At 42.9% G+C, this 72,089-nt stretch overlaps 1 protein-coding gene across 1 annotated transcript; it reads right to left on the bottom strand.

Annotated features, from left to right (window-relative positions):
• Positions 1-16,316: 16,316 nt before the first annotated feature.
• LOC310859290 (sarcoplasmic/endoplasmic reticulum calcium ATPase 2) lies at positions 16,317-59,501 on the bottom strand. The gene is made up of 24 exons (XM_083765730.1): positions 59,079-59,501; positions 57,191-57,311; positions 53,566-53,583; positions 53,267-53,349; positions 52,990-53,094; positions 51,896-52,034; positions 43,243-43,409; positions 42,677-42,832; positions 41,579-41,720; positions 40,552-40,718; positions 35,426-35,514; positions 31,333-31,435; positions 29,229-29,360; positions 27,490-27,615; positions 26,783-27,016; positions 24,821-24,932; positions 23,031-23,278; positions 22,168-22,388; positions 21,065-21,267; positions 20,088-20,173; positions 18,662-18,795; positions 17,734-17,851; positions 17,070-17,207; positions 16,317-16,489 (listed from the first exon to the last, which is right to left on the bottom strand). The coding sequence occupies exons 2-24, from the start codon at positions 57,306-57,308 to the stop codon at positions 16,334-16,336; spliced, it is 3,195 nt and encodes a 1,064-aa protein (XP_083621856.1). The 5' UTR covers positions 57,309-57,311; positions 59,079-59,501; the 3' UTR covers positions 16,317-16,333.
• Between the last annotated feature and the right edge of the window lie 12,588 nt (positions 59,502-72,089).

Here is a 72,089-nt window from a genome sequence, read left to right as displayed (position 1 = left end):
GTATGATCAAGGAGTGGGGAAAGTGCCACAGTAGAGACACCTCATTACACTAGAAAATGACGGTTCAAAGTGTAAGTCATCCATAAAAATAGCACTCGAGTAAGTCTTGTACCTGTACAGTACATGATACTTAAAGGACCACTTCACCACTTTTCAACCTATCTTCATATAATAGGTCTTCACTAATAATCATGATAAAATGGCACGATTTCTTTCCACTCAGTCTGTGTCTCATAGGAGGGCTGTGGGCAGTTTAGAAACCGTCTTCCAGTGACATCATCATTAGGTAGATTATTTTTTAAACAAGATTGTTTTACAAAAAGGTTTAGACTTTCATTATTGTGAGAACGATGGCTTCCATTTTCGCATTGCAACTTTTCAGGACTAGAAAGCCTGCAGTTTCTATTAGCTTGTAATCCCCATCGATGATGTCACTGGAAGACGGTTTCTGAACTGCCCACAGCCCTCCTATGAGACACAGACCAAGTAGAAAACAAATTGCGCAATTTTTTCATGATTATTAGTGAGGACCTAGTATATGAAGTATAGGTTGAAAAGTGGTGAAGTGGTCCTTTAAGTACAGTAGGCTACTTAAGTATCAACAGGGCTGGACTGAAACAAAAATTAGGCCTAATTAGTCTAATTTTCTCATATTAAATGCTCAAAAGTAAAAATATGTCAGTCAGTGTACTATACTGTTCAGTGCAGTGCTGCATGTTGTGCATGTGGTGTAGCCCCAGGTTAATGGTCGTATTGCCTCACACCTCGTTTAGAATTACAACATAATTATGTGCTGTCTTGACAGCAAGGATAAAGTCATTACCCTACGTATACTTCAGAGTTATTTCCCCCGAAACTGACGTCTCCGTCTCGGTGCGTTAGGCAGGAAGAAGACACCCACCCAGGGTTGACACATGCGGGGGTTGACAGGGAAGACAGGCTTGGTAATGATCTTATCAAACATGTTTTGTCTACCTTCTTCCGTTTGCAATATTTTGCTCCCTGTTTATTTTATTTTCAGAATACCATTGCTTTTCATTTCAGTGCACTTTTGGGTTTTAGTCAAATTGAGATTGACCTCTCATTTAGACCTGGCCTAAGAAGGGCATCAGGTAAACACAATACCCAAGCTAAAAAGGTGCAAAACATTTGATCAGTATCAATGAAAACAATTGCAGTTATCAATCAGTAAGGTCAGATTCCATAGACTAGTAAAGTGAGGGGCGCTAATATATTAAAGGTATATTCAGTGATTTCACTTAATTCAAATATCACTTATTTTTTTGTTTTGTTGTGATAATCCTCCCTACTATAGAGTGTGCTGGCCATATAAGGAGTTCCTCCCTGTCCCCAGTTAACCCCTGGGGGTCAAAAAACCTTAGGTTTCGTTTTTGACTCTCTATCCTGATTGGACGAAAGGCTGGGTCCCACAGCCAAAAACGAAACCTAAGGTCTTTTGAGTGAAATCACTGAATATACCTTTAAAGTCTAACTCATGTTGATTAGGTTATGTAATGGTGATGTAAAACAAACGGTACCAACACAAACATTAAACTCCATTAACAATAAAGAGACAATATGACGTATAATGAGGCACATTATGACATACATTTTCCCTTCATTGTCAATGGCATTTACAAAACAAACATTGAACTAAAGACAAACATTAAACCTGTATAGGAGGGGCTGGCGCCCCTCAAAAATGTAAACGCAAGGTTTCAAAATCACTGTGTGTGTGTGCGTGCGTGTGTGTACGTTTCATCATTTAAAAGAACATTTGTAGTGATACGTTTACAATTAGAAAAATAAATATTCAGGTGGTGGTCATAGGATTAGGCATTTCAGAGATTAACCTCAACTGAATAGGATCTGAAGGTTCGGAGAGCACTTGCCTGGAAAGCCTTGCATGGGATGAGGAGAGTGTGGAAATCAGATATGGGAGAAGACCTTAAGAGGCGACTGTTCATAGCTACTGTGGAGTCAGTACTGCTGTATGGGGCCGAGACATGGACCCTTACAATACATCAGGAAAAAGCCCTGGATGGAGTCTACACAAGAATGCTATACGAATGGCACTAGGTCAGGTGTCACATGGATGGACCGCATCAGAAATGTGGACCTCTATTGGGACCTACCACGGGTCACGGACAAACTCAGAGCGAGAAGGATGAGGCTGGCAGGGCACTGCGTCAGGCACCCAGAACTTGAGGCAAGTAAATTGACCCTATGGGAGCCAACCCAGGGCAAAGCCAGGAGGGGAAAGAAGCGTACCACCTAATGTAGACGTGCTGCGGCGCGACAGCGTGGCTGACAACACTGAAGAGCTCAAGAACCTGATGTTGGAGAGGAAATTGTGGAAGGCAGCGATCCAGGAATCCCGAGTTGGTGTTGGCTAGACCTCACTCTCGCAGCAACTAACTATTCAAAAACTAAACATGACCAGCAATAAAGCACAGATGTATTTATATGTCAATGGCATTATTTATGGATTTTTGTACATTTACATGACATGACAAAATACTACTTTCTACTGAAAGTACTACTGAAAGAAAGCAAGATCATTTCTGATATGAAGATAAAATGCATGTAATTGTTACACAATATGAAAGGGAACATTTCATTTGATGAAAGATTAAAAAAAAAAAAAACACTTGAAAAGGTCAGAGGGACTGCAAATCATACCGGTTTTGTGGAATGTCTCATTCATTGTAAAAGTTAGCTGTAGGCAGTTGTGTGACGACGTCAGTCACGTCACACACCGGGAAATAACTCCAAAACTGGTTGCCTGCCTGAACATGTGTTTGTTGCATAGGCCTTTACACAGCTGGGGTGTAATGAACACATAATGGGGAAATCCCTGCTCAATTTCGATACTGATAAATAGGTACCATACTAAAAGTATACTATGATGGTTCCATTTATCCAAGCTGGAACTCAATTTATTAAAGAGAAAAATACTGTAAACTGATAACAGTATCACAGTAGAGTGAAATGCATGGTCTGTTGCTGTCCAACAGCGGTGGTGCTGAACCATTCATGGATGTACAGTATGTGACTTTTGGCAAGCAATTTTTCCTTCCGGAAAAGCTTATCTTGTGCTTGGCTTAAGAAACATCCTTGTTTCGTAAGTGACGACAGTTGATATTATAAGCTTAAATGATTTTATCAGAGTCTACCTCCTCCTTGTTCATATGTGTAATATAATATATACACGCACGCGCGCGCGCACACACACGCACACGCACGCACACACACGTGTGCGTGCGTGCGTGCGTGTGTGAGTGAGTGACAGATACACAGTATAGCTAACTTGTATGGGCACGCTTCAAGTCAACGGTTCATAATAAGCGTGAACTGAGTCAGTGACATAATGTGGAAGTGAAAGTATGAAAATTGTCATGATGGTCATAGAAAGTTTTCCTAGTGTGAAAGCATCTTGCAGCATGATGCTGCTGGGCTGGGATCTAGCAGCAAGCTCTACCATATATAAGCCCTGGGATGTGTCTCACATGGGACCACCAACAAGGACCAAGGCCCTGCAGCAAAGCATCATAGGCTCAGGTAAGTGGAGACTCTACTCTACTGTAGGCTCTACTGTCAGGCAGAAACCTTCAATCTGCATAGCTTTTATGTAGGCCTCTATATATATATATATATATATCATTTTCCATAATTTTGTATGTATCTTTGTATGTTACGCAAAGTATAGCTTGTGACTAAATAATAACTGCCATTGGATCAATTGGAACACAGGTTATTATTATTATTATTATTTACATTTCCTGAAAAGTAACAGGTTTTGAGATATGAGTGTTTTTAACCTGACTGTGACAATATGCCTTACTATGCATTGACACTGTAACTGACAACCTGCTACTATAACTACATTTCATACACACACAGTAACATTATTGTGATTATTGATGATTATGATATTGATGATTATGATTATGATGATGATTACTATATTTAAAAGCATTAGAGATAGAGTCCGAAGGGAAGCACGCTCATTCGTTGCTGAACGAAAGATACGTACAATGAAAAAGGAAGGCAGTCGATCCGCACACTGTGCTTGAGCTCCCAGGATACTTTATTAGTTCTAATAAAGTATCCTGGGAGCTCAAGAACAATTTACAATTACAATTTAGGCATTTAGCAGACGCTCTTAATCCAGAGCGATTTACATTAAAGGACAACTTTAGTTTTTTTCAACCAAGGTTCATGTTTTAGGTTGTTATTAGAGAAACTAAAAGGTGAGTGTTAATTTTCTTTTATTTGCTGCTTTCTTTCGTTTTGGGGATTTTAGCAGTTTTTGACAGGGGGGCTGGGGCATTCGAGCATGGGGCTAAATATGTATTTATTTTACCAAATTTGATGGTGATTTATTTATTTATTATTTACTATAGTCCTAATAAACCCCAGGAAATTACATCTGGCCACAGAAGATCACATGATCTACTGAATGTGACGGTAGCCTACTGGGGGAAGGCTTATACTGTGTGTATAGGCTCAATATGTCAGTTTGTCACATTCAATAGATCCTGTGATCTTTTGTGGCCAGATGTAATTTCTTGGGGTTTATTAGGACTATAGTAAATAATAAAAAAATAAATCACCATAATATTTTGTAAAAAAATACATATTTAGCCCCATGCTCGAATGCCCCCGCCCCCCTGTCAAAAACTGCAAAAATCCCCAAAACGAAGGAAAGCTGCAAATTAAAGAGAATTAACACTCACCTTTTAGTTTCTCTAATAACAACCTAAAACATGAACCTTGGTTGAAAAAAACTAAAGTTGTCCTTTAAGCAATAACAAAACATCACATAATAAAAAGTAGTTATCATGAATCATGTATAAACTAAGAACATAACAGAGTATCTATGTAAACTATACATACTGTAGAAGCCAATTCACTGTGTTTTTTGATTATTATTTCTGTTATTATTTAGCCTAGAATATTCTGAAGATAATTGGTTAATTAGGTTAGTGGGTTGGGCACAGACAGGCACGCCTCCAGGCCTAGGGGTTAATTATGGACAGCCTGTGGGCTATACTATACTATATTATATATTATACATGCATGTGTACTATAAAGTGCTATGACTACATAAAATGCAATTCTAGTGCTGTCTACGTAACAAGCTATAAGTCTGTTTAAAATACTATCTAAGTCTACATAAAGTGCTATCTAAGGGGCTAGGCTAGGGCAAGTGCTACGGGCCATGGTGGATTCTGAACTTTGACGTGGTGGGTTTTCAGACTACAGCGGACTACGGCGGAAGATCAAAGCGTGGACTGCCTTCCTTTTTCATTGTACTATTTAAAAGCACACAGAACCTTCTATTAGTGATCTTTTGGTTCAAATCACCCCATGGTGAGTCAGTATAAAGAATCCACCCACCTGGTGCAAAGAGCAAGTTCTATTTAATTAAATGTCTCATTCCTCTAAAACCTGCAGAAAAAGGCAAAAATTATCGGAGGAGAAGATCCAGTTTGAGCGAGAGCAAAACACAACAAAGCCAAAAAGTAAGTTGCTCTTTTCATTAACATTTTACTTCGTGTTATTGTGTGTAAGTGTAGCTGCATTGTAAACATTATGGTGATTTCAAAATAATAAAATAATACAGTGCTCTGATTGGACGAAAAAATAATTGTACTGTAAGTGAACCAGATGCTAAAATATAAGGGTAAGATCCACTGGATGATTTGATTGATATTTCTACTGAGAATAATTGTGAATGGCTGTAATATTCAATTCAAACATTTGTTTGGGAAAATGTTCTGTTAAATAATAATTAGTGGAGTAAAAAGTACAATAGTTTCCTCAGCAACGTAGTGGGCTAGAAATCGGACATTTCGAAAAAATTAAATACTAAAGTAAAGTAAAAGTTTTTTTTTAATTTAATTTAAGTACATTTGAGTAAATGTATACTTTTGTATACGACTACTGTAGAGTACATGTAATGAATGATAAAACATTGACAAGCCTTGTCTAGTTTGTCTAGTTGTTAGATAATTATGTCTTATCTGTTTACAAACTAATGCCTATAGTGGTCAATGTCCCATTATCCTCCTGAACTTTGGCCCTTGTCATATACTGTAGTGTAGGTCATTCATATTGTCACCTTATTCTCCCATATCATCATTTTACCCTTAGTCTACATGTCAACCAGGTTTATGGCCAAAAAATGTTTTCATCTGTTCCATTTAATATCTTACAATTTACAATTTACAATTTAGGCATTTAGCAGACGCTCTTAATCCAGAGCGATTTACAATAATCAAGAACAAAAGCATGGGAATACATCACAAAAGCATTTATCATAAAACATGCGTAAGCTAAGAAAGTAACAGTGGAATATCTATATTATGAGACTATACATATAAACTATATATATATACTACTATGCTATACATATGTACTATGGCGTGCTATGACTACATACAATGCAATTATAGTGCCGTCTACATAACATGCTATAAGTCTATCATGCTATCTAAGTCTACAGAAGTGCTATCTAAGGGGGTAGGGTAAGTGCTATGGGCCATGATGTAGTCTAAAAAGGTGGGTTTGCAGACTACGGCGGAAGATTGGGAGTGATGCTGCAGTTCTGACTGCAATGGGAAGTGCATTCCACAGTTTTGGAGCCAGAAGGGAGAAGAGTTTGGGACGTGTGGAGCGTTGTTGTCCCGGCGTTTTTAGTGAGGGTACTTCCAGCTTCCCTGCGTTGGCTGATCTGAGTGCGCGGGAGGGTTTGTAGGGTTCAATCATACTTGCAAGATATGGGGGAGCCATACCTTTGGTTGCCTTGAATGCCAGCATCAGAGTTTTGTATTCTGTGCGGGCAGCGACCGGGAGCCAGTGGAGGGAGCGGAGCAGGGGGGAGACATGTGAAAAGTTTGGCTGGTTGAAGACCAAGCGAGCTGCGGCATTTTGGATCAGCTGGAGAGGCTTAAGTGCACATGCTGGTAGGCCAGTAAGGAGGGAGTTACAATAGTCGAGTTTTGACAAGACTGTTGTCTGGATTAGGAGCTGGGCTGATTCCTGGGTGAGGAACAGTCTAATTCGTCGTATATTATAGAGTGTGAACCTACAGGATCGAGTGACAGCTGTGATGTGAGCTTTGAACGAGAGCTGACTGTCCAGGACAACACCGAGGTTCCTGGCTGTTTGGACAGCCTCAGCTGTTTGGACAGCTGTTTGTTTGTTTGTTTGTTTGGACAGCTGTTTGCCCCAGCTGTTTGGACAGCTGTTTGCCCCAGCTGTTTGGACAGCTGTTTGCCCCAGCTGTTTGGACAGCTGTTTGCCCCAGCTGTTTGGACAGCTGTTTGTTCAGTCTCCAGTCAAGTGAACTCGCAATGAGAGGTCTACTACATGTACTTGTAGATATTACGGATCTCAAGCCAATAAACTTTATATCAACAAATCTGACGTGATCTGCACTATTAATGCCTGGGACATACTGTGAAGGGCTGTTCAGTTCAGTTCGGATCCACTTTGGAACCATTTGGATGTAAATACTATTATCTGAACCATGTAACACATTCTCTATGTAAATTGACTTTATACCTACTAAAAATAATTGTTAAACCCTAAACCTTTCTCAGAACTTTATTTCTTCTGCCTCCAAATCATTTAAGGTCTTTCTATTTTTTGGTACAGTGACTGTCATTTAAAATTTAAAGGGCTACTCACTCATTTTTAAGGTAAATACAGCACGGTATTTGGTCTCCCGGCTGGGTTATTTGAAGGTATATTTATTTACAGTCCTTTCTAAATTATCATTCAAAAATACATTTTATCTATTAATGTGAGTTATGTGAGTTAAAAACATACATAATATATTATATTTTTTCTTTTCATATATATATATTGTTCATGAATCATAATTGAGGAAAAGGTTTGAAATAATCATAAATTCTATAAATTCTATTGTTCTGCAGTGTATTTCAGCTGTATGTCAGTGCTACTGCTGTTGGCCTGCTCAGAGTGCGGGAAGGCTCTTCCCCTCGGATGGGATGCGGATGAGATTGCAGATTTCAACAGCATCGTTAACAAACTGGAGAGTGGACTGATGAAGTACCGCAAAGAACTGCAAGGAGAGGTAATAGGCAAAGTTCAAGGATGTGGAATGTAGATTAATTACTTGTTTTAATGTGTGTTGAACAGTCCTATAACGCTAAACGCCCACAGAAATTCATCCACATTTTGTTCATCAAGTCCTTCCATCCAGGCCTATAACAACTGAAGCCCTTAATTAGCCTTTACTTCATACTACGAATATAGTCGAATAAGTCGATCTACAAGCTCACTGTAATCTATTTTCACACTTTTTCGTAGAAATACTGTTCCCCTTCTTGCAGAATTAGGACTTTAGGATGTTGCAACAAAACGTTTTCCAATATTGCCTAATACAGTTTCACGCATGGCTTATGATGTCTTTCTTTCTTATTCCCAGCTGCAGATGGCTGATGAAGACCTGCCCAACCCTACCTGTCCAACCACAACACTGGATGACACACTGGTAGGCCATTAAACTAGCCTATTAAATTAAGGCTTCATATATATAGAAAATAAGTCATTTTTTGGGTGAACTACTCATTTTAATACTAAGACACCCAAACGACTGAAGTCAGAAACATGTATGCCTGTCAAGTACAGTAATCTATCATTTACACCAGTGGTTCCCAACATTTTTTTTATGGACAAGGGCCCAATTAAGCTACCACTTTTTGAGGTTGTCAGATGGGTGGGCTGTGTGCATATCGAGCTTGGATCAATGGAATTGATCGGATATAGTACTAAAAATAATATATATATATAATTATATATTGTGGTTTTCATTATCATTAGAAACTTATGTTTTGTCAATATTTTGGGTGCCCACTTGACATTGTTTCTGTAACTTCTAATAAAAAAACCCCTCTGACTCTCTAATGTGCAGGTTGGAAAGAGAATGGCGGAGTATCAGAAGTGTATCGAGTCAGCTGTGCAGTTCAGCACTAGGGCCAACAAATTGAAACAAAACATTACCTATCACAGCATGGACCTCATCGATAAACTGGTGAATATGGGCTTCTTATCATCATTATTATTAACATCTTATTAATTAGCTCTAACAGATAGATGGATAGACTTTTAGTGTGGTGCCATATGATTCTAAACAGTTCATGGATTTGAGAGGATACTTGAAGAAGAGTTTACTGATGTCATTGTGTGTGTGTGTGTGTGTGTGTGTGTGTGTGTGTGTGTGTGTGTGTGTGTGTGTGTGTGTGTGTGTGCGCAGCCAGGTCCAGTATGGGACAACGTGGCGTGTCCAGTCTATTTTTCCCCCCAGTCGCCAGACCCCTTCTCGTCTCGGATTGAATCTATCAAAATGGTGGACTGTTGGAAGCAGGAGGTCTCCTCTATGAAGAAGTAAAATATGTACACAATGCACATATATAAATAGTTTGTGTGTACATAAGGCCTACCTACTCAAGTTTGTATTTAATTTATCAAGTTTGTATTTAATTTATTAACTTATTTTCTGACAATGTTTTCTAACTATTTGGAGAATATATAGATACAGTAAATTAATTGTTATTTTTTGCAATAAAAGTTATTTATTTTATTAACCGCTTGAGTTATTATTTTGTGTTGTAATTGTATGTTTCCCCATTATGGTGCCCGTTAGGAACGATGCAAGTTGGAAATGCATGCCCCAGTTATTATGTCTGACAACCCTTTTATGCCCATATATGGAGTTCTTTAATAATTGTCAGGCATGTGTAGCAAGTGGCGCAATGGGTAACTAACTAAATACAATGTTGGTATAATGGTAAAGGGATTGACTGCGTATAAACCAGGTTCGGAGAAGGAGCTCAATGTGTGTAGTGAAAACCAATGAAATAAGGGAGGCAGAAACTGGAGTTAGCCCAGGCCGTAGCGTAACGGTCTGGGCACCGGACTGGTAATCCAGTCGCAGTGTGCCGCGGGCTCGACTCCCGAGCCCGACACGGCCTTTACTGCATGTCATCCCCCCATCTCTCTCCCGTTTCCTGTCAGCCTACTGTCTGTCCCTTCAAAAATCAATAAAAGGCGTAAGCCGCAAAAAAATATCTTAAACAAAAAAAAAAAAAAGAAACTGGAGTTAAAGGGTAACTGAAAATTATTATTATTATTTCAAAAACAGAACTTAAACACTTTTGAACATTTATAGAAAATAATAAACACAAAATGGGGGCCCCTTAAAGGTATGTTCAGTGATTTCACTCAAAAAACCTTAGGTTTCGTTTTTGGCTGTGGGACCCAGCCTTTCGTCCAATCAGGATAGAGAGTCAAAAACGAAACCTAAGGTTTTTTGACCCCCAGGGGTTAACTGGGGACAGGGAGGAACTCCTTATATGGCCAGCACACTCTATAGTAGGGAGGATTATCACAACAAAACAAAAAAATAAGTGATATTTGAATTAAGTGAAATCACTGAATATACCTTTAAAGGTGGTGACTCTTAGTCCATGTTGAGTTCCTAACTAAGGGGAGATTCAGTCTGTCTCCAGGGGGGAGAACTGGGTTACCACATTTGTGGAGTGAGGGGGGTGTCGAGGTCCGGGTCGGCTCGCCAGGTCCAGGTACCAGAACCATCCAAAGGTTTCCTTTCAAGGACACAAAAAACCTGACCTGCAAGGCCAGGTGTCTAAATCAGTCTTTTTGTTCAGAAAGTCATTGTGGTACAACTTTAAATAAAAAACTATTAAATGAATAAAGAGTTCGATGTGATCAGTATCGAATCTTTAATCATTTATCTAATAAGTCTATATCTTTACATGCATGTTTTTAGAAAATAAAATTCAAAGTATTTTATAATATATATAATTATATAACATGATACATATATATTATAATATAATACTTCAATATTCAAGGTATTTTATAATATATATAATTATATAACATGACATATATTATATATATATATATTATACCATAATACATCAACATTAATCATTAAACCAAAAGTTCAAACATAAATCATAAATCAAATGCTTTCAAAATAAACAAACAGTTAACCAGTAGAGCCAAGTTAAATGACACCAAGAGTAAGTAAAGGTTGTCATGAACAGGAACCTGCTGCTGCTGCCAAACATTTCGAGAAGCGTCTGGCTGCAGACCAGGATTGATTGATCAGGAAGTGGGCTTTGAACATTTCAGCCATCTTGCATTGGTGGGAGTGGGGAGTGTAGGAACTGATGTCACCTTTATACTGCCTTGGTTGACAGTTGACCTGGGTTGCCATTTACGGGTTGCCATGTTGGCTGGGTTACACATGCCCAAATATGGAGTCTATGCAGATGTCAGAGCATCATTGTGATGTCGGAACAGGCCAGCTCCATATATGGAGATGTGGGGTGACCAGGTGTGATCAGTCCAGAGCCTGGGCAAAGGCTTCTGTGGCACTTCTGGACAACGGGTGATCCAACGGGCACTCAAGGTCGCCGACTCGCCGTACAGGTTAAAGGTCAAAACCGTTTCTGAGTCAGAAGAGGAGAAAGGCCCTGGTGGAGGTAGACAGGTAGTCGGGTGGGGGCATGTGTGACATCATCAACGTATCATGTATGATCAGCGGCATGGGGCATATATTACATCATCGTTCTAGAGCTCTGATTGGACGAACAAGCGCTCCGCTCAGTCCCCAAAATGTGCAATAAATGCACCTACAGTGCTGCATGGTAATCAATAAATGCACCTACAGTAGACTGCATGGTAATCCGGAGCCTGACTGTGTCGCGGGTTCGAGTCCCGATGCCGACATCCTTCGCTGCATGTCTCCCCACCCACCTCTCTCCCCTTCTCCTGTCAACCTACTGTATATCTATATCAACTATCAATAAAGGCAAAAAGCTCCAAAAATATCGTAAACTAATTTAAAGGTATATTCAGTGATTTCACTTAATTCAAATATCACTTATTTTTTTGTTTTGTTGTGATAATCCTCCCTACTATAGAGTGTGCTGGCCATATAAGGAGTTCCTCCCTGTCCCCAGTTAACCCCTGGGGGTAAAAAAACTTTTTCGTTTTTGACTCTCTATCCTGATTGGACGAAAGGCTGGGTCCCACAGCCAAAAACGAAACCTATGGTTTTTTGAGTGAAATCACTGAATATACCTTTAAAATAGGCAATGAATGACCATCACATTTAGTTGACAAGTGTTCTCCAGGGGTCAATATGAGGCCCTCTTTACTAAGCTTGTAGATGAGCTACTTTCACCCAATGTTTGCCCCAGGATAGAGGATAAGGATCCTAGATGTAACGATCCTTTTTGAATCTCACCCCTGACAAATACATCATAATTTACAAACAAAATTAAAATTAAAACGGAAACCCTCAAAACCACTTCAACTAATGGGAAATGAAAATAATGCAAAACTATAACCTCTCTCTGATAAATGTACGAGACATAAATTCACGAATACAACCAGTTTAACTGAACCATATTATTTATTGTTGCCATTTTCACCCTGGTAAGTACCCCCCCTCCCCCCCATACCATTTCCCATGAGAACAAATCATTTTAACAGGAGCCATTTGTGACAAACAACAAAAGAAGTAGCCTACCATTAAAGGCAGCAATAATTAAAAGACAACTCCAAAATGTCATTCGCTCGTCACATCAACATGAACAGAACATACAGGAAAACAATACACAACCAAAGCAAAAAACATCTCTTTTCTCAACACGGATCGACTGTAGCATTTCTGTAGTTTTGCTTGTTGGCTTTAATTTGAAGAGCTGACATAGAAGGGGTGGCGGGGGGGGGGTGTGTGTGATTAGAAATAAAATAAGGTACTCCTATGTATTTAATGACAAAGTTGTCTACTTATCACCCTTATTGTTCTTTTGTCCCTCTGAGTCTACACCAAAACAGCCAATCTACATACAAACTGTCACAAGTCATTTTTTAACTTTGCGAATATAGCTGATCTGCAAGTAGATCTTCTCTTTTCGCTGAATGTTTGCCCATTTTTGGTTAATGTTTGCCCATTGTGGCATGCCCAGAAATGGGACGCTAAGTCTTCACAGCCCTATACATCAAAGACATTTGTGACAGATGTGAATTATTGAATACAGTGACAGCAACAATAATAATCTTCATAATAATATTAAAAGATCCTAAACAAATGTAGTGCATTGTGAAGGGTCTTTTGGTCATGGCACCTCACATTTTCAGGCCTCCAAGACATTGGACCCCACTGAAGAAAACAAAAGTTAAAAAACAATAAATACAAATCAGCAATAACAAAAATAACTAGTCTACTAAACTGGTAGTGCATATGCCCCACAAGGTGTTCCTACTGCTTAAGAAGAGTACATTCTTTCAGCCATTGACAAAAAAAAAAAGAAGAGAAATTTTAAATAAAATGGAGGCATAATACAATAAAATTATAAGCAGAGATCCTATGTTGTAAATTGGATATTCAACATTGCCAGATGTAGCAATCATGACCTCACAATGTGCCGTTACATTGTTCTTACGTGTTTAGTGATGTCACAGAGGCAACAAGCAGGGCTAACCTGCCGTCCTATTGTCTACAACAGACATGCACATGAAATGACACTTTCATACAGACTTTATGTAAAAGCTCTGTGGATGATCTTCTTCCCTCTATGACCTGTGGTTATAGGTCAGTTATATTGTCCTCCCTCTATGACCTGTGGTTATAAGTCACAGAGACACAGCCTTACATCGCACCACATACTTCAAGATTCATTTTTTTATATCCACACAGAGGCCAGTCAGGCATGGCAAGAAATACAATTTAAAAAATAAGATGACAATTAAACCCCACAAAAAAAAAGGAAAAAAAAGAAGCTGTGGTTGTAATGATGTGTTGATTAGGCAGAGTACAGTGAGGATTATGAATAGATGCAATATATACTCTAAACATTCAGATGTAGTTTTTCATACAGCCAGCCTATAGCCAGTCCAATGATTTGAAAAGCTGGATTTACTTTGTACGATGGTGATGCATGTATGTTGAAAATAGAAGATCAGCAAGCTCACAATCTGTGGCAGTGTGACCCGTTGTGAGCTTGTAGATCTGCCATTTTCAGCAAGTGTCACAGGCGCGTGCAACACAGCCGCTCGTGCAACAGATGAGCGCGACACAGCTGTGCAACGGACTATAAATCGAGCTTCAGTGTGTGACATGGGATGCCTCACCTTCCCAGGTGGATGTAGGTCACACACACACACACACACACACACACACCTCAGAGCCTTGAGACGATGAGATTTAGCAGAAAAGCGTTCCTGAAAACCCTAAAGCTCGACATGGTCCTTCACCCATCTGGCCCCATCACCCCTAATCCACCCCCTCCCTCCCCCAGTAAGGAGTTAGCACGAGGAGTTTGCCAGCTGAGGCTAGTTATATGTACAGTAGAACCCAGTGCATCCCAGAAACCACCCCCACCCACCCCAGGCCAGGGTGGAAACGGGGAAAGATGACGAGAGAGAGAGAGAGAGAGAGAATGACACAAAGCTTGCCAGACTGAAATGTATACCGGAATTCCACTCCAAAGCTCATTCAAAGGAAACAGCGGGCCATGCACTCGCATGCATTCTGCAATGGCCGACCTGCATTTTAACTAGTTTGCTTATTTTCAATTTGCATCTATAAAGGAATTTCCAATCATGCTGCATTGATGTGATGACTTCATTTAGGCATGTTGTAGCATAATGTGACTGTTTGGGAGAGTGTTAAGTTCTACTGTACATCTAGCAGGCTATCATGTCCCTCTTGCCCATCCTACTTTGGCTGTGGCAGACTATGGCCATGGTAAAAGGGAAACCATTGCCGATTTTCAACCAAAATCGCATCGTTCCGAAGTGAGGAGATCCATAGCAAAAAAGAAAATACCCCACTGTATTTCTCCGTAAAATGCTGACATTGTGAAACCTCAAGCGTGTTTTGGTCGTACATGCATTTAGCTGAGAAATACACAGAAGATATATAGCTTTTTTTTTTGCCCATACTATTTTATTTAAGATGTACTTCAGCTGCGTACGCTTCTTGTCTTCCTCTTATGTCACTTTGTTTGGTGTTTCTGAGTGACCAAAGAGCCTGGTCCTTTTGGTGGGCTGCATCAGTTACCTCCACAACGTCAGGAGGTGGGATGTTAACCTGGTGTCAAGGTGCTGGCTTTGGCTTCCGTTTGGATATTCCACCGTGTACCTAGTTTCCTAGATTAAAGTTCCTAAACATCCATCATACACGTGCAACCATATTTGACAACCGTTTGATCACCTCCCTTCAGAACAATAGGATTTAAATTTTCTTTTTTTTAAAGGCAAGTTTCCCTTAAACGTGAAAGGCTGGTGTAATTATGTTCTTCCATTGCCTGAAACAAAACCCTGAAAACCTACAATGCATTTCTAGTACAAATACATATATATATAACAGTTAAATCATCAGTGTAAACCTATATGAAACTCAGAGACAGTACAAATGCAAACAAATCTGATTGCATGTGTACAGTCTTGGAGCTACATTTAACGCTGAGATTTGTACTGTATAGTATAAGTGTATAGAGCTCTTATCAAGATGTGACAGAACTCGTCATTAATATCTCTGGTCTTGACTAGACTGAACATGCTTAAATATAAGTGGTTTGTCATTGGTAGGTTTGTGTCCTTTCACAGGCTATGCACAGTGAGATTTAAAAACGTAATCACACCGGCCTGACTTGTTAATTACTGAGGGTATAATGCACTGTACTGCATATATTCCACTGACACAAGCACGCACAATGACTCTGTTTCACTCTCTCTCACATTTTCCAAAAGAGACAGAGAGAGAGAGAGAGAGAGAGAAAGCGGACATTCCACACCCATCTCTTTGGCCAACATTGTTGTTGTTAGTATTTATTAGTTTATAATGTGTGATTGTCTCGGATTGGCTGAGCGTCTCGCCTGTCCTGCCGATCTGATGCCGCCGCCCTCGCCTTTTACCGTGACAAGACGGACCCTCCAAACTCATGCCGGACCCCTATCATGCCCCCATCCCCCCCTCCCAAACTCTCCCTTTCTATCGCTGACATTTTAAGCCCTATTTTTATACTTCATTGTACAATGGTGTTGTGTGACTTTAGTTTTTGCCTATAATGTGAAAGTGGTTAATCGGTGAGATCATCACATCTCTGCTTTCCTCTCCCTACATACAACCTCCCCCTTCCCTTTTTCCCTTTACTCCCACAACATTTTAAATTTATATTACGCTAATCCCCCCCCCCCTCCCCCCCAACATCTCCCCCCCCCCTTTTCTCTCTCTCTCTCTTTCTCTCTGCGGTCACTCCCAGAACATGTTTGTGATGTCAGAGTCCAGGCTGTATATCCAGACCAATAGCGGTGCGGAGATCAGCACGAAGGACCAGGACACGCCTCCCAGCGCCCGCCTCACGGCGCCCGCCAATCCCGTGCCGGCATTCTGCATCTCCTCCTCATCCTACAAAATGATTATTTCAATATTATTTCATAACTAGTATCGTTATTTAAAAAGTGAATTCACAACAAAAGAGAGAAGGGATATTTTGATACAAGCAGAACAAACAGAAGATGGTTGCTTTTTTACAGTGGATGTTGTCCGCTAAGTCGACACTGGTTTTGTACAAAGGTTGAAATTGTGTGTGTGTGTGTGTGTGTGTGTGTGTGTGTGTGTGTGTGTGTGTGTGTGTGTGAGTGAATAGCAACCAATGAATTTATCATAATACATAATGTACCAACTGTGTTTCATTACTGATGCATTCTTCCATCCTACCTTTTTTCAGCTTCTATAATTCATGGCATTCCTCATAATACCAGGAAAACAACAAACTAAGACTAAAACTAAGACTAAGACAAAAACTGAAATGACTAAAACCAACTAAAACTAAACAGAAATGAAACACCAAACAGAAAAAAGGACTGCCATATCCAGACTAACAGCATTATGCGTTTTGCTCTATTTTCGAATTTGACTGTTGAGTGGATTGGATTGGACTGAGACTGGGTGACGCAGTGAGCATGTGTGTTCCCCTGTAGCTCACCTGCAGCAGCTGGTTTCCTGGTTCGATGTAGTTGCGAGCCAGGAACTTGAGAGCCTCATCCATGAAGATGACAGGGAGTGACATCTTTAACACCACCACCCACTGAGGCCACGACAGTGGACGGATCTGGAAGATCACCTTTTTGGACAGCAGCACAGAGACGCTCGGTTACCAATAGACAAACGACCATTTCAGTGTTGTCACGATGTTGGGCAGAAAGAACCTTGTACGTCCAAAATCGTTACTTTTCAGGAAAATAAATAAAAAAGAATGTGTGATCCAACAGATCCAATGTAGTTATTATTTAGCCACAAACTCTGGTTAATACTTTACATTGGGCAAAACATTTCCAACATAAATATAAAATGACAAAAATAATTGCTAAAATAAACTCAAGCGTTACTTTGAAGCTTGCATACTGGTTCTCTGCATTTGTAAGACACTGATAAAGTACCCGCTGTGACTACACAGTAATGGGGAATTCATTTACAAAAATACATTATGGAGATAAAAAGGTTTCTGCCCGACAGAAACTATATTTTACAAGATATTTACTCTAATAGAATGACAGATACAAAAGGCACACAGACATGCTTGCAATGTCTTTTTCTTGTGCTTATAATTCAGTTATGCCTTCAGTTATACATCTAGGCTTTAGACTTACGGGCATTGGTTCTACATATAGAATGAGGAAGTGCAGGGCCATAGACAGACAGATGGCCCCTACTAGCCAGGGGTTGGACCAGGGAGGCATCTTCAACAGGGACTGGTTCTCTGAAAGACTGACGAACAAGAAAACAAACATTTAAGAAAGAAATGCAGATGGCAAATCTGCATTTTCACCTCCTCAATAATCTCTTCACAATAATGCTGTCTGGAAGGAGTCGCAGGGATATAGACGTTTGAGATTGCTTTAGCAGGAATGTTGTCCTCGCAGCCATTGCAGCATTAAACAACCTGCCTCGCTGACGTCTTGCCGTTTGTTAGGAAGTACTATGTATGTATTATGGAGAGACTATGTATCATCTTTAGCGGTATGTTGTGTTGTACGTTACTGTTCCTTTGTCTTTCCACGTTAAACATAACAGGCTGTGAAAACAAATATCCCTCTGGAACAATAAAGTGTAATCTAAACTAATTTCAACTGTCTCAGCTCAGTCTACAGATAGCTTGGAAGCTTACATAGGGAGGAAAAATAATTAAACTACTTTAAAGCCGGCATTGCTTGATACTTCTGATCATCCCTCACAAAGCTTGTGTATCATAATAACAAGACAAGGTTTAATAACGGTGTGGTGACGTGTATATATCCATTATGATATGTTATATTTCACTTTTCGAAGTGTCCTTGAGCAAGACACTGAACCCCTAATTGCTCCCGATGTGCTAGTTGGTGCCTTGCATGGTTTCTGCTGCCATCGGTGTATGAATGTGTGTGTGAATGGGTGAATGTAATGCACAATCTCTGTAAAGCGCCTTGGATAAAGGCGCTATATAAATGCACCATTTACCATTTACCATTTATGATTCTAGTTATAATAATCATTCATAAAAACATAGCCATTGGATAAAATGCAAAGCGCAGTGTGTACCTGTTGAGGGCGTTGCACATCTCTATGGTTACCAGGACAGACAGGGCCATGGTCATGGGGTAGGGGGACTCGAACACGGAACACTGGACTCCAGCAAACTCATTGTGGCCCTCGCTGCACTGGAGGTAGTGGGACTGCAGGGGCAACACAGCATGGAGGAATGCAATTAAAGGGATTGTGACATAAAAAAAAAAGGTTTTAGAATTGTTCTTGTTTTTTTTAGGTTTTCTAATCTCAATTGCACCCAAAAAACATGAACTTTTAACATTCAGTAGATTTTCTGTGATCTGGAGTTTTCTGGCTCAAACAGGTGCTCTGATTTGCCGGCAGATTGTGATGTAAGTTCCTGCAAATCCCATATATGTCAATGGGATTTGCCAGCAGATGTCACTGTTTTCACTGTGTTGCCTGTTTTCATTGTAGCTCAAAAGGCTTCCAAACCCCAAAGAAAACTTCAGACCACAGAAAATCCACTGAATGTTCAAAGTTCAGGTTTTTTGGGTGTAATTGAGGTCATAAAACCTAAAATAAAAAATAAAAATAAAAATAAATGAAAATGAATGTCATAAAACCTTTAACACATTTTGTCAATAGAAATCATTTCAACCAATAATTAGCCCAAGCTCAAAAATAATGTCATGTGACGTGACGTGTTGTGACCTTATATGGATCGGCAATCTTCGCTATTCGTCATGCCACCTAGAGTATATAAAGCTTAACCCGTTTTGTGTTTTAACTAAGCATTATTTAGCTATTTAAAAATAGCAGATCTACAAGCTCATAGCGCGCCACCGAGTGGCGCGCTACGAGCTTGTAGGTCTGCTATTTTTGAAAAATCGTGAAAATATGGCACAAATCTTTGAATATATATTCTTTCGGGACACTTTTTATTTATTTTGACGTCAGGCCTAAATGGGTTAATAGGGCATGTCAACATATCGCAATGTAATGATGCAGAGACATTATCTATTAGCATCTCAAATTCAGAAACGCATACGGTGCAACATGGACTCATAAGGGTTAGTGCTTTGAGAATAGCTGATCAAAATCGGTGTTTACCAGTTGATAGTAGGAGACTTTAACACTTTAACTCATACCAGTATATCAGTACCAGTATCACCAGTTGATAGTAGGAGACTTTAACTCATAATGGATAGTAATTAGTGACCGAGGCGTCGCCGTTTACCAGTTGATAGTAGGAGACTTTAACTCATAATGGATAGTAATTAGTGACCGAGGCGTTTACCAGTTGATAGTAGGAGACTTTAACTCATAATGGATAGTAATTAGTGACAGAGGCGTTTACCAGTTGATAGTAGGAGACTTTAACTCATAATGGATAGTAATTAGTGACCGAGGCGTTTACCAGTTGATAGTAGGAGACTTTAACTCATAATGGATAGTAATTAGTGACCGAGGCGTTTACCAGTTGATAGTAGGAGACTTTGGGTCCATCGTGGGCGGCCATGAACCACCATGCTGCCGCACCTACTGTGGCTGCTCCCACGTAGCCTAGAGAGACAGACAGGTAGAAAGAGACAGACAGGTGGAAAGAGACAGACAGACAGTTATCACAGAAACGGAGAGGAGAAGGCAGAGTTGCATCATCTATTGGGCGAGTCGTCTACTCTAGAAAACGGTGGTGTGTGTGTGTGTGTGTGTGTGTGTGTGCGTGCGTGTGTGTTATATTTTTACAGTGTGGCACCTAGGGGGTGGGAGTGTGCGCTGTCTAGGAAAGGGTCAGCGATTCTCCAAATCTGTTGTTTTGAGGAGCGCTCATTTTGACCAAAGCAGCGAGCGTCGCCAAGCACATCGCAGCTAATCACAGCTATTTGGGGCAGGGTTTTGAGGACAACTGGTTTGAGAGTCCCAAATAAACCAAGGAGTATAGATATTTAAAGAAGCTACGCCTCCGTCCTCCGTACTGAGAGGCAAACTGCTGCCAAGAGTTTGATGGACACGCGAGTGCCCTGACTTCTTTCCCATTGCAACGTATTCTGAGAAGGGATCTATTAACTGACTGATCGACACATATGTATTATGTATTATGTACATTATTATGTATTATGTTATGTAGACATACATACAGATAGAATGTATTATATCTAACTTCTGGAGTTCAAGAGATTCCCGCTGTGTTGTGATGTTGAGGTAGATTACTGGCTCTCAATGTGGGGTCCAGGGACCCCCAGGAGTCCTTGGGGGGGGGGGGGGGGGGGGCTCCAGGGGGTCCACAAAAACCCAAATGAATGATAGCTACGAACCAAAAGGACCCCCTTAGGCCTGTAACTCAGAGAGCGTACAAATGGAACCAAATTTGGTTCCATTTGTACACTGGCTGAGTTGGATTAAAACTGAGGATTTTACATTGTAGACTGGTCCTTAGTTAAAACATTCACTCACATCCAATGATGAGGTAGCGAGTGAACAGCCAGGCAGAGATGAGGGGTTCTTTGGGGTTGCGAGGGGGGCGGGACATGATGTCCAGGTCGGGGGGGTTGAATCCCAGGGCGGTGGCGGGGAAGCCGTCGGTGACCAGGTTGACCCACAGCAGCTGGACGGGGATCAGCGCCTCGGGCATGCCCAGGGCCGCCGTCAGGAAAATGCTGAAAGACAAGAGAAAGATAGCGACAATTATATCGCTGCGTCGGGCAGAAATCTCTATTATCATACAAAATGTTGTGTATTTTTCGTAAATTGACGCCCGTTGATCAGATTCGCATCAAAAGTAGCAGATCTGCAAGCTTGAACTGCGGAGAATCATATATATATATATATATATATATATATATATATATATATATATTATTTTTATCGTAAATAAATGATCAAAGAAAAAAGCTTTTTGATTATTTGAAAAGGTCATCGATAGAATAATCACTAAGAAAATAGTTGCAGTCCTATTTCAAAATGTTACAATGTCATTAGGTGCAATTTCTATTAGTCAAAGTGTATTAGAGTTGATATTCTATTTCCAGTCCTCATAGAAGCTACATATGCCATGGGGGAAAAAAAGAAAAAAGAGCTAATGTACAGTACAAGCTCACAGTCACAATGCCTCACATCAGAATTCTCTAACTTCACCCTGTGTCCCTAGCCGTGTCCTCACCAGACCAGAGACCACCTCTCCTATGTTCTCTAACAGTGTGTCCTCACCAGACCAGAGACCACCTCTCCTATGTTCTCTAACAGAGTGTGTCCTCACCAGACCACCTCTCCTATGTTCTCTAACAGAGTGTGTCCTCACCAGACCACCTCTCCTATGTTCTCTAACAGAGTGTGTCCTCACCAGACCACCTCTCCTATGTTCTGTAACAGAGTGTGTCCTCACCAGACCAGAGACCACCTCTCCTATGTTCTCTAACAGAGTGTGTCCTCACCAGACCACCTCTCCTATGTTCTCTAACAGAGTGTGTCCTCACCAGACCACCTCTCCTATGTTCTCTAACAGAGTGTGTCCTCACCAGACCACCTCTCCTATGTTCTCTAACAGAGTGTGTCCTCACCAGACCACCTCTCCTATGTTGGAGGAGATGAGGTATCTGATGAACTGCTTCATGTTGTTGTAGATGGCGCGGCCCTCCTCCACCGCTGCCACGATGGTGGAGAAGTTGTCGTCCGCCAGGATCATCTCAGAGGCCGACTTGGCCACGGCCGTGCCGCTGCCCATGGCAATGCCGATCTCCGCCTTCTTCAGGGCAGGGGCGTCGTTCACGCCGTCACCTGTCTGCCAGCCGGCCAAGGAAGAAAGGAAGGAAGGAAAAACCCAATCATTTGAATGGAATATTTAGGAAAAGTCATGGAATTCTGAGAGATTCTGGAGAGCAAAGTTAAAGGAAGGTTAAGTGATATTTTTGGTTAAAACAAAGTGTTTTGTATATATATATATATATATATATATATATATATATATATATATATATATATATATATATATATATATATATTCTGATCGTAATCTTTTCTATAGAGCGTTTGATCAGTAACAGGGGTCTCCCTGTCTCTCCAGCTCTTCAATAAACAAAAAGTACATGTTCAGGTAGGTGACAATCAGGAGAGTAGCCATTTATCAGCTTCATTTTTCCAATGAGTGTTCCAGTTCCAATTTTGTCTGCTCATTTCTTTGTGTCATCACTTACAATTCCCCTTTAATCTGTATCCTGACGGCGTTCTCTAATCTCTATCCTGTTTTCTGTTCCATAAAAAGCTGGAGAGACATGGAGACTGAACACACACTCTATAGCAATGAGTACTATCACAATATAGTGTTTTAACCCTATTTTAAACAAAAGAAAATCACTTACCCTACCTTTAATTGACTTCAAAATGCGACCAAAACGCGTCACGTTAAAACAAGGTGTCATCTCACCATTGCAGTGATCTCATCCAGACTCTGCAGGTACTCCACGATGCGGCTCTTGTGCGCCGGCTCGACGCGGGCGAAGCAGCGCGTCGTGCGGCACGCCTGCCGCTGCAGGTGGGGGGCCAGCTCGTCAAACTCGCGGCCTGTGAGCCCGCCGCCGTACGGGGAGCTGGCGCTGCCCGCCTCCTCATCCTCCTGCTCCGTGATGATGCCCACGCGCCGACAGATGGACAGGGCCGTGCCTTTGTTGTCGCCTGGCAGAGGGAAGGACGTTTTCATGTATTGCACGGTAAGAATACGGAGATTAACCCATTCTGTAGGAGCATTCAAATGCCTAGTCTGTACTGTGATTACCCTCGCTGTCTGTATGTATGTATGTGTATGAACGAACAGACCAGTCTGTACTGTCTGTACAGTCTGTACTGTGATTACCCTCGCTGTCTGTATGTATGTGTGTGTATGAACGAACAGACCAGTCTGTACTGTCTGTACAGTCTGTACTGCGATTACCCTCGCTGTCTGTATGTCTGTATGTGTCTGTACTGTGATTACCCTCGCTGTCTGTATGTATGTATGTGTCTGTACTGTGATTACCCTCACTGTCCGTATGTATGTATGTGTCTGTACTATGATTACCCTCACTGTCTGTATGTATGTATGTGTCTGTACTGTGATTACCCTCACTGTCTGTATGTATGTATGTGTCTGTACTATGATTACCCTCACTGTCCGTATGTATGTATGTGTCTGTACTGTGATTACCCTCACTGTCTGTATGTATGTATGTGTCTGTACTGTGATTACCCTCACTGTCTGTATGTATGTATGTGTCTGTACTGTGATTACCCTCGCTGTCTGTATGTATGTATGTGTCTGTACTATGATTACCCTCACTGTCCGTATGTATGTATGTGTCTGTACTGTGATTACCCTCACTGTCTGTATGTATGTATGTATGTGTCTGTACTGTGATTACCCTCGCTGTCTGTATGTCTGTACAGTCTGTACTGTGATTACCCTCGCTGTCTTTATGTATGTGTATGAACGAACAGACCAGGAAGAACCATAATAACAGGCTTAGGAAATGCCAATGTACCGCTCTGACTGCCTGTGTGTAGAGGCAGCTACTCACACAATCACACATAGCCCCCCCACACTGTGTTAACGGACACATTATGTACAGGTATAATTACAGATATTTAGAGACAGATATACTCCACAGTGCACACATATTGCTTACTGCTGTTGCTACGGTATGTCTTTATTATTTCTTTGTCGTCATTGCTGCTATAATGTATAATGAGGAACTAAAACCAAAATAACTTTAATCTCGTGTATTCTTGGACGCGAGACTGACCATCTTGAATGTTGGTGTTTGCTCGCATGTTCAGTGGCGTGCACAGACATTTAGAGGGGCAGGTGCTCAAGTGAAAAAAGGGCACCTTGTGCAGCACATTTTAGCTATTGAAAAATAGCAGATCTACAAGCTCATAGCGCGCCACCGAGTGGCGCGCTACGAGCTTGTAGGTCTGCTATTTTATTTATTTATCGAAGAACCAGTGCACTGACATAGAAACATAGCTTTAGATTGTGGGGGCCTAAATAATATAGTAGAAGCGTTTTTTATCAAGATTTGATCAATGTCACCGCATGGTCCACACACTACAAATTAAGAAAAAAAATAAACCTTTTTTCTTCTTCTTTTTTTTTTAAGAGCACATTGCCAAAAAGGGCAGGGGGTGCTCTAGCACCCCTTAGTGTCTATCTGTGCACGCCACTGCGCATGCTCCCCCTACCTGTGATCATGATGACGCGGATGCCGGCCTGTCGACACATGCGCACGGCAGAGAGCACCTCTTTCCTGGGAGGGTCCAGCATTCCAACGCAGCCCACAAAGGTCAGGTCAGACTGGAGGCGACAGGAAGGAGGTCAAGAGGTCAATGAGATCTGCACTGAGACTCAACACCTCATCTGTGACTCAATGCATGATATATACACCTATACTGTACGTCTAGTAGATTCCAATCGTTACATAATCAATCGTTTACTATATCATGGCTGTTGAGTGGAAACCTTGCATGTTTAAAACCGTTCAAAAATAAGCTGTGTCCCAATGGATTCAATTAGATATAATTTAGTCACAAGCTCTTAAAGGTATATTCAGTGATTTCACTCAAAAAACCTTAGGTCCATCCAATCAGGATAGAGTCAAAAACGAAACCTAAGGTTTTTTGACCCCCAGGGGTTAACTGGGGACAGGGAGGAACTCCTTATATGGCCAGCACACTCTATAGTAGGGAGGATTATCACAACAAAACAAAAAAATAAGTGATATTTGAATTAAGTGAAATCACTGAATATACCTTTAATATTTTCATGGGATATTCAGCTGGCATCCCAATGTTGGGCTAGGGTTAGGGGAAAACAGCCGATCTCCAATCTCACATCGTAATGCAATGTGAGCTTATAGATCGGCTATTGTGACACCTTCGTACAGTAGTGGGGGTTTGAGTAGTAAGTAGCTTTAGAACCAACAGTTCCTGACCCATGTGGGCCCATGTGGGCCCATGTGGGCCCATGTGGGCCAGCAGCCCATCTCTTGTTTTTTTTTTTTTAAGATATTTTTTTGCGGCTTACGCCTTTTATTGATCTTTTAAGGGACAGACAGTAGGCTGACAGGAAACGGGAGAGAGATGGGGGATGACATGCGGTAAAGGCCGTGTCGGGTTCGGGAGTCGAACCCGCGGCACACCGCGACTGGATCACCAGTCCGGTGCCCAGACCGTTACGCTACGGCCTGGGCCAGCAGCCCATCTCTTGTTCCTGTAGCATGTGGGCCCATGTGGGCCAGCAGCCCATCTCTTGTTCCTGTAGCATGTGGGCCCATGTAGTTAGGAGGAGGGCATGACCATTCCGCACTCGCCCCCTGGACCTGATGGTAGTATGTCACAGGGACTTATCCCCAGTCTAAACCTTTATGCCGAGTGCTAAACAAGGAGGGTGCAGAGGGTACCATAATTATTGTCTTTGGTATGACTCAGACAGGGACTGAACCCCAACCTCCCAATCTCAGGGTGGACACTCTTAAGAACAAGGCCACTCGGTGCAGGTCAACATTGTTCTGTAGCTCTCTTTAAAGTAGCTGTGTAAATTGGGAGAATCTGCGATGATACACCAGTTTTCACACTGGCTCACATATTGCCATGTCTTTGACCATATATGGTGTAAAGCAGTGGTTCCCAACCTAGGGTTCAGGGCGGCCCCCCTTGGAGGGCGCTAAAGATCACAGGGATGGCGTGAAGCTGTTTGTAGACAATTGCACAAAATCTTGCATGTTCTCAATTATTATCAGAAACTATATCAGAAAACCAAATAAAAAAGGATTGGGAATTTTCCGTCTAATGAGAAGTACATATTTTGTCTTATTTTATTGTCTGTTTTGGTCCTGTATTTCAGTCTTTTTTTTTTTTTTTTTGACTTATTTTTGTTAATGTACTGTATGCCTATGTGTAGTCTAGTTGTGTATGTATGCATGTTGGTGTGTGTTGAAAAATCAATAAAAACAATTTAATAATAATAATGAGAAGTACAATATAGGTACATACATATATATATATATATATATATATATATATATATAGTACTATATAGGGCAGAAGTTCTTAACATGTCTGAAAAACAGAAGGCTGTGTTTATGTGTGCATGTGTGGGGATGTAAGAAAGGCGGGCTCCAAGGAAAACAGCGTTAGAATCCTCACCTCGTAGTCGGCGAACTTGGCCGTGTTCTCCAGGTTGAGGGAGCGGGGCTCGGGGGGCGTGTCCCTGGTCGCCATGGCGAGGCAGCGCAGCATGTCGCGGCCGGAGCCCCACTCTCGCACGGTGGCGAGGAGCTTCTCTCGGACCGCGGGGCTCAGAGGCACGCGGGTCGACGCCGATCCAGAGCCACTGAGACGCATGTGACTGCACCGCTCCAGAACGGTCTCAGGTGCTCCCTGTTACCATGGAGAAAGAGGTGAAGACATTAGAGAGACAGAAAGAAAGGGCAGAGAATGGGGTTCAAATTCCCCCCACGATGCATCCGGCTTTGTCCAGTGTCTAAACGAATACAATGCTCCAAGTGTTCGGGGGAGGGAAGCCGGGCAGGGAGGGTGCTATTTATCATGGCATGTACTCTTATGGCACCGGGCTGGGAGGGTGCTATTTATCATGGCATGTACTCTTATGGCACCGGGCTGGGAGGAGTAGGACGGAGGCTCTACATCCTCCCGGGTGGAGGGCTACTCACTGGCAGGTGAGCCAGTAAGATACAACAGCAGTGACAACACACAGATACGTCTGGGGAGCACTTCATTGGTATTTGAGTCGTATGAGGGGGGATACAAGCACAAAAGAAATGGAGATAAGGGGGAAAGGCAAAGAAAGAACGTGAAAGAACAAGAGTTTAGGATGCAGAGAGAGGTCTGACCTTGACAAACATCTTGGCGCCGCTGGCAGACCTGCTGTGCTTATTGGGAGTGCAGAAGACGGACATGGATTTCCTGTCTCTGGAGAACTCCAGTGTTACCTCCTTCCTCATCAGCTGCTTGATGACCTGGATGGCACACAGCAGAGAGGCAATTCAAAACTAAATGTAGGAAAGAAACAATGAAGGGACCCATAGATTACCGTAGACATACTGTATGATACAGTAGACCCATAGATTACCGTAGACATACTGTATGATACAGTAGACAGACATGCCGACCTAAGGGATGTTTCATCCCACTGATGCAATTCACAATCTAACAACCAAACATGTAACAATAGGAGAATTCATTCACTGTCATGTATAAACTGTACCGTACACTTTATATTACAATTTTACCGCCAAAGCCTAATTCATACTTACATACGTAATACGATGGTGTAAGTAGACAGGCACACAGACACACAGACAGATAAGACAGACACACAGGCACACAGACACACAGACAGACAGACAGACAGACACAGACACAGGCACACAGACAGACAGACAGATCAGTGGTTCCCAAAGTTTTTAGCCTGTGACCCAAAAGAGAGATTAGATGTTTGCCACGGGACCCAAACTAGTGAAAATAGCATAGCATAGCATTTGTTTTCTAATTAATGGACTTTTAGATTTTTCATTGATTTTTCTTCATGAAATTACTGGGGGGGGGGGGCAAAAAAACACAGAATTTAGTTTTTAATTCATGATCTTTTTCATTTTTTGAAATAATAATTACAAACTAAGTATAGGAAACAAAAGAATAAAGGGACCCACAAATGGGTCCCGACCCAGTGTTTGGGAACCACTGAGATAGACAAGATGAATTGTATCTATAGATGATCTTAGTCTCAGTGTTTGGGAACCACTGAGATAGACAAGATGAATTGTATCTATAGATGATCTTAGTCTCAGTGTTTGGGAACCACTGAGATAGACAACATGAATTGTATATATAGATGATCTTAGTCTTACGGAGCAGCATGCTGTAGCTCTCTAGATGAATTGTAGATGATCTTAGTCTTACGGAGCAGCATGCTGTAGCTCTCCAGATGAATTGTATATATAGATGATCTTAGTCTCAGTGTTTGGGAACCACTGAGATAGACCAGATGAATTGTATATATAGATGATCTTAGTCTCAGTGTTTGGGAACCACTGAGATAGACCAGATGAATTGTATATATAGATGATCTTAGTCTCAGTGTTTGGGAACCACTGAGATAGACCAGATGAATTGTATATATAGATGATCTTAGTCTTACGGAGCAGCATGCTGTAGCTCTCTAGATGAATTGTATATATAGATGATCTTAGTCTTACGGAGCAGCATGCTGTAGATGAATTGTATATATAGATGATCTTAGTCTTACGGAGCAGCATGCTGTAGCTCTCTAGATGAATTGTATATATAGATGATCTTAGTCTTACGGAGCAGCATGCTGTAGATGAATTGTATATAATGATGATCTTAGTCTTACGGAGCAGCATGCTGTAGCTCTCTAGATGAATTGTATATATAGATGATCTTAGTCTTACGGAGCAGCATGCTGTAGATGAATTGTATATAATGATGATCTTAGTCTTACGGAGCAGCATGCTGTAGCTCTCTAGATGAATTGTATATATAGATGATCTTAGTCTTACGGAGCAGCATGCTGTAGATGAATTGTATATAATGATGATCTTAGTCTTACGGAGCAGCATGCTGTAGCTCTCTCCACAGGGCTCAGTCCTCTCAGGTCTGTGTCAAACACGTTCATCTTCTCCACCAGACAGCAGAGGGCAGTCTCTGTGGCTTCACCCACCTTCTCAAACACACCCTTTGTCTGGAAACACACACACACACACACACACACACACACACACACACACACACACACACACACACACACACACACACACACACACACACACACACACACACACACACACACACACACACACACACACACACACACACACACACACACACACACACACACACACACACACACACACACACACACGTTTAACATTATGTCGCACCACATACCAATTCAATCACCTCACCAATAATAACCCAGTTGATCCAGTTGCACCTCCTGCTGCATGCTGGGAATAGACTGCAACATTAAAAGCCTGCCCTGAAGCCTGTTTTTGGCCATGATGACCGACATCACAGATCTACCAGCTCACCATGGGCGGTCTCAGTGTTATCTTGTAGTGTGCAGGGTTAGATCATTCTAATCCGTCATCTCCTGCTTAAATGTAATCCGTCAGTGGTTAAATGTGCGATGCCAATTCTTTTCACTGTGGGTCGGATCTTAAACGCCTACTAGTGTGTTTGAGCTGTAATTAGCAGCTGAGGAAATGTTCAATACTCTCTTGGTATCGAGGGCAGACCTACAGTTAGGCTCACTTTATTGATGTTTTGAACCTCATCCTGCAAACCATCAATAGTTCTAGTGTATATATTTCTTGTCTTTATAGAATGTGTAAAATGCACACATCTAATTTCTAATCATTGAAACACCCAATCAACTCAAACTGGAACCGGAGGCCTGTATTTAACAATTTACAATGTGACTAATCAGCCAATCTACAGCTCACAATGCATTGATCCGCACTTTGTCAAATTTGTATCAAATGTTTGCACAGAATAGTATGCTTGGGTCCATAAAGCATCGTGATGCATTGGGCGCTTAGAGATCAGCTATTTCTGTCGTTTATCATACAACAAAGGTTTAAGTGGTAAATGGACCAAAAGCTCCTTGACCACTAATAGTATACATGTACTGTATGTACATACAGTTTATTTGTACAAATAGTGAGACAATCTACAAGCTCACAACGTGTTGCCTTTGTTTGCCTATTTTTGGGCTATTATGATGAGGCCAGAATAAGGACCATAGGGTCTATGTGGTTAAAATAAGGACCATAGGGTCTATGTGGTTAAAATAAGGACCATAGGGTCCATGTGGTTAAAATAAGGACCATAGGGTCTATGTGGTTAAAATAAGGACCATAGGGTCCATGTGGTTAAAATAAGGACCATAGGGTCTATGTGGTTAAAATAAGGACCATAGGGTCTATGTGGTTAGAATAAGGACCATAGGGTCTATGTGGTTAAAATAAGGACCATAGGGTCTATGTGGTTAAAATAAGGACCATAGGGTCCATGTGGTTAAAATAAGGACCATAGGGTCTATGTGGTTAAAATAAGGACCATAGGGTCTATGTGGTTAAAATAAGGACCATAGGGTCTATGTGGTTAAAATAAGGACCATAGGGTCTATGTGGTTAGAATAAGGACCATAGGGTCTATGTGGTTAAAATAAGGACCATAGGGTCCATGTGGTTAAAATAAGGACCATAGGGTCTATGTGGTTAAAATAAGGACCATAGGGTCTATGTGGTTAAAATAAGGACCATAGGGTCTATGTGGTTAAAATAAGGACCATAGGGTCTATGTGGTTAAAATAAGGACCATAGGGTCTATGTGGTTAAAATAAGGACCATAGGGTCTATGTGGTTAGAATAAGGACCATAGGGTCTATGTGGTTAAAATAAGGACCATAGGGTCTATGTGGTTAAAATAAGGACCATAGGGTCTATGTGGTTAAAATAAGGACCATAGGGTCTATGTGGTTAAAATAAGGACCATAGGGTCTATGTGGTTAAAATAAGGACCATAGGGTCCATGTGGTTAAAATAAGGACCATAGGGTCCATGTGGTTAAAATAAGGACCATAGGGTCTATGTGGTTAAAATAAGGACCATAGGGTCCATGTGGTGAAGCGAGGACATGCTCCCCTTCACCTCGTTGAAGTCCAGAGACGAGTCGTTGCAGAGGGCGCAGATGGAGGCCAGCTCCACCAAGCCTTCGTACTGACTGGACTTCACCACCACGTCGTCCTTGTAGCTGCAGAACACACAGTGACACACACACACACACACACACACACACACAGAGAGCGGACAGAATGACACACAGAGAGTGGCAGAGAAGGGTTTTTTTAGGTCGTCTTATTATGTTCACAGTCTAGGCCCCCTTTTATGAAGGAAAAGCGCTGCCTACAGTGTCTTCTGCTGCTGGGAAGAAAAATAAAGAAAGAGAAAAACTATGGCAGTGGCTCTCAACTTTTTAATTCCAAAGACCCACATAATAACTTTGAGAGTGCACAAGTTACAAACCTGCAACGGCCCATGTGGACTGGAGCCCCCTCAAGGAACCCCACTTTGAGAACCACTGCTCTATGGAAATTATACTATTGATGACAAAGTCTTAAACTAGTAAGTACAGGGGGGGATTAATCAAGACAGTGCAACCTGCACTGACTGTTTCTGCCACCTTGCTCTCCTGGCAGACATGGCTGCTGGCTCGCCGTGTGTGTGGAGCAGTGACTCAGCCATGTATTAATAGGTCTGAGGCACAGGAGCACCACTGTGGCCGACACCGAGGAATAGATAGAGAGACCATCAGCTTGGACGCAAAGCTTTGCATTTCTGTAGTGTCATGCTTGGACAGCTGATTAAAAAAAAAACTCACCTTTTGGTTTCTCATAAGGTTTAATGAATACATAGATTATTAACCCATTCTGAACGGGAACCCATTTTGGTGTTGGCATCATGTTATGCTTTAGCTATTGAAAAATAGCAGATCTACAAGCTCATATCGCGCCACCGAGTGGCGCGATACGAGCTTGTAGGTCTGCTATTTTTGAAAAAACGAAGTACGACTGACATTTTTTTAATCTGATCTCAGGTCAGAATGGGTTAAAGGTGCTTAGTGTGTGATCACAGTTACATAGTTATACAAAGAAATGGCTCCATCTTCCTATCTACATCTTTTATGGAATGGAACATGGACCCAGATCCGTACAGGTCTCTTTCTGGTGTTCCCATGAAAACCTCTAGCGTGGGGTTATTATTCATTTGGCCAAATAAATTTACTCATCATAACTAAGGAGCAGCAGTGGCAGCTATTGAACAGAACCTGTGGAGACGGTAGGGGTTCAGTTAGGGGTTAACTAAGGAGCAGCAGTGGCAGCTATTGAACAGAACCTGTGGAGACGTTAGGGGTTCTGCAGTGGCAGCTATTGAACAGAACCTGTGGAGACGGTAGGGGTTCAGTTAGGGGTTAACTAAGGAGCAGCAGTGGCAGCTATTGAACAGAACCTGTGGAGACGGTAGGGGTTCAGTTAGGGGTTAACTAAGGAGCAGCAGTGGCAGCTATTGAACAGAACCTGTGGAGACGGTAGGGGTTCAGTTAGGGGTTAACTAAGGAGCAGCAGTGGCAGCTATTGAACAGAACCTGTGGAGACGGTAGGGGTTCAGTTAGGGGTTAACTAAGGAGCAGCAGTGGCAGCTATTGAACAGAACCTGTGGAGACGGTAGGGGTTCTGCATCTTGCTCAAGGACATGGAGCTGGGATGAGTTGGGATGGAAACGGGAACTTTCAGATTCCCGGTGAGCACTCTCTCCGTCTCCTGAGTCACTTAATACATTCTGACCGGGCACCCATTTTGGTGTTAACATCATGTTATGCTTTAGCTATTTTTGAAAAATCGAAGAGCGACTGACATTTTTAGAATCTGATCTCAGGTCAGAATGGGTTCATCAGACCAGTGTGTGTCCGGCGGAAACCTCGTATGAATCTGATCTCAGGTCAGAATGGGTTAATGGAGAATGTGGGAATCTTTTCACCACTGTAAATACACCCTAGGGCAGTGGTTCCCAAACCTTTTCATGTCAAGGACCCCCACATTGACACAAATTAATGAATTGTAAAATCAATGTTAATTTAACTCTGAGAGTGTAAAATACTCTGTAAAATAATTCATTATAGATTGAAGGACAAAGGCTGAGGGAAAATGCAGTTTCACTGCCCGCCAACGTTGAAGGTTAGGATCAAATCAATGAAGGACAGTATTTGATGATGACACAACCTCCAGCGGAGGGTTCGAGGCATTTCAAGTCATACAAGGAAAAAAATGTGTTTAGCAATTTGGAGGATCGAATTCATGCAAAGTTATCAAGTTGCGGCAAACGGTCATCATTGCAGAAATGTAAACGCATAGAAAGGCCATGATTACAAGCTTTAGTTGACAACGACAGTGCTGTTCACACTGAGCACTAGAACGCATAGAAAGGCCATGATTACAAGCTTTAGTTGACGACGACAGTGCTGTTCACACTGAGCACTAGAACTGTACAGTGCTGTTCACACTGAGCACTAGAACTGTACAGTGCTGTTCACACTGAGCACTAGAACTGTACAGTGCTGTTCACACTGAGCACTAGAACTGTACAGTGCTGTTCACACTGAGCACTAGAACTGTACAGTGCTGTTCACACTGAGCACTAGAACTGTACAGTGCTGTTCACACTGAGCACTAGAACTGTACAGTGCTGTTCACACTGAGCACTAGAACTGTACAGTGCTGTTCACACTGAGCACTAGAACTGTACAGTGCTGTTCACACTGAGCACTAGAACGCATAGAAAGGCCATGATTACAAGCTTTAGTTGACAACGACAGTGCTGTTCACACTGAGCACTAGAACGCATAGAAAGGCCATGATTACAAGCTTTAGTTGACAACGACAGTGCTGTTCACACTGAGCACTAGAACTGTATCGTTCACCATTAATTGTCTTTAATATAGTCGTGGTGTAGACTATGCCATCTACTTGAGTGACGATTTGTTAAACTATATGTTTAATAGTTATAATTATAATCATTGATGTGAATATGAACGGCCTTAACCAATGGACTAGCTTCTGTATAATTGTTTCTTTTTTTCTACAGAATCTTTGCCAACACCAATATTTATCAAGCCTAGACACCAAATAGTGCTATTACTTTTGACCTAATGTCACCAGTAGATGGCAGACTTTTACAAGTTACCTAACCTCTCTGTCCCAGTTTTATCTCCCATAATGTCACAGCATGAGGAGATGACTGCCTGGAAAAGAACTACAACATGAGGAGATGACGCCTGGAAAAGAACTACAGGAAGTACAAATCAGGAAGTACTGGACTACACGTTGTCCAGCCTCCAGGAACTTCCTGGCTTATCCGTTTGATCACGTAGCTCTACCAATAAGGGGATGACAGAACTTTAATTGATTCATCAGACACTTTACAGCCATATCGTGTATAGATTGGATCCCTTGCCAGACCACTTCAGACTGACATCACAAAGGCATGCATGTGCAGGTAGGTTTCAACGGAAGTTATGGAACCCGACTAGGGGTGTAACGGTTAATTGAACGAATCAAATTGATCCGATCGATTAGTTCAAGTGGGAAGATTTCAATTAGTTCTTTGCTTTTTTTTTAAATACAGCAAATATAGCTCATCTACAAGCTCACAATGTGTCGAATTGCAATGTGTTTTAAGCTTGTAGGTCAGTTCTTTACGCCATCTATTTACACTAGTACAAGAATGCATGATTAATCCGACTAATCAATTTAGTTGATTATAAATCAATTATCCAATATCAAAAAAGTAATCAATAGAACAATTGGTGCAAAAACAATGGATGGTTGCAGGCCTAAACTCGGCCGCTCATAAAACCCAATGAAAAAGACGTCACGTTTAAACTTTACACGCATGTAAACATGCATTCCACCAACTACTACCTGTATGATGGAAGAAAGCTTACAGCCAACCAGTTTAACCTTTGCTTTTATGAAATAAACCAAGACCATCAGTGTTTGATGGAAGAAGCTCCAATACTCTTTAATCTCGACTGACATGAATGATGATGGAATGCCTAATTTCTATCCAATTGCAGATGTAAGCTGACAATATAATAGCATAGCCGGTCATTTCTGAAGTCTACAAACCAGCCTATACTGTATGTTAAGAGGGGTCAAAGGTTAATAAAAGGGTAAAATCAACTCACACTTCCCCTTCCGGGGCGTAAGTCGATCCGGTCACCGTGAACTCGCTCAAGCTGCAGCGGTCCCCCGACACGCTGTCCACAACAAACATCTACCGAGCACACACACACACACACACACACACACAAAAGAAACACATACGTGCACGAGTGCATGCACATACAGACAGTTGTTAGAAACGCCAGTATCTTGTTAACTCATTAGTCGGTTATATATTGTTAGAAGATGACAATCCACACAGAAGTGTTATGCTAAACTCCAAAAAGGTGTACAGCATGGAACCAAATGGACCCGTACAGTAAGTTCCATTCTGTACACCGTTTGGAGTGTACAGGTTCAATTTCAGTTCTTCTTTCATTCCAAACACAACCCTCCCAATTTGTCCTCTTGTCTTCCTTCCATCTATCAAACAACTATTTCCTTCTATTGCTCAACCATCCAACAATATTTATTTTATTGGTCATTATATCACCATCCACCCATCCCTCTCCCCCGCCCTTCCTTCCATCCAATTCTCTCTGTACTTAAAGGGACGCGATCATGCTATTGAGGTATAGTACTGTTTAGTTGTTGAAAATAATAATCTATAGGGTTTTGACATTAGAATGGGGAGACGGGGGTCCGGACTGGAGAAACCTGGAAGCTGGAGGAGTTTTTAGAGAGCTAATGAATGGACAATGGAGCCCATTTTCACCGCACTTTGCGAGATAACATCATATTACATCCATTGTATATTTATGATGATGCATACTTGACAAAGACCAAACTTGTATTCAGCTGCTAATAGCCAGGACATTTGTGCACACATATTTTCAGACATAACAACTCAGGCAAACTGTTAACAAAACCATTCTGTAGATGAGGGAAGGCTTGCCATAATTCATAGACTGACACTAAAACGCAGACTTAAAAGCAAATCCCACTATAATTTAGTAAGTTTCACTTGATGTTATTGCTTCTTTCTCCTCCGTCTTTCACCATGTCTCTGTTTGAGGTGACGGTGCACATCACACAGACACATTTAATATTATATTGAGAGCAAAACATTTTGAAACAAATTAAACTCTGCAGTTTAGTTAAAGGTGCAGTGAGTGATACTTTTTGTAAAAGTGTTAAAGGACAACTTTAGTTTTTTTCAACCAAGGTTCATGTTTTAGGTTGTTATTAGAGAAACTAAAAGGTGAGTGTTAATTTTCTTTCATTTGCTGCTTTCTTTCGTTTTAGGGATTTTAGCAGTTTTTGACAGGGGGGCGGGGGCATTCGAGCATGGGGCTAAATATGTATTTTTTTACCAAATTTGATGGTGATTTATTTATTTATTATTTACTATAGTCCTAATAAACCCCAGGAAATTACATCTGGCCACAGAAGATCACAGGATCTACTGAATGTGAAGGTAGCCTACTGGGGGAAGGCTTATACTGTGTGTATAGGCTCAATATGTCAGTTTGTCACATTCAATAGATCCTGTGATCTTTTCTGGCCAGATGTAATTTCTTGGGGTTTATTAGGACTATAGTAAATAATAATAAAAAAAAATCGCCATAATATTTTGTAAAAAATTACATATTTAGCCCCATGCTCGAATGCCCCCGCCCCCCTGTCAAAAACTGCTAAAATCCCCAAAACGAAAGAAAGCAGCTAAAGTTAACACCCACCTTTTAGTTTCTCTAATAACAACCTAAAACATGAACCTTGGTTGAAAAAAACTAAAGTTGTCCTTTAAATAGCGGCAATCTGTCTTACCCTGCACACAGACACCTGTCTCTCTCTCTCTCTCTCCATCCTAATAACCCTCCACCTGTCTCTCTGTCAGTGTGTCTTACCCTGCAGACAGACACCTGTCTCTCTCTCTCTCTCTCTCCATCCTAATAACCCTCCACCTGTCTCTCTGTCAGTGTGTCTTACCCTGCAGACAGACACCTGTCTCTCTCTCTCTCCCTCCACCTGTCTCTCTGTCAGTGTGTCTTACCCGGCAGACAGACACCTGTCTCTCTCTCTCTCCCTCCACCTGTCTCTCTGTCAGTGTGTCTTACCCGGCAGACAGACACCTGTCTCTCTCTCTCTCCCTCCACCTGTCTCTCTGTCAGTGTGTCTTACCCGGCAGACAGACACCTGTCTCTCTCTCTCTCCCTCCACCTGTCTCTCTGTCAGTGTGTCTTACCCTGCAGACAGACACCTGTCTCTCTCTCTCTCCATCCTAATAACCCTCCACCTGTCTCTCTGTCAGTGTGTCTTACCCTGCAGACAGACACCTGTCTCTCTCTCTCTCCCTCCACCTGTCTCTCTGTCAGTGTGTCTTACCCTGCAGACAGACACCTGTCTCTCTCTCTCTCCATCCTAATAACCCTCCACCTGTCTCTCTGTCAGTGTGTCTTACCCTGCAGACAGACACCTGTCTCTCTCTCCCTCCATCCTAATAACCCTCCACCTGTCTCTCTGTCAGTGTGTCTTACCCTGCAGACAGACACCTGTCTCTCTCTCTCTCCCTCCACCTGTCTCTCTGTCAGTGTGTCTTACCCTGCAGACAGACACCTGTCTCTCTCTCTCTCTGTCTCCATCCTAATAACCCTCCACCTGTCTCTCTGTCAGTGTGTCTTACCCTGCAGACAGACACCTGTCTCTCTCTCTCTCCATCCTAATAACCCTCCACCTGTCTCTCTGTCAGTGTGTCTTACCCTGCAGACAGACACCTGTCTCTCTCTCTCTCCATCCACCTGTCTCTCTGTCAGTGTGTCTTACCCTGCAGACAGACACCTGTCTCTCTCTCTCTCCCTCCACCTGTCTCTCTGTCAGTGTGTCTTACCCTGCAGACAGACAACTGTCTCTCTCTGTCTCCATCCTAATAACCCTCCACCTGTCTCTCTGTCAGTGTGTCTTACCCTGCAGACAGACACCCGTCTCTCTCTCTCTCCCTCCACCTGTCTCTCTGTCAGTGTGTCTTACCCTGCAGACAGACACCTGTCTCTCTGTCAGTGTGTCTTACCCTGCAGACAGACACCTGTCTCTCTCTCTCTCCATCCTAATAACCCTCCACCTGTCTCTCTGTCAGTGTGTCTTACCCTGCAGACAGACACCTGTCTCTCTGTCAGTGTGTCTTACCCTGCAGACAGACACCTGTCTCTCTCTCTCTCTCTCCATCCTAATAACCCTCCACCTGTCTCTCTGTCAGTGTGTCTTACCCTGCAGACAGACACCCGTCTCTCTCTCTCTCTCTCTCCATCCTAATAACCCTCCACCTGTCTCTCTCTCTCTCTCTCTCCATCCTAATAACCCTCCACCCGTCTCTCTCTCTCTCTCTCTCCATCCTAATAACCCTCCACCTGTCTCTCTGTCAGTGTGTCTTACCCTGCAGACAGACACCTGTCTCTCTCTCTCTCTCTCTCCATCCTAATAACCCTCCACCTGTCTCTCTGTCAGTGTGTCTTACCCTGCAGACAGACACCTGTCTCTCTCTCTCTCTCTCCATCCTAATAACCCTCCACCTGTCTCTCTGTCAGTGTGTCTTACCCTGCAGACAGACACCTGTCTCTCTCTCTCTCCCTCCACCTGTCTCTCTGTCAGTGTGTCTTACCCTGCAGACAGACACCTGTCTCTCTCTCTCTCCCTCCACCTGTCTCTCTGTCAGTGTGTCTTACCCTGCAGACAGACACCTGTCTCTCTCTCTCTCCCTCCACCTGTCTCTCTGTCAGTGTGTCTTACCCTGCAGACAGACACCTGTCTCTCTCTCTCTCCCTCCACCTGTCTCTCTGTCAGTGTGTCTTACCCTGCAGACAGACACCTGTCTCTCTCTCTCTCCCTCCACCTGTCTCTCTGTCAGTGTGTCTTACCCTGCAGACAGACACCTGTCTCTCTCTCTCTCCCTCCACCTGTCTCTCTGTCAGTGTGTCTTACCCTGCAGACAGACACCTGTCTCTCTCTCTCTCCCTCCACCTGTCTCTCTGTCAGTGTGTCTTACCCTGCAGACAGACACCTGTCTCTCTCTCTCTCCCTCCACCTGTCTCTCTGTCAGTGTGTCTTACCCTGCAGACAGACACCTGTCTCTCTCTCTCTCCCTCCACCTGTCTCTCTGTCAGTGTGTCTTACCCTGCAGACAGACACCTGTCTCTCTCTCCCTCCACCTGTCTCTCTGTCAGTGTGTCTTACCCTGCAGACAGACACCTGTCTCTCTCTCTCTCCCTCCACCTGTCTCTCTGTCAGTGTGTCTTACCCTGCAGACAGACACCTGTCTCTCTCTCTCTCCCTCCACCTGTCTCTCTGTCAGTGTGTCTTACCCGGCAGACAGACACCTGTCTCTCTCTCTCTCTCCCTCCACCTGTCTCTCTGTCAGTGTGTCTTACCCTGCAGACAGACACCTGTCTCTCTCTCTCTCCCTCCACCTGTCTCTCTGTCAGTGTGTCTTACCATGCAGACAGACACCTGTCTCTCTCTCTCTCCATCCTAATAACCCTCCACCTGTCTCTCTTACCCTGCAGACAGACACCTGTCTCTCTTACCCTGCAGACAGACACCTGTCTCTCTTACCCTGCAGACAGACACCTGTCTCTCTTACCCTGCAGACAGACACCTGTCTCTCTTACCCTGCAGACAGACACCTGTCTCTCTTACCCTGCAGACAGACATCTGGTTGGTGGTGAGCGTCCCTGTCTCTCTTACCCTGCAGACAGACATCTGGTTGGTGGTGAGCGTCCCTGTCTCTCTTACCCTGCAGACAGACATCTGGTTGGTGGTGAGCGTCCCTGTCTCTCTTACCCTGCAGACAGACATCTGGTTGGTGGTGAGCGTCCCTGTCTCTCTTACCCTGCAGACAGACATCTGGTTGGTGGTGAGCGTCCCTGTCTCTCTTACCCTGCAGACAGACATCTGGTTGGTGGTGAGCGTCCCTGTCTTACCCTGCACACAGACATCTGGTTGGTGGTGAGCGTCCCTGTCTCTTACCCTGCACACAGACATCTGGTTGGTGGTGAGCGTCCCTGTCTCTCTTACCCTGCAGACAGACATCTGGTTGGTGGTGAGCGTCCCTGTCTCTCTTACCCTGCAGACAGACATCTGGTTGGTGGTGAGCGTCCCTGTCTCTCTTACCCTGCAGACAGACATCTGGTTGGTGGTGAGCGTCCCTGTCTCTTACCCTGCACACAGACATCTGGTTGGTGGTGAGCGTCCCCGTCTTGTCGGAGCAGATGACGGAGGTGCAGCCCAGGGTCTCCACGGAGGGCAGGCTCCGAACGATGGCGTTCTTGCGGGCCATGCGTCTGGTCCCCAGGGCCAGGCAGGTGGTGATGACTGCCGGCAGGCCTGGAGGAATGACAGGTATATTAGCCCATTCTGACCTGAGATCAGATTCATACGAGGTTTCCACTGGACACACATTGGTCTGATTAACCCATTCTGACCTGAGATCAGATTCTAAAAAATGTCAGTCGTTCTTCGATTTTTCAAAAAATAGCAGACCTACAAGCTCATATCGCGCCACTCGGTGGCGCGATATGAGCTTGTAGATCTGCTATTTTTAAATAGCTAAAGCATAACATGATGCTGACACCAAAATGGGTGCCCGTTCAGAATGGGTTAGATCACTTTATATATTAGACCACTTTATATACATCTGTATCGCTTTTAGATCTGTTATCTTCTGCTAGATATAGACATACAGTACAGGAATATATATCACTGACTGTATTAGGTAGGTACTAGATGCCAGGTGTTTGGGTCAGATGCAGCTAACTACATTTGTGGTCGACAATGAGCCATTCGTTTGTCTCAAAGTCAAATCAGGCGTCGGAACAATTAGCTCATGAATACATGGACGACAATTAGTGCAGTGTCACTTACGGTATATACAGTACCTATAACTAAACGGCGAAACGAGACAGACAGACACACAGGGTACCTTCTGGTATGGCAGCCACAGCCAACAGACAGACAGACACACAGGGTACCTTCTGGTATGGCAGCCACAGCCAACAGACAGACAGACAGACAGCCAACAGACAGACAGACACACAGGGTACCTTCTGGTATGGCAGCCACAGCCAACAGACAGACAGACAGACAGCCAACAGACAGACAGACACACAGGGTACCTTCTGGTATGGCAGCCACAGCCAACAGACAGACAGACACACAGCCAACAGACAGACAGACACACAGGGTACCTTCTGGTATGGCAGCCACAGCCAACGCCACGGCGATCTTGAAGTAGTAAACGGCGCCCCTCAGCCAGCTGCCTCCGTGGACCGGGTCGTTGAAGTGTCCAACGTTGATGGCCCAGACCGCCACACAGATGACACTGATCACCTGAGAGAGCAGACCGGTTAGCGGCGCCACATGTACGATAGACAGTGGCTCCCAAACTTTTCAGCTCGAGACCAAAAGGATAGATTAGACGTTTGCCCGGGACCCAAACTAGAGAAAATAACAGATCTACAAGCGCACAACGTGCCGCTTTCGCGCTACGTTGCAAGCTTGTAGATGTAGATGTTGAGACAGACTTATGATGAATTTATTCTTGGTTGTGTACCATGTCATCCTCAAGCTACTGAGCTTGTAGATAGGTTTTTTCTGTATGTTACACCGCCACAACAGATATTTACGGATAGTTAACTAGCCAATGTATCTGAATCAAGGCAAAGGTTTTAAATAATCATGATTGATTGAGAAACAACAGGAGTAACCAGGTGCTCACAGGAGGTAAAAAGATGACTGTAGTAAAATTGTAAAAGGTGCCCGCATCGCCCCAACGACCTTTTATGGCCGAAACATGGCTTTTAATAAAAAATAAAGGCTGTTCCTCTTTTTACTCTTGAGTGCCCGGATGGTCTGTTTTTTTCTAAATCATGATATTGAATTGCAGTCCTATGGCCCAGCCCCATGCAGTCCTATGGCCCAGCCCCATGCAGTCCTATGGCCCAGCCCCATGCAGGCTAACCTTGGAGAGTTGTTCTCCAAACTGGTCTAGTTTCAGTCCTATGGCCCAGCCCCATGCAGGCTAACCTTGGAGAGTTGTTCTCCAAACTGGTCTAGTTTCAGTCCTATGGCCCAGCCCCATGCAGGCTAACCTTGGACAGTTGTTCTCCAAACTGGTCTAGTTTCAGTCCTATGGCCCAGCCCCATGCAGGCTAACCTTGGACAGTTGTTCTCCAAACTGGTCTAGTTTCAGTCCTATGGCCCAGCCCCATGCAGGCTAACCTTGGACAGTTGTTCTCCAAACTGGTCTAGTTTCAGTCCTATGGCCCAGCCCCATGCAGGCTCACCTTGGAGAGTTGTTCTCCAAACTGGTCTAGTTTCTGCTGCAGGGGAGTTCTCTCCGGGTCTGTGGCGGCCATCTCGTCTCGGATCTTCCCGATCTCCGTCTGCACCCCCGTCGCCACGACGACCCCGATGGCCCGTCCCGCTGCGATGTTGGTGCCCTGTGATTGGTCAAAGCAAACCACGCCTTTATCGACTAAACAATAGACTCCATTGACACAGAAAAGACATGTGTTGAGGAGGCTGTATGTGAAAGGCACTGGAGAGGCTACGGTGACTATTTCCCAGGAATAATTCAATTTAATTAATTGAGACAATGTGTGTGTCAATAATAAACAACCATTTCTCTTGTGAGGACCAGGAAATTCTACTATACATTTGGTACACACACACACACACACACACACACACACACACACACACACACACACACACACACACACACACACACACACACACACACACACACACACACACACACACACACACACACACACACACACACACACACACACACACACACACACACACACACACACACACACACACACACACACACACGATGACTCACAGAGAAGAGCATGTTCTTCTTATCCTGGTTGACGGCTCGGGGGTCTGGCACGGGGTCAGTGTGTTTGATCACAGAGACGGACTCCCCCGTCAGAATGGACTGGTCCACACGCAGGGTGGTGGAGCGGATGGACGTCAGCCTGATGTCAGCAGGTACCTTATCACCCACTGAGGGGGAGGGGAGGACGATGACAGCACAGCATGAGAATACACTGTACATACACTTAAATCCTCACTATCATTTATTTTACAGGGCCGTTTTGCTGAAGCCTGGAATCAAGACTGAATCAGCAGTTTTAACACATCTGAAAACCGGGATTGCGCTTAACCCATTTAGACCAGAGTTAAAAACATTCAATTTGAAAGAATATATATTCAAAGATTTGTGCCACTTTTTAAGATTTTTCAAAAATAGCAGACCTACAAGCTAAATCAGGGGTCCTCAACTAGAAATGATGAAGGTCCACATTTTTTTTTTTAATAAGACCGAGGTCCGGTCCCATGCGCGGCGTCCTTCGGAGAGCTGGGCTCTATGCCCGTTTAGTATGGTCAAGCCAAGCTTATACAAATCAGATCCCCTTCCACCCAACCAATAATGGGGTGCAGAGTGCAGGCCCGGAGTGGAACTCCAAATCAGGCCGGGAGTTATACGCCCTGGCAGGCGACACTGCGCGAGCGCATAGCGCGCGCCAGAATTTTGGAGGCCCTTGGGGGACATTTTGGGGGCCTTTGCAGCAATTTCACATGAGAAATGTACCATCTGATGTTATTTATATTATTAACTTAAAATAAAAAAAATAAAAAACTTTTTTTTTTTTTTTTTTTTTGGTGGTCCGCAAAGAGGTGGTCCGCGGTCCGGTCGCGGACCGCGGTCCGCCAGTTGAGTACCCCTGTACTACAGGGTAAAAATAGAATCACACCCGTGTGAAATGAGGGGCGCTCTTATCATCATACATCATCATCACACATCTCATTCCGGCCAATCACAATTTGCGTCCTCACCTTCGTCATCAATGTTTGTGTTACACAAACACTCAAAATTGTCCATTCATTGTCAATAGCATTTAATGTTTGTGTTGGGACAAAAATTGGGTTACATACACTAAAAGCTGGACATAGGAGGTGCTATCGCCAATCAAAAATAAGGTATAGATTGCTAAATTATAACATAATGTTTAACACCAAAAGGGGTTCCCGCCCCAAAATGGGTTAAGCATTATTCTGTGCTATATAGAGAGGGTTTAAAATTGTTTAGATTAGATAGATATAACATTATGAGACTCTCAAAATATAGACTCTCAAAAAACATGATCCGTTTGAACCCATTGATTTAGTTTTGCAGAAATATAATTATTAATAAATGAAACTTTATCATCAAATAGAACTGCATTGGTTACCCTGACAACACTGTCATTTCAACTGTGAGTTCCCATGATCTTACAGACCACAACGTTTACAGCACGCACACACGTGCACACACACACACGTGCACGCACACACGTGCACACACGCACCCCCCCATGTAGGCCCTCAAACACACCTGAATTGACCACATGACCCATAAAGACTGTACACACAGGAATGCATATTATTATACAGATAAACAGGAACAGATGTACTGTAAATAGATCACACACACACACACACAAATGAACAAATTATACACACACATATTGAGCATGAATCACATACAGTACAATGCACACACATTTGGCCAGAGAGCAGATACACAGAGACAGAAAGACACATTCAACTCTGAGAATCAGAGCTAACCCTATTTCCTTTCCATATGGGGATATAAATAGCATTGGGTATCTGGAGGATTCAGCTTTTTTTTCCATTACTAGGCCAAGGGTGTGTGTGTGTGTGTGTGTGTGTGTGTGTGTGTGTGTGTGTGTGTGTAGTGCCAAGTTACTATAACGCAGTAAGATCTGGAGTGTAAATGTAACTCTGAGAGTGATAGAATCAGACCCTTACGGGTACACTCTCTCAGGAGATTGAATTAACATGTTTCTGTGTAAGAGTGGCTGAGTTGAGGCGTCCCAGCTGGACTGATGTTGATCTGTGGAAATAGCCGACCTCCACACGCTGGTGTTTCACACAGAAAAGTGCTTCTCACTCCAGTGTTACTCATTTCAGTTGCCCAATGTTAACAGAGGACCTCCCCTCCGCACCATGTACTGTACACACAACCCCGTGGGTTCAAATCCGGTTCATGTGTCATTCCCCTGGTTTCAAATTGGTATAAGTTTCGTTTCTCTTAGAATAAAAGATGAACATACCAAACAATAATTATTCCAACTCATAGTACGAGTAGCGAGAATAAGATTTGCATTATGTGGGGAACAAAAACAATGCAACGCCAACCGGAACCCACCAACCAGAACCACCTAAAGCGGATCACACAGCTGGGTTTAGAACGGATACCAGGCTTCCTCCATGGTGGAGAATATGGTGACTGGAGGTTAACATTTGAGGGGACATATACATGCATAGTGCATACAGAGGTTAACATTTGAGGGGACATATACATGCATAGTGCATACAGAGGTTAACATTTGAGGGGACATATACATGCATAGTGCATACAGAGGTTAACATTTGAGGGGACATATACATGCATAGTGCATACAGAGGTTAACATTTGAGGGGACATATACATGCATAGTGCATACAGAGGTTAACATTAGAGGGGACATATACATGCATAGTGCATACAGAGGTTAACATTTGAGGGGACATATACATGCATAGTGCATACAGAGGTTAACATTTGAGGGGACATATACATGCATAGTGCATACAGAGGTTAACATTTGAGGGGACATATACATGCATAGTGCATACAGAGGTTAACATTTGAGGGGACATATACATGCATAGTGCATACAGAGGTTAACATTTGAGGGGACATATACATGCATAGTGCATACAGAGGTTAACATTTGAGGGGACATATACATGCATAGTGCATACAGAGGTTAACATTTGAGGGGACATATACATGCATAGTGCATACAGAGGTTAACATTTGAGGGGACATATACATGCATAGTGCATACAGAGGTTAACATTTGAGGGGACATATACATGCATAGTGCATACAGAGGTTAACATTTGAGGGGACATATACATGCATAGTGCATACAGAGGTTAACATTTGAGGGGACATATACATGCATAGTGCATACAGAGGTTAACATTTGAGGGGACATATACATGCATAGTGCATACAGAGGTTAACATTTGAGGGGACATATACATGCATAGTGCATACAGAGGTTAACATTTGAGGGGACATATACATGCATAGTGCACACAGAGGCCAGGCCACACCGAAAAAAGAATAGCTGCTTGCATTGACTTTGACTCATTCTAACAATTCAAATGTCACAGTAAAGACACTCTAAAAGACAGCTTACATGTAACCAGGGGGTAAAAAAGGAAATGTCAAACATGTCAGGTCCTTAAATTAAATGAAAGGTCCTACAACATGAAAATCACCTTTTCCCATTTTTGTGTTCTTTTTTGATCCCCTATGACCTACAGCAGGGGTCCTCAACTAGAAATGATGAAGGTCCACAAATATTTTTTTGAATAAGACCGAGGTCCGGTCCCATGCGCGGCGTCCATCGGAGAGCGGGGCTCTATGCCCGTTTAGTATGGTCAAGCCAAGCTTATACAAATCAGATCGCCTTCCACCCAACCAATAATGGGGTGCAGAGTGCAGGCCCGGAGTGGAACTCCAAATCAGGCCGGGAGTTATACGCCCTGGCAGGCCACACTGCGCGCGCGCCAGAATTTTGGGGGCCCTTGGGGGACATTTTGGGGGCCTTTGCAGCAATTTCACATGAGAAATGTACCATCTGATGTTATTTATATTATTAACTTAAAAAAGAAAAAAGAAAAAGAAAAAAGAAAGTAAAAATATATTTTTTGGGTGGTCCACAAAGAGGTGGTCCGCGGTCCGGTCGCGGACCGCGGTCCGCCAGTTGAGTACCCCTGACCTACAGTATGTGTCTTGTATCCCCACAAATACCCTATTTTGAACAATTAGGCTTTCTCATCATATTTGGGTTTTTATGTACAGTGGTCTGAGCCCAACTTCTTGGTGCTACTTGTGATGTCATAGGTATCTCCCTACTTTCTATAATGTCTCCCCGCATCACAATGCATTGTGAGCTTGTAGATCTGCTATTTTCAAAAGACTTTCATACATTTGAAAACTGAAATGAGGCATTCTGCATAATGAGTATTTTCTACTTTTGGTAGGCTACTTGAAGTACATTTTGATAGACGCTTTTGTACTTTTACTCAAGTACATTTTGAATTCCGGGCCTTTTACTTTAACAGAGTATTTCTATAGTGCAGTATTGATACTTTTCCCACCACTGACTGGGTTTCCATGACGATAACTGATAGAGGAGGCGACATGCAGATTACTGCCAGGGAGAACTAAACAAAGACAATGTTATTTCAACGGTGTCTAAACAACCGGGCCGATGGAAACACACAACGCTGCTCTAGATTCCTAACAACCTCGGCAGCTCAGAGCCCTGCTGCGGAGAGGACATCAGAGGTGCATTACATTCAGCTCAGATTCATACGAGGTTTCCACTGGACACACACTGGTCTGATTAACCCACTCTGACCTGAGATCAGATTCTAGAAATGTCAGTCGCTCTTCGATTTTTCTAAAATAGCAGACCTACAAGCTCGTATCGCGCCACTCGGTGGCGCGATATGAGCTTGTAGATCTGCTATTTTTCAATAGCTAAAGCATAACATGATGCTAACACCAAAATGGGTGCCCGGTCAGAATGGGTTAACGTTGCTTGTGACGACATCCCCAAACATTTAACACAGGACGACTGCAGCCATCTACAGATGCTGATTTCAGAGATAGTATTTTCAATAAGATTTGCATTGCTTTTCACTTGAATTCAATTCAAGTGAACAGTAAAAGACTACCTACAGTACATCACCTAGAAAGATAGATTTATAATGTAGATGTGTGGCTGTTTAAGTGTTGTATGATCTTATATTCTGTTCCCTTCTTCCACATCATGGATGTAGGACGGTGTTGCGGAGAAGAGGGATGCATACAATGCTGCAAGGTATCTGCAATGCAGGGATACAGCTCTTGTTTGAAATTAACTTCACATCTCCATTCCCAGTAGCGGCTGTGTCTATGCAGGGCACTCCAGTGCACCGACTGTGTTCCACTGTGACCGTTTGACTCGCCTCAAGAGCTCCATCTCCAGAGTCACCTGGCTGTGACGCGTGTTTACACACAAACATAATGTGGCCGCTTCAGTCATGAGTGTCTGGGTTTCAGTCTTTTTTTACTGTGGTCCAGTCAGTGCACTATGCCAGGGGTTCTCAACGCTTTTGGCCGGGGACCCCCGGAAATGCTTTGGCAATGTCTCGGGACCCCCGCCCCACCCGCCCCCTCCCGACCTCCAATATAAATTGACCTTAACCCATTCTGAACGGGCACCCATTTTGGTGTTGGCATCATGTTGTGCTTTAGCTATTCAAAAATAGCAGATCTACAAGCTCATATCGCGCCACCGAGTGGCACGATACGAGCTTGTAGGTCTGCTATTTTTGAAAAATCAAAGACACTTTTAGAATCTGATCTCAGGTCAGAATGGGTTAATAATGAAACTGTCAGGATGTAATAGACATTTTTAGAATCTGATCTCAGGTCAGAATGGGTTAATAATAGAGACAATACACCATACATAAAAAATACTGAAACCAGATATAATCATTAGGGAAGGTGTATGCATGTATACTGTGTACTATATGTAAACTCTTCATTTACATTTTCCGGCCATTCAGTTGCATTTTTGAAAATTATTTGGGGACCCCCCTAAATAATTTGGCGACCCCCCCCCCCCCTGAGGGGTTGCGACCCACGGGTTGAGAACCCCTGCACTATGCCACATATTGCTCCTCTCAATCAGCCTATTTTAGGAATGTTCAGTATAATAGCCATTATTATCTGCAGATTATTTATGAACCCGAGCAGACAATCTGGGCCAGGGTGACTATATGTAGCGCTGCCGCTGGCCCAAGACTAGAGGATAAGTGGCCCAATTTGGGGTCTGATTCTTCCCTCCCGACAATGGTGTACGGCCGCCCTGACTCCAGGCATTGAATATTCAAAAAATCTTTGAATATATATATAATATCTTTGAAAGTGAACATCTTTAAAATCTTTGCTTCTGGGTGTCTCTGGACAAAACATTTTGAGATGGGGGTCGGTGGTCAAATCATACTACAATTCACTCAATGTCTGTCTGAAACACTGCGATAGCTCCTAAAGCACGACTTGCTAAACTACCTCTGTATTAACCCATTCTGACCTGAGATCAGATTCATACGAGGTTTCCACTGGGACACACACTGGTCTGATGAACCCATTCTGACCTGAGATCAGATTCTAAAAATGTCAGTCGTTCTTCGATTTTTTTCAAAAATAGCAGACCTACAAGCTCGTAGCGCGCCACTCGGTGGCGCGCTACGAGCTTGTAGATCTGCTATTTTTCAATAGCTAAAGCATAACATGATGCCAACACCAAAATGGGTGCCCGTTCAGAATGGGTTAACTGCTAGATCTCAATACATCAGTTTAATTGGTACCAGATCACAAGATAAGCTTTTGCTGAAGGTACCAAAAACTACTAAATTGGGAGACACTGCCTTCAGGGTGTATGCTCCACATTTATGGAATAATTGTCAAGACATAATTGAAGTTGAATGTCCTCGTTTCATTTACTATTTTTAAAAGACTCTTAACCCATTCTGACCGGGCACCCATTTTGGTGTCGGCATCATGTCGTGCTTCAGCTATTGAAAAATAGCAGATCTACAAGCTCATATCGCGCCACCGAGTGGCGCGATACGAGCTTGTAGGTCTGCTATTTTTGAAAAATCGAAGAGCGACTGACATTTTTTAGAATCTGATCTCAGGTCAGAATGGGTTCGTCAGAACAGCGTGTGTCCGGCGGAAACCTCGTATGAATCTGATCTCAGGTCAGAATGGGTTAACTGACCTCACACTAGAGGAAGGCATATGCACCTGCTTTTTGTAATATTTGTTTTCCGTGTGTACAGTATGTGTTTGTGTATTATATCTTGTGTACTCTGTGTCCATCATGTCATGTATGTAAAATCATTGCTGTAAATTATGTTCTTGTTTGTATACACTATACAGGGCGCCATTGAAAAATTTGGATGCCCCTGAAATAAAGGTTTCAATCAATCCTCACTGCCTGCACCAATCGCTCCGACTTTTCACACAGGCATTGACTATAATATTACGGAGGTCTTAACAGTTTCCGTGCTTTGAATGGATTACTCCAGGTTAATGTCGCTGCCATATCGGACATACGCGAGTTTTGTTTTATGTGTTTAATCCGCCGTAATGTAAACAAAAAAAAGAAAATTCTTCTTCGCCGCGGAGAAAGAGAGTAGGTGCATCTGTTGTGAATCGGAAACCGGAAATCGTCACATGCTGTGGGCTGCTAGGGCTTCTGGGAAATTGAGGCCAATGTAAACGAATGGGGCGCAACGCCTCATTGAGACCAGTCTTGTGTGCGTCTTCCGGGTGCACCAAGATGGTGGATGCTACACTCGGATCATAACAAACCAGGGGAGCTTTTTTTGCTGGATTTTCGCGGATTAAAAGCCCAAATAATTCAGCGTATGCTCTAAAGGTAATACAACAATCTCGGCAGTGAAGGGGGGTTGATTAAAAGTCCGGTAAATCGTTTTCCGCAGTCAAACTCTTAACGAAGCCCTTTTTTCACTTTAACAAATTATTGATTAATAATTTATTTATTAGGGCATTAAAATTACCCATCCACTTACATGGGAAAATGCAAAAGCTCACATCAAGTAATTTTCTCTCAGAAACCATCAGAGCTACAGTTACAACACTTGGAGGGGAGTTTCATAATGATTATTAAAATTAGTGTAATAAATAATGAAAACAGCCAGCCTCATGGTAGCGCTTTACACTTTACATTTTGCCTTATAATGTCACTTTCCCTGGATTCCTTAGGTCATGGGTTTCCTTAGGTCATGGGTTTCCTTAGGTCATGGGTTTCCCTGGATTCCTTAGGTCATGGGTTTCCTTAGGTCATGGGTTTCCTTAGGTCATGGGTTTCCTTAGGTCATGGGTTTCCCTGGATTCCTTAGGTCATGGGTTTCCCTGGATTCCTTAGGTCATGGGTTTCCTTAGGTCATGGGTTTCCCTGGATTCCTTAGGTCATGGGTTTCCTTAGGTCATGGGTTTCCCTGGATTCCTTAGGTCATGGGTTTCCCTGGATTCCTTAGGTCATGGGTTTCCTTAGGTCATGGGTTTCCTTAGGTCATGGGTTTCCCTGGATTCCTTAGGTCATGACGCAACTCCCCATATAGGCCCATCCTGACGCCCATTTGCGTCAGGATAGACTTTCCGCCATTTTGACACTTTTTGCTCTTCAAAGCAATTCCATTTTCATCCAAAGGGTGAAAAAACATACTGTAAATCCGCTACATTACCCTCACTGTACATAATTTGGTGTTCAAAACGGGTAAGGTCTAGCACACATAATTTTGAAGGTCAATGGGATAAATTAAGCATCCAAGTCTTTCATTACCTGCCACTTCCACAATGTCCCCAGGGACAATGTCTCGGGCCCGGACTCTCTGGACACTCTTCTTGTCCTGCCGGTAGACCTTGCCCATCTCTGGCTCATACTCCTTCAGGGCCTCGATGGCGTTCTCCGCATTACGCTCCTGCCAGACAGACACACACGCACACGGGCTGACTCATTTTCAAATGAACCAATCCAAATGGGACGACAAGCTGCAATCCATTAGCTAATGAGGGAACGATCATTCTTAATGACTTTGTAATAATGGACGAGATGACTTCACAGCAACAAAAGGGTTTTCACGGTTCAGATTTCAATCGATTAGTTGAATTGCCCCAAGCAGTTTGTTAGCGTTTTTTCTGGTAATTGTAACTGACCCCAACCTGAATCTCTTACGATAAGTTAATATTACTAATTATAGAAATAATATAAAAAAATCTCTCAGTCCTGATGGAATATTAATGAGAGTTAAGAAGAAAAGACATTTGCCTCCACCGTGATTGACATCTGTGGCTGGCTAGCAAAAATAAAAAAAGATTTCGATTATTTAACCAGCTGAACCCCAACATCCATATCCTGGGGGGAACTTTAGCCCAAAATAGCAGATTCTGGACAACCACAACGCTTTGAGAGTCTATTTTCGGCTACTGTTCCCCCCCAGAAAGGGTCAAGTTAATTAAAGAGCCACTAAGGTCTAGTTCAAGAGAATATTATGCCCTCCAAGAGCATTCCATTCTTCAGATAAGGAGTTTCAACTCCTCACACTGCCCTTTGAGGGTATAGTGACATTGTGTGTATTTATTTTTTCATAAACCTTACAAATCTTAGCTCTAGCCCTTTCCCTTATGTGAACTACAAACAAAACTTTAACTGAGCATGAGTTTAAAAGTCAGCCAAATGAGATATCGGCATACAAGTGATATTACACTAATTGTATATCTGTTCTTGAGGTACTGTAATTGTTTATCCCCCAAAATCTCATAGGCTAATTTAACTTTTGGGATGGGATACATAAATACGTTTGGCATTTGGCTTAGTACTATGCCCACTTGGGACAGAAATACCTGGTAAACACACACACACAAACACACACTGACCTGCCATACTCCTACTATGGCATTGGCGATGAGGATGAGGAGAATGACGAAGGGTTCAACAAAGGCTGTGATGGTGCCCTCTCCTTCTTCGAACCATGCCAAGGTCTGCAAACATGTTAAGGAAGGAAGATATCAGACATTTGTGTGAATCTCAATGTACTATATAACATACAGGATAAATATACACCCGTGTGTGGGCTGTACATGTGGACAGCGTGTGCACGACTGCACGTGTGTGTGTGTGTGTGTGTGTGTGTGTGTGTGTGTGTGCGCTTACAAAGGAGATGCATGCCGCCAGCAGCAAGATGCGAACCAACAGATCCTCAAACTGCTCCATGACAAGCGACCAAAGTGACTTCCCTGTAAACACATAGGATGGACAGAATAAAAAGAGACCAAAGTGACTTCCCTGTAAACACATAGGATGGACAGAATAAAAAGAAGGAAAAGAAACATAGAAAGAAAGACAGAAAGCACTACAAGGGGATACAAATATATACATATATAAATAACAGCCACAGAAAGAAACAGTAGTGCAATAAGTAGGAAGAAATGAGAGATAAGAGAGAAACTCACCTTCTTCCGCTGGTAACTCTGGGAAAGAAAAGAATAAACAAAGGTCACACAATAATTACATTATTCATATCTATTAGACACTGGGGTCATTATGTTGAAAATTGGCAGTATGGATTTGAGGGATGATGGAGAGACATCTTTGTGAGACAGACAAGAACAGAAACCTTATGTTTTATGAAGAAATTAATATTTTAATTATTAATATTAATATACAATGTCCTGGTACTGTACTGCTACCTGATACAATTAACTGACACAGGTCTGAACAATAATATTGAATTTTCTATTAGACCCCAACCAATTCAGTGAATAGTTCAATGCAATGATATAAAATAAATATATATTATATATTATAATGCACATCTCTGTATTGCGTTTGAAAAACATATACGTAATATTTTAAGTAACTACAATTACAACTACAATTTCAACTACAATTTGGCAACAGGTTGCCTAAATTCATTCAGCGATCATAGCAAACAGAGACATTTTGCTCAAACGGTTCCCCCGAATATCTGCATAGAGGCAGTTCAATCTTTTCTGCTTTCATGTAGTGAATCGTGGCCATTAAAAATCGCTGATTCAAGATCTCATGGCCTGCGGGTGGCAGGAATAGAAGAGGGTGTGGGTATCAATCATATACGGTAAAGCATTACCATGCACGAGTGTTGGCAGACTAGCAAATAGGAAGAGCGGAAGGCATTTTGAGACAAGAGTTGGACCCTGTGGCTTGCAGAGAAGGGGCGCAAGCACATCCTCGCATCAGAAAATGCCTAGAGCAAGAGCAGGCACCTCTTCCGGGTTTTTAAACAGCAGGTTGAGGATGGAAATGATGATTGCGCGCTTTGCCGGCGCTACAAGTTGAAGCCGTGCGTGAGCGTCATTTCCATCCACCAGCTGGTTAAAAACCCGGAAGAGACGCCGGCTCTAGGCGCTTTCTTGCCGTGAAGGTGTAGGTGCAGGCAAGGAGACATTTAATTGAGACGAGTTGAACCTAATGAACCGTTATTGAGAGGTTAATAAAGGACAATTATTGGATTAAATAAGTATTTTACAGGTCACCGCATGGGAGTGGAACTATGTGAAATGAATGCCAGCATGGCTTTAGTGTCAAAGGAAAGGAAAACATAACATTTGGGAATATTATGAGTTGTTTTCGGATGCCAAAGGTGAACGATTAAAACGGAACAATGGCTCCCTTTTAAAAGTGTGTATTAATTGAAATGCTCGTTCCGTTTAGCATTAATATCTTATTCTTAATATCACAATCCTAATCATAATTGAATCATAACATTAACTACTCTGTAGAGCTCAAAGCAATGTTTATGGAAAGTAGACAGCAAGTTTCTCCTCCAAAGCTTGTAGCGGATTCGGCTATTTCCCCGATACAGTTGGGTGCAATATAGCATGTCTGCTCTCCATCTTGTTCTGCTGCGTTTAGCAGCATGTTTGCAATTATGTGCTATCCGAGGAGGATGATCACTACTGCCGGTGGTAACTTTTATTACGCCTTCTGTAAATATGATATTTAACAACTCGTACAGTGGTTTCATGCCCACGGGTTTGAGCCTCTTCGCCTTGTCTGCATCCCACAGAATATTGATTTTCGTCCCAAATACATACATTAATGTCCCCTTGAGAAGCCCTAGCTGGCTGTTGGGCTTGTCTCGGCTAGAGGCTATGGAGGACTGTACCAAATGAATGTGTGACCACCTGAATCCAACCTCATGCCTCCCACGTGGGTAACCAATGACCACACCACCCATCTAAAAAGGGGACTCTCCCATAATAAGCCCAGGAAGAAATTATGTTTCAAATATTACTGTGACTGAGTGGTCACGTAGGAAGCCCATGTGAAAAGGGCCATTTTGATGGTTTGTTGGTTGAGAGATCCATTTATTATACCCAGTTAATCATATTATTGTCTGAATAATAATTAATCTTAAATAAAGGCCAATTAGTTATGGCATAATGTGATCAATACAATTTTACTAAACACGAGTATCCTATGATATTGTTTATCCATGTTTGTGTTTGTGTGCACAAGACACTTTTCAACCTCTCTTGACATCATCGATGGCGAATCCAAGCTAATAGAAACTGCAAGCTTTCTATTCCTGAAAAGTTGCAATGCGAAAACGGAAGCCATCGTTCTCACGATAATAAATATCTTGTAAACCTCGTTTAAAAAATAATCTGCTTAACGATAATGTCACTGGTGGACAGGTTTCTGAACTGCCCAACTCCGATGAGACCGAGTAGAAAAGAATTGTGGCATTTCATCATGAACATTATTAGTGAGGACCAATTATATGAAGAGATGTTGAAAAGTGGTCCTTTAAGTTGATGCTCAAGTATGAGCAATGGATGGAAAATACCGGATAAGGGCCTCAAGTGTTCATGTGTCACCACAATTCCATATTCTCTATATACTGTACGTTGTATGTGCTTGTATGTTCTCTGTCCCTGCAGGTTAACTATGACTGAAAGAAAGACCATGAAATCTCATGTAATTCATATTATATTAATTATTCAATCTGTAATACTTCACCAACCCTTTTGGTGTTTTACCCCCTCAGGCCGGGAACCCATTTGTGGTTTCTGTACAGTATGTACAGTATTCAAAAATTACAAAAAATTGATGCTGCTATATAAATATTTGAAGTTTTTCAGAAAACTTAGGTCAGGCTTTAGAAGGCGTTTTTAGAATGGGCCTTAGGCCTAAATGGGTTAAAGGACGTGCAGAGATAGCGTGCTCCATGAGGGTATTTAAATTGATTTGTTTTGTCGTCATCAAGAGGCTATCTACTTCAGTGGCCACTTCACTTTACTTTACAACAACATCAGGTAAAGATAATTAACCAGAAACCAGGACAGAGATGATCCGACTTTTAAGCCTTTTAATTGTTTGATATCGGCTAGCTATACACTACAGACTACAGTCTAGGAGCATCTATTGTGCAACTTTTGAGAACACTTCCAGTTGGTCCGTCATCAAAAGTGTTCCCCCTCCATTTTAGTGGACCGGAGGAAAAATCTTCTAACGCTGAATTCATGCCTCATGTGGTTGGCGATCCTCCCGTGAATGTTTCGGTTAGATGCTATGCTATCTGCACAACAAGATGGAGTCACTGTTTCACCTTGAAAAGGGCTCTGAAGCCACAAATAGCTGGTCTATGTACTGGTCCCAACTGATGCTAGGCAGTTAAAGTGTTAAGGATATACTGTTGACTGAGCTGTGTGATTATTGGATGTTCTGAGAAAAAACAGCAACGTATTCATGCATCTCCAAAACACACACTCAAAGAAAAACAATTGTGTTGACCTCACAGGGTCACAGCAGCGCACAGCGTGTTTCAAACCCCGTTTGTGATCGCATGACCCCTTTCCTGGTCCGTTTCCTTTTACCAAAACCCTACAGATACTGTATACTTAGTAGTAACCGACCTCTATACTATACTAGACTTTTTGCACTCTGCACTAAAATATCTACGCCCCAAAATAGCCTGTGAGACTGTGAACCGGCTATTTTGAGCAAATAGTCGCCTGCAGAATAGGAATGCTAGGAATTCATGTGGTTAAAAAGAAATGAATAGTTTGGAAACGCATCATCATCTTCACGTACCGTTGGGGCCCCATCGCTCTCTGCTCTTCCTCAGATGCTCGATGCTGAGGCCCGTGGTCTCGTTGACGCCGAAGAACCCCAGGACCTCCTCCACCGTCTTGGTATGGGCATTGTCCATCCCCTGGAGACGGGGGTGGGAAGGTGGAATAAGAGGTACAGGGGTTAGAAGGAGGGGAGGCAGGGGGACGAGAGGAGAGAGAGAGAGAGAGAGAGAGAGGGGCAGGGGCAGAGAGAGGAGGGGAGGGGGAGAGAGGGAGGGGATGACAGAGGGATAGAGGGGCAGAAAAGAAGGTGAGAGAGGGGAAGGGGTGAGAGGGAGAGAGAGATGTAGGGGTAGAAAGAGGAGGGGAGGGAGAGAATGAAGGAGTTATAGGGGGAGAAAAGAAGGAAAAATAGGGAAGAGTGAAGAGAAGGGATGAAGGAGGGATGGGGGGAATAAGGAGAGAGGAGAAGGGAGAGAGCAGAGAGGAGGGGAGAACGAGGGAAATGTTTGAGGGGAGAGGGGTCAGTGAAAAAAGGAGAGGGGGAGGGAGGAAGTGACAGAACATGAGATGAGAGAGGGGGCGGCAGAAGGAAAGAAGAAACCAGATGGGGAGGGTGCCAACGAGAGAATGGTGGACAAGAGGAAGGGGGAGGTGGGAACAATAAGGCCATGACAGAGGCAGCAGGAGAGGAGGAGCAGGAAGAGGGGAAGGCGAGGAGGGGTGAGGATGGAGCGAGGGCAGATAATGATAGGGAGGATGAAGGGGTAGAGAAGAGATATATGATTAAGAACTATTGTCCTGTAAATGTTTACAGTGTGTGTGCACCCATTATATGAACATTACACACAGTTACACCACCTGGCCACATGGGGGTAATAATGAAGAATCTACTACTTGTAACCAGGCCACAAAAAAGAATCTGTGCCTACACAAGAGACTCATGACCCCCTGAGATATGAACCAGTAACTGGGGCTGTGAAGTCAAACATCTCTGCTGTAATTGTGCCCCATCAGAGCTGCTCGTGTGAGTCTATTTTAGGCTGCCTGCAGCCTGGTTGTCCTCAAATTAAGGATACAATCACGATAGGATGAATTATCTCCCCATCCTTTCAGCAGTTAATGAAGGGTAATTTATTTTCCATGGTTCTGAAAAGAAATAAACCCTCTTAATCCACAGGGAGACCATTATACTATCAGCCAGAAAACAGTGTTCTTATGTCCTGACTATATGGGTGAAGCAGATATAGTTAGTCATACTCTTCGATTTAACCGAATATAACAAATTAATATAAAAAAATATATATTCCAAAAATAGACAATTTACAAGACGAAAATGCTGTGACCTTGTAGAATCTAGATCATATGTATTTATTTATATTTGATTAATCGAAAAAGTGCTAGAATAACCAATAATTGCAGCCTATAATAAATAGTCCTGACTCCTGATGCTTGTAAACACAGGTTATGGTGATGTATAGGCCAAATTGATGGCCTTCTTTTAGCCTATGCATAATTGAGCTCAAAACATCCCAACCTTAATGATGATAATAATAGTAGGCCTAATAATAATTGTGTGTAACGATGGTGCGTAACATCATCATCCACCAATGCCACCATATCATTCTGAACAGACTGACATTTTACAGCAGGTTGATATCATTAATACACACAACATCGTGTGGCACAATGTTTCATGTTCCAATGGACCATATCATCCGTGGCCACTGTTTAAATGGAACATAAAATGAGGCAGATCGATGCTAGTATAGCTGCTAGCATTGTAAGCTAACAGTCCACCCAGGCAGTCTGTGGTTAGAAGTCTCTGGACCATAATCCCAGTCTGTCAGCCCCAGCCTGTGCGTGTCTGTATATGTATAGGCTACTGTAAGCTGTAGGCTACTTACCGGTGTTATATGGATGCTGTGTGTCGCTGGGAAACCTTACTGTAGCACTATACTGTTCAAAAACAATATATATATATATATATATATATATATTAAAAAAAGACCAAAAAGCACCGTGTCGTCAGTGATGTAATAATACTCCGTCCACCACCGCAGTAAACCAGCGTTTAAATGACGGCTGTTCTTGTTGCCTCCGTTAACCTTTTTTACAGCATGACTGGAAATAATAACATTTTTACAGCAACGAGGAGGAGGAGGCCGTCATTTTTCTTTTTCAGCCGCGACGAATAATAATATGACTAAAACGACACACTAGCGCGCCGGGTTAAACATTAAACTGTTAGATAAGGCTCGGCGGCGTGTCGTTGTGATGTGATGATGAAACGTGACTTAACGGTGTTTGCTGTTTAGCGTCCCTGTGGCTGCAGCATCACCAGATACAGGCAGGCAGGAAACCGTTGGACGCACAACGTCATGCAGGGCGTCAAATTAAGCCCGGTGTTCGTGGAAAATAGCAGATGTACAAGCTCACAACGCGTCGCTACTGCGACGCGCTGTGAGCTTGTACATCTGCTATTTTAAATGCCCGATTCATACTAGACTATAGGGTCCATTTGGGTTGTGAGCTTGCAGATCCGGTCTAGGCTAGGCCGGGTACGGAAGTTGACCGCATATGTATGCGTGAATTAAGACATTTATTATTTTGTAAAATGTCAACTATTTGTTAGATGATTATGAAAAACTTGAATTGTGCTTCAGTAAAGCTATTTTCGTTTTAGCAGATTTGTTATGTAATTAAGGCTTGGGGAAAAAGGCAGACTGTTTGAAATTTAGTTTATTTTATTGTACTGCAATATTGAAGCAGTGATTTAGATTTATGAGTCTGTGGCTGGTGGGCACTGGGCACCTCTGACACATACATAATAAATAATCTAGCTATATGTGTCCTCATGTTTGTACGAAACACAATTTCTAATCAGACACCAGATTACTTTTTCAAACAGTTATTAAAATCAAGTGACAGACATAATCATAACACCAGAATTGCAAGCCTCGGTCATTTATCACTCCCTGCTCCAAAAACGAACCTCCTTAAACAAACAGTTATGTATCGATCAATATCATTTTATTGGAACATGTTACCACCTCACATTAACATAACACAACATAAATTATCTTTCAAAATATGCTTTAAAGGAACACTTGCTACAGCTGACCACATGACCATAATGTTATTCTCATTATGTTGCATTTAATTTTATAGAATAAATTGTAATTCTGTATTTTCATGTATTTAACTTTGTTTAATGTATTTGTAATTACCGTATGTATTTTTTGTATGTATTTTTTTTATATGGACCCCAGGAAGATTAGCTGTCGCCACGGCGTCAGCTAATGGGGATCCATTCAATAAACAATAAACAATGTGCCGGTTGTGAGCGGGGGTTCGGGGGGGGGGGGGGGGGGGGCTGGTTGTGGAGGGGTGTGACAGTAATGACAGTAGGCGGGATCTAGGCCGGATATGAGTGTTGAGCAGTGAAGTGAATAGAAACCGGGGGGCTTTCCCACAGGACAGACACGTGCAGCAGCCAATCGGTTTGAGGGATTTTCAAATCAGTACCGTTTTGTCCAATCATGGCACCATGCGTCTGCTGTCGCAGCACAAGTCAACATTTAAAGAGCCAATCAGCGTCCCAGCTGGACTGGCCCGGCAGCGCTGTGGACCATTAGAACAACGCGACGATGTGTGAACCGCAAAGCCTGCCCTCCTCCCCCTCCACCCCCTCCTCCCCCTCCACCCGCTGAGAGATGGATGAATGACTCCAGCCAGGAAATTAACCTAAGGATTGATTGATTGATTGATTGATTGATTAATTGATTGACAGTTGGAGAATTACAGTATATCTCAAGCACAATCAAAACAAAACTATTAACTGTGGACGACACCATAAAGCATTACACTTGTTTTATTTACAATAGTGCCCACCATGTTCAATTCATCATACAACTAGAAAAAGTGCCCTTCTGGGCACAGGTCTCCACCAGGATAGGAATGTAGGACATTGCAGCTTGCCTTCATCTGGTGGTTGGATAAATTTTGTTTGAAACTGAGCACTCCTGTGAACTTTGGTGGGGAGAGTGTGTGTGTGTGTGTGTGTGTGTGTGTGTGTGTGTGTGTGTGTGTGTGTGTGTGTGTGTGTGTGTGTGTGTGTGTGTGTGTGACTGTGTGTGTGTGTGTGTGTGTGTGTGTGTGTGTGTGTGTGTGTGTGTGTGTGTGTGTGTGTGTGTGTGTGTGTGTGTGTGTGTGTGTGTGTGTGCGTGTGCGTGTGCGTCCGTCTGTGTACAGCTAATATCCGGCACCGTTAACCCGGTAAATGCCAAGTTTTGCACACACACTCACTGGATGCCAACGATGAACCTCAATAATCATGTGTTCAAGACAGATCTGTCCGATATTTCATATTCCATCCTAATTGGCTAGCATTGGCTTTCAAAGTTTGCAGGATTGGCCCCGTTTTGAACAAAATGCCTCAAATCATGAACGCAGCGTGCAATTTACCTGAAATCTTTCACAGACTTTCCTACTATAGGCTAAGGAATATATCCCACCCTTTTCACATTGGCCACAGGTGGATTTTTGCAAAACACATTTTTGGAACAAAATGCCTCATCATCCAATGGTCATCGAAGGCATAAGAAGAAATGGCACCCTTTTCATATTGGCCTATTATAGCATCACCAGGAGGCCACAACCTGACCTGCCCTGGTGGAGACCTGTCCTATTATAGCACCACCAGGAGGCCACAACCTGACCTGCCCTGGTGGAGACCTGTCCTATTATAGCGCCACCAGGAGGCCACAACCTGACCTGCCCTGGTGGAGACCTGTCCTATTATAGCACCACCAGGAGGCCACAACCTGACCTGCCCTGGTGGAGACCTGTCCTATTATAGCACCACCAGGAGGCCACAACCTGACCTGCCCTGGTGGAGACCTGTCCTATTATAGCACCACCAGGAGGCCACAACCTGACCTGCCCTGGTGGAGACCTGTCCTATTATAGCACCACCAGGAGGCCACAACCTGACCTGCCCTGGTGGAGACCTGTCCTATTATAGCACCACCAGGAGGCCACAACCTGACCTGCCCTGGTGGAGACCTGTGCCCCGGGGCACGTTATTCTGCATTTGGACCACAGACCGGCACCATTTGATGAAATTTAGCCTTTCAGAACCAAGACTTTGAATATTTTGTCGCTTAATAATTTGTCCACAATTCCATGCTGGACCAGTGGTCCCTCAAGGACCACTTTTTGGACCACTGGTGGTCCTCGGACCACTGGGTTGTACTGGGGACCACCTGGGACCCCCTCAAGGACCACTGGTGGTCCCCGGACCACTGGTTGAAAACCACAGCTGTAGCCCAATTAATCGCTGAAGGAGCCCAGAAGATAGTGTTGAACTTGTGGATCAATACCGCCCCCATGTGGTGGAGTCAGGTTAGTTTTAATATAGCTGGCTTTTTCATTGATTGATTGAAGTATTTATTAACAGTTTGCAGAATTACTGTAGCCTACATTTTAAGCACGACTCAATACAAAAAACTGTTAACTGTGAGTGGACGACCCAATAAAGCACTACACTTGTTTACAAGAGGGTCCACCTTGTTCAATTCATCATAAGCTACTGGGCTATACCAAAATGTGTTATAGCCTAGACAGCTATATTAAAACTAACCTGTGTGAAATGACTGAGGTCAAAAGGTGCAACAACTACATACACAAAAACACATCTATGTGTCACCACGGAATAATAAATAAATAAATATATATATATACAGTATACACACACACACACACACACACACACACACACACACACACACACACACACACACACACACACACACACACACACACATATATGTATATAGTATATCTGACTTTATTGTATACCCTACTACACACATGAACAACATGAACCCCATAGTTTCACACAAAATATACAATTGAATTAATTTATTATTGGGATGACAATAAAATCCTGAGTTTCAAGGACCCTATAGGAAAACCCTACATTAATAGTAGTTAAAAGTTCTAAAACTGCTTTGGCTCTTTGCTATAATCTTTCATGTGTGCTTATCAAATCTCCATGCATGGCTTCCCTCCACTGGTAAAGTATGCAGTGGTGGAAAAAGTACTCAAGTAACTTTACTTAAGTAAAAGTATCTGTACTGCAATATAGAACTACTCCGTTATAAGTAAAGGTCTGGAATTCAAAATGTACTTGAGTGAAAGTATACAAAAGTATTGGTATCAAAATGTATTTAAAGTACTAAAAGTAATAGTATCCATTATGCAGAATGTGCCATTTCAAGTTTTCAAATGTGCGATGCGACGCATTGTGAGCTTGTAGATCAGCAATTTTCAAATGGCCGAAATGTATATATAGGGCTGAAGTATACTGTATGGTTTTTCCCCCCGTTTTTTCTCCATAATATCATGGGCAGTAAGTGTGATGTCACTGGGCAGTAAGTGTGATGTCACTGGGTGTGATGTCACTGGGCAGTAAGGGTGATGTCACTGGGCAGTAAGTGTGATATCACTGGGCAGTAAGTGTGATGTCACTTCTTGGCACAGATGAAGGGTTGTTTTTGACGGACCCAACCATCGTCCCAGCGTTTGTACCCTGTTGAACACACAGACAGACACCCGTCAGAGACGAGAGCGAGAGAGAGAGAGAGAGAGAGAGATATTGATTGATTGAATATTTTATTAGACAACACACAAATGCAAACAGCACAATGTACAGTCAAGCATCTTGTCCACACCGAAGAAAGACCTTGCTTGTTTCCATTCGGGTCCCATGCACTCATACACACTTTTTAAAGTAATTTGTCAAGTACTGTAAGTGGGTGCTGAGGGCATGGAGGGTAAAGTTGCATTTACAATTTTGAAAGTCAGGCCCATCTTAAATTGCTTGTCTCTATCTTCTACCCTGAGCCAGCCTATGCTGTCAAAATGCTCCGCATATAGGTGGATCATGGGCCCTAGGTGTAGAAGAAGTCGGATTAGTTTGTTTTGGGAAGTTTGGAGCTTAGTTTTCTGTGCCATTGAGATGTTAGAGAACCAGGACGTATAAGCATAGTCAAAATGGGCAGTATGAGGGCTCCAGCTACGGTCCTGAGGGCCCTTTGGTTAAGAAAGGAGGAGATTCTGCCCAATAATCTTTGTTTAGAGCCTCCCCCATAATCTTTCTGGGTGTTGTTTGTTTCAATATTATCATTAATGAAGTCTTTTTTGGCGTTTTGTGATTAATCTCTTTACTATATTTCGTTGTTGTGACCGACTAGTCACTACCCAGGGCAAGGAAGGACACAACACAGGGCAGCTTTCTTAAGTAGACTGGTTTATTCCTCGCAGTGCAAGGAATAACACAACATATGACACTTTACACAGGAGAGGCGATAGCTCCCCACTGTCCGGACAGACGCTCTCTCTTGAGTGTTTGTGGAGATGACTGATTTATCCTGATCAAGTCCATGATGCACAACAGGTGTGCAGCCACACCCAGCTCTGAGTCCAGTTCTAATTTGACTCACGCCAGGTTTGACTTCTTAAATCAGTCATCCTCCATCTCACAGTTGTTGTTTTTTTTAAAACATTTTTCATGTGCTTGGACATTTTAGTTTTGGTTATATAACTTATATTCAGAGTAGTATTTGTTTCTCAGTTTGATGGCATGCAGTATTTCCCCCCTCATCCATGTCTCTGTACGGGCCCTGACCCTCACCACTTTTGTGGGAGCAACGCTATCCAGAATAGCCAAAGATGTTATTTTAAATCAAGTCCAAGCGTCTTCCACTGAGGTGCAATGTAGTATGTTTGACCAGTCCATTTCTTCTAGAGCTGCTGTGAGAGCATCACTGGAATATTCTTTTTTTAAGATGGTGTTATGGTCACTTAAACTTGTGTGATTTTGTCCGGGTCGGATGTCAATATTAGGTCAATGGTGGAGTGAGACGCTGGCCTAGTAACGTGCTTTATCAGTTGAGTGAAGCTATATACTGTAGGTTACAGAATCTGGATAATGATTTGAAAATGTGTGTATTATAATCTCCTAGAATGATTGTCTCAGTGAGAGAAAGAGAGAGTGCAGAGTGCAGAGTTCAGGAGAGAGCATCTCAGATTAAAATGCTATATGGTCCACAGACCACAGGACTATATATATATATATATATATATATATATATACACACACACACACACACACACACACACACACACACACACATACACACACACACACACACACACACACACACACACACACACACACAACACAATGCAGAACACAAATATTTAAACAACCACTTTTGCACAGCCGGTCACACATGTACTTACAACCCCAGTTCATGGCCAAACAGTGTTGACCTCCGGATGGTTGTCCGCCGGCCCAGTTATGATAGTCAAACCTTGTTCCATCACTCCAGAACCACAGATTCTCCTGGAAATAAGTGGGATTCAACCCTTTTCATATCAAGACTGGCCCATTATTTATATTCTACATTTGAGCCACGGACCACCATGACCTTTAGCATCGCAGACCCAAAACCTAAGCATATTTTGATGTCGTTTAAGATTTCACACAATTTCATGCTGTATTGATGTTAAATAGGAGAGACAACAGGCAAACGTTAATCTTCTACAATCTTCTACATTCTCTCAATGTGTAGTAAACTTCTTGTAAATTAATGCGTTTCATTTTACGGTACTAGGGGCCAATATCTAGAGAAAGATTTGGGCTTTTCTTGTCTTCTCAAGTGAAAGATATGAGCCAATGAATATTGCAGTGTTATGGAAATCCTTCTTCTGCCCCTAACACATACAGTACATGCAGACAGAACAGAACACATGTTTATGTAGAACCCATGCTTATATGTCAGCGATATAAAGTTATCTTGTTCACCTGTCCTCAATTTAGGCATTTAGCAGATGCTCTTAATCCAGAGCGACTTACATTTCCTCCTTCATAGCCTCCTATCCAGGCGTAACGTCTGGTCAGACTCCGCAGAAAGTTGTATTCCACAGCGCTGTGGACTGATGTCAGGTGGCCTCCCTGGCTTATGCAATATTTCTGCACAGACACACAGACATGGATAGTATGTGTGAATGTGTTTCACATTGAATGGGGTCGCACACACACACACACACACACACACACACACACACACACACACACACGCACACACACACGCACACACGCACGCACGCACGCACGCACGCACGCACGCACGCACGCACGCACGCACGCACAGCCTAGTCTAGAGGTCTTAAAGGAGAATTCCATACTAAAATGCTTTCTTACCTTTCTTTGTAGTTGTTACGTCCCCACCAAAGAGGTCCAGGTGTTATTTTGTGCAAAAGCTCCTTATTGGCTATTTCCCCTACCATAAGCCCTAAATGAATTGCATTGAATTGAATGGGAATTGAATGGGGCTATGGGGTGTTGTGCTAATTTGCTTATTTCCATCGCTCAAAATTATAATTATAATTACAATTATAATTATAATTATAATAAGCGAACTAGCATAACACCCCATAGCCCCATTCAATTCCCATTCAATGCAATGCAATTCATTGAGGGCTTATGGTAGGGAAAATAGCCAATAAGGAGTTTTTGCACAAAAAAACACCTGGACCTCTTTGGTGGGGACGTAACAACTACAAAGAAAGGTAAGAAAGATAAGAAAGCGTTCTAGCATGGAATTCTCCTTTAATAAAGCCTTACCTCAGCCTGAGTCTAGAGGCCTTAATAAAGCCTTACCTCAGCCTGAGTCTAGAGGCCTTAATAAAGTCTTACCTCAGCCTGAGTCTAGTGGTCTTAATAAAGCCTTACCTCAGCCTGAGTCTAGAGGTCTTAATAAAGCCTTACCTCAGCCTGAGTCTAGAGGCCTTAATAAAGCCTTACCTCAGCCTGAGTCTAGTGGTCTTAATAAAGCCTTACCTCAGCCTGAGTCTAGAGGTCTTAATAAAGCCTTACCTCAGCCTGAGTCTAGAGGCCTTAATAAAGCCTTACCTCAGCCTGAGTCTAGAGGTCTTAATAAAGTCTTACCTCAGCCTGAGTCTAGAGGTCTTAATAAAGTCTTACCTCAGCCTGAGTCTAGAGGCCTTAATAAAGCCTTACCTCAGCCTGAGTCTAGAGGCCTTAATAAAGCCTTACCTCAGCCTGAGTCTAGTGGTCTTAATAAAGCCTTACCTCAGCCTGAGTCTAGAGGTCTTAATAAAGCCTTACCTCAGCCTGAGTCTAGAGGTCTTAATAAAGCCTTACCTCAGCCTGAGTCTGAAGGTCTTAATAAAGCCTTACCTCAGCCTGAGCCCAGGTCTTTGGATGGTCTTTGAACAAATAACACTGATTTCTAAACTGCTTCCATGGAGAGGGACATTCTGTAAAGGATACAGAATATGGACATAGTTACGTTAGTAATGTATAATAAGAGGGTGTATCTCATATAGACCATATACATACATACATACATACATACTAGCTTAAACTTGGACTCAGGGGGGTGGACGCCTCTGCCTTGCATAGTCCCCAGTGAATAGGCAGTTGGCCCTTCACTGGTAACCCTATTTTGGACTCATTTTAAATATATGAAGGTATTGCGGGCAGGGATTTTTACCAAAAAGGCCCCCCCCCTTTTAAAATACACACACACATACATACCTACATACATACATTTCAGACGTTTTAGCAGTTTTTAAGGACCCACTTTTAGGCCAGTGCACCAGAGCAAATTCTTGCCTTTTTTAAACCCTACCCATTCTAACCAAATACATACATACATACATACGCACGCACGGACACACACACGCACATCGCACACACTTACCCACTGCAGATGCCATCAGAGGTATAACAGCACACAGACACAGAGTGAAAATCTTCATGTTCAGGAACGTTCTCTTTAACACAGCTGACGGCAAAACTGAGGAAAAATAACAATAACAAACTGAGGAAAAATAACAATAACAACTAGATAAAGTGCCAATCGGCACAGGTCTCCACCAGGATTCTTCCTCAGCCTAGTGGGAATATGCGTGCACAGTTTCATCGCAATCGGACGCTGCCGAGTTGTGGCCATCATTTGCTACTCCTGAAAACTGTAGGAGCCAATCGTGGCCAATCAGGATGGAATATGAGAAATCAAACAAACCTGTGTTGATCACATGACTATGGAGATCATGTGTACCGATTTGCGTGAAATTTGGATGAAATCTGAAGGAGTAATAATAGAAAATGTGTTTTACATATGTGGGCCTCCTGGTGGCGCTATAAAGAGCAGATGTGAAAAATTCCAGACAAAGGTTTTTCCTTGGCCTCTAGGGAGTTGGCATACAAAGTGATCCACAGATTCGTGCAGTTAGAGGTAAAAACACTTTTCGGCCAGTTATAGCGCCACCTTGAGGCTGAGTTGAAATTGTTCATGTGGCATTTCGTCCTCGGCCTAGTGGGAATGTGGGTGCACAATTTCAAGGAAATCACACGATGTGTTCATGATTTGCAGCATTTTGTTTGAAACTGAGCACTCCTGTGAACTTTGGAAGCCAATCTTAACCAATCAGGATGGAGTCTGAGAAATCTGAAAGACCGGTTTCGTTGAATGGCTCTAGAGAGACTGTGTACCAATTTGCGTGATGTTTGGACAAAATCTGTAGGTGTACTGTGCAAAAAGTTGTTTTGCACAAAGCGGCCTCCTGGTGGCGCTATAACAGGCCGTTCTGGAAAGTTTGGGGCAGAGGTTCATCGTTGGCATCCAGGGAGTGTGTGTGCAAAATTTGGCATGACCGGGTTAACGGTGGCCGAGATTAGCCACTAACGGACGGACGGACACACACACACACACACACACACACACACACACACACACACACACACACACACACACACACACACACACACACACACACACACGGACGGACACACGGACGGACGGAGTGCAAAACATACTCTCCCCACATGCCTTCGGCCACACACACACGGACGGACACACGGACGGACGGAGTGCAAAACATACTCTCCCCACATGCCTTCGGCCTGGTGGAGACAATAACCAATGGAAAACGCTATGATTGCCCTGATTACAACCTCAGTTGGTTTCAACTCAGAGTCTAAGTCAGTGTAATGTTATGTTTCTAAATGCTATTTAGCTATTTAATTCTGTCACATTATCATGCAGTGTACAAACAGGCAGCCTGGCCAAGGTATATTTTATCGGTAGCATTACGTAGTAAAAGATGACGTTTATAGAATCATCATAACTCAACACGTCAACATTTATTTCTTACCTTTCCAACGGACGGCGTCTATGAGAAAGTGATGACTTGAAAGACCAGCTAGTGCCAGCGAGGGTTGTTGAGATTCCAGAGGAAGGTGAAGGGTGTGTCTGAAGGTTGACAGCTCGCGGTGTGTTCTCCCGGAACCACACCAGCGTTTTATAGCTTCTGCATGGACTTGTTTAGTCATTGTGTTGTTGTTGTTGTGTATTTCACCACTGTGTTGTATCTGCGATAGCGATCACATGTCGTAACATCCAGGATATGTGGTCACACACACAAGGCCTTATCTCCACGGACACAGACACGACACACGTTTCTCGTTTTCTGATGGCGCTCATCGCCATCGTCGCGCTCAAATGCATGGGTCTTCAACGTGTTGGGGGTTCCGGGACCCCCTATGAGGGCGAGGTCATCGGAGTTACAACAGGGAGGGGGCTGCCAAATCTTTGTGCGATAGGGATTTATAGAATACGGTAGATTAGATTAAATTACAGGTGTTTTTATTATCCACAAGGGATTTTATTTTCTCGGGTCACATAGCATACATAGCATACAGACAAGACAATATTAATACAATATACATACATGCACGACAATTAACACCCGGCAAAGTACTTCAATGATATAAAAGCTCATTCTAAATGTAAAAGAGTCTTTGAGAGAAAGCAATGTCCTGCACTTCTACTGAGACGTTTAGTTGGCATAAGGTCATGGGTCACCCAGACAGCCTATAGGATCTGGCACGAATTGTGACCTGATGGTCAAGATTAAATTTATCCCCTGAGCAAGCGTTAGCTCAGTGGTAAGATCAAAATCAGCACTCGAGCAGGAAACCGGGTTCAATGAAATACAGGGTAGAGGAGGAAAGTTACATGAATCTAATAGATTAACTATTAGAGTAATCTATGATTTCTAGATTACATTAATATAGAAATCATTTCCACCGGTTGGTTCCCAATGGGAACCGGTTCTTTTGGTTCTTATAGTCCATGAGCCAGAGCTCCACAATTGGACCGTTAATTATGAATTGAGTGTGGGCAAAAACACACGGGTCGTTGTCACCATGACACTTCCTCATACACGGAGACAATGATTTATTGTAGTACAAATGTTATTTTATTTTAAATATGTAAAAAAAAGAAAATATGAAAAAGCTGCTACCGTTTACTTATATTGATCCTATAAACACCCCCCCCCCCCCCGCTGGGGAGGCACTGAGGGGGCACTTGGGACAGTGGAGGCATTGGGGGGACACTGAGGACAGTGGAGGCATTGGGGGGACACTGGGGACAGTGGAGGCATTGGGGGACACTGGGGACAGTGGAGGCATTGGGGGGACACTGAGGACAGTGGAGGCATTGGGGGGACACTGGGGACAGTGGAGGCATTGGGGGGACACTGAGGACAGTGGAGGCATTGGGGGGACACTGAGGACAGTGGAGGCATTGGGGGGACACTGAGGACAGTGGAGGCATTGGGGGGACAGTGGAGGCATTGGGGGACACTGGGGACAGTGGAGGCATTGGGGTCTCACTAGGGAGGCCCTGGGCAGACATTGGGGAGGCACTGGGGGGACACTGGGCAGTTTTTGGGAGTAAAAGAATAAATAAAAAATAAATGTGTGGCCTGTAGGAAGGGCCGGGCCTGTATAAACAATAAGGGATAGTTTTGCCCCGCACTCAATTCATAATTAACGTTCCAATGTTGGAGCTCTGGCTCATGGACTAAGAACCAAAAAGAAATGAACCATTGGGAACCAACTGGTGGAAAAAGGGGCCTGAGTGCAAAGCAAACAGCGTAGAAGTGCTTCACAGAGCAGTTCAGGGGTCATCACTATGTCCCTACTCAGTCTGGACCAGTGTTGTTTTTGGCAGCAAAAAAATTGTTTTTTTCATATTTTAGTCACCTGGAATGTTTTAGTGTTTAGTCTAGTTTTAGTTGACTAAATATCATAAGATTTTAGTCGACTAAAATCTTGGTGGGCCTTGATGCTGCTTGTTGTCAGTAAAAGTCTCCAGGTTTTCTTCAGCATATTTATGTACAGTATGACATTGATTTACACTATGGCATATTAGGAGTCCTGCAGTACCAAATGTTTCATTCGCAAAGACCTCCTTAACTCTAAGAGCTTTGAAATGGAACCAAGTAGACCCACGGGTCCATTTGGATCTCTTCTCCACTCGTGCCTCCCTAACATTTTAGTGTAGTTTTTATTTTATTTTACGAAATTGTCAATATATTTAGTCTTAGTCATCGTAAATCTTTATTTTTATTTCGATTTTATTCAACCTTTCCTCTGTGTAAAAAGGTAGCCGACGGACATATTTCGTCATAGTCATAGTTCCAGTTGACGAAATCAGCACTGGCGTGAACAAACAGTATTTTTGATCATGGTGAGCGATCGAGCTAGGGCTGTTGGGCAATGCCGCCACTGTCACCATGACTGCTCGCTTTTATCGATTGAAAGGACGATACGGAGGTGAAAGATCTGATCTGCGATGAGTTTGTCATGCAACCGTTATTGTGAAAGAAGTATATGTCTATAGACTATAGGTCAGGAGTCTTCAACATGTTTTAGCCCATAAGGACCCCTTGGCTGAGAGACAGATGAAGCAGGGACCCCCCTACGTAGGTCTACGAGGGACCCCTTGGCTGAGAGACAGATGAAGCAG

This window comes from Protomyctophum parallelum (assembly GCF_964188405.1).
Source record: "Protomyctophum parallelum genome assembly, chromosome: 5".
Taxonomy (NCBI): Eukaryota; Metazoa; Chordata; class Actinopteri; order Myctophiformes; family Myctophidae; genus Protomyctophum; species Protomyctophum parallelum.
Note: the sequence above shows the minus strand (reverse complement) of the source record. Positions and strands in the feature narration are given on the sequence as shown.

Bases quoted from the DNA above. Each gene is read 5' to 3' on its own strand.
- LOC310859290 (XM_083765730.1), bottom strand. From the start codon at position 57,308: ATGGACAATGCCCATACCAAGACGGTGGAGGAGGTCCTGGGGTTCTTC. The intron at 27,616-29,228 runs GTAAGACTAAGA...TGTGCCATCCAG, and splicing joins GAGCTACAGCATGCTGCTCC to GTCATCAAGCAGCTGATGAG. The intron at 27,017-27,489 runs GTCAGACCTCTC...CCATGGTAACAG, and splicing joins GCGCCAAGATGTTTGTCAAG to GGAGCACCTGAGACCGTTCT.